We start from the raw sequence: 69714 nt of genomic DNA, 5'->3' as shown, positions 1-69714 counted from the left end.
TGGGAGACTTTGCTGTTGATCCACACAAATGCTTTGCTTTTTTTAAAGGACTGGACAACACTTTTCGCAGTTTCCCCTTTTTGGACAGTTTATATTTTTTTCTACTAGTTGAACATGTTGTTGATGGAGTTCTCAGAGAGTTGCAAGAAGGTGAAACTAAATCTGATACAACTGACTCATTGCCAGTATCTCTCACTGCAGGATCACATCCTTGAAAACCAGTGTTGTCCATTTCAACTTCCTCTGTCTCTCTCTGTTCAGAGGTATAATAATTTGTGGTAGATAACTGATTGGCAACTGACATTTTATTTGTCAAGGGGGAACGCAATTGCGTATGACAGCTCACGACACTGTGTTGTCCTGCTGGAGATGGTGTCGGCGGAATGAGATCATCATCTTCTATAGCTGTTACGGTATTGTTATCAGGCAAGACATCACATTTGTACCCATTCACAACTGAATGTTTTTTCCCTCCACTCCAGCATGCTGGTGCTGGTGGTTTTAAATCATTTACTATGTTATTATTAACAGAAGGGGAGGGAAAACCATGTGCCAAGGTAAGTGACATGATTCTATCTTCATTTGCCTTCTCATTTCTTGGTAAAGCACCATTTTGTTCCATTATCTTTGTAAAGTGCTGTATCTCAGTGTTATTCTTGTTACTTTGTAAAGAAGGTCTTGTTGTGCCATTTTTGCTTGCATTACTGTGGATAACCTTGGTTTCGTCTTTCTGAACAAAATGAGAACTTGTAGTTTTGATCTTGCTATCCTGAGAGGTAAGAACAATAAAATGAAGTAAAGTGTAAATCATTTCCATACAAGATGCAGCTTACTTGTCCACTAAAATACATGGGGAAAAACTAACTAAACAGTGTACTGTAGTACTGAAATATTTGGTAATTCCACTGCATTGTGCAGTGCGTCCTTACTGAGCACAATTCTGTGCATACTGTAATTTGTGTGCACATAAGAACACAGCAGCTTCTTCTTTGCCACTAAGCCAGCCAGAAAGATAGATGGCTGTGCTAACAATATACTGTAAATGAGTTTTAGATATAAAATGATTAAATAAGTTCAATTTAACAGCATTTTAAACAGAAACTTCTTCAATGCAAATGTTTCGTACACCAGAAGAATAAGTAATCACTACAAAAATGGAATTATTGTGACCTTGAAAATACAATACATAACAAATGTGTTAACTGAAATTGTTAACTTTGAATAGAAATTCATTCATCATGAGCCTGATAACAATGTTAAATTGTTACTTGACGTCATTCCAGTACATGTACATCTGTGAGAAAGCAGTGTAGCCAAGTGGTTAGGGTCAGCAGGACTTGAAATCCAAAGGTCATGGATTCATGTCCCGCTCTGACCACTTAGCTGAAATTGTTTCTCACTAGACCCTAGTTCAACTCCTCAGTCATGCTAGTAACATAGCCAACTGGTCTGCCTCCTACCAGTTGGATTTTTAAGCTATGTTTAGTTAATATATTTGTTTCTTTTAGTTTAAGGTGCCTACGAAGTGAAAAGTGTTTTGGTGTTTTTCTGTCGCTTGTTACATGTATGTCGACTTTTCGAAATTGCCAAAAGCGAATAATGTTAAAGAGAGAAAAATTTGACTTTTTGCTGCCCAAAGTTCGAATTTGACAACCAAAAGTGGGTCCATTTTGCACGCAGCCAAAATGAATGTATTACAAGGTTGTGATGTAGGAAATTGTTGAGACGACTTCATCTTTACTTTCTGGCTCTTGTACGTTGGAACTTTCACTGGAGGACATATATCCATCACTATCTGACATTTTACTTGCAAAAAAATAGCAAACTTTGAAGAAATCTCCTCTGGCAATTCACGTAGCTACAGAGGCAAAGTAAGGTAAACAAATCGCTGGAACAATTTCATGCAGTTAAATGCAATTTAACGGAGTTAACAACAAAGAGCGCCAGTGTTGTCTGGAGTCAGCGGCGTTTCATACATGGGCATGCGCCAGATCCCATGTGCTCTTTGACTGAAGTGTGTTTAGCGTTACAGGCGCTAGCGTGTTATTTGCGTGGCAGTTCATGGGACCTCATCTTCAAGGCTTCCTCCCTCCCCCCCATTTCCCTCCCTCTTTTCCACTGTTCACACAGTGTGACGGGTGCCTGCTCTCCCTTCTGCGTGGGGGCTCATGGCTGGCTTGCCAGGATTTGCCAGCCATGGGAGCAGTCTCCATCTAGGAGCTGGCTGCCAATAGTGGAAGCTCCTGGATATCACAGGCACCCAGCCTCCATTTTGCGATGCAGTTGTTAACTACATGTACATCATCACTTGTAAACTCGTTGCCAGTCTCCAAACCCACTGTTTTGCTATACTAAGCTCACTTTGGGCAGCAAAAAGTCAGATTTTTCTCTTCGTAACATTATTTGCTTTACACAGTTTTGAAAAGTAGACATAACAAGCGACAGATAAACGCAAAAAAAATTTCAATTCATAGGCACTTTAAGTGACATGCCTGTGAACTAGCTAGGTGTAGCTAACTGCATTGAACACTCTAAACAGCAACATTTGAAATTTTGTGATAAATACAATTACTATAGTAGCACCTCACTATCTCAAACTCCCTGCTATCTTGAACCCAGATCATTTTCCCTTAGGTGTGCTTTTTCAGTCAGTTGCTTCCAGTTATCTAGTTGAACCCTGACCTCTTGAACTATTTTTCATTTTCCAAGATCCAACTGAATAACAAGTTTAATAATAGTTATTAATTAAAACTTGTTATGCAGTTGAACCTTGGGAAATAATTACTATTTTCTATGTGTTATGAATGAATAAATGAATGAATGAAAACTTTATTAATGTGTCAATGTGCATTTAGCTATAGATTAGCTAATTGGGGACACCTAACTAAAGTCAATACCTAATGACTGGTTTACAAAAATTAATAAATAAATATTGAAGTTGATAAATACTTAATTACACCACGATAATAATATAAAAATGATTCTGTTCACGATTTACATAGTTTCCAGGAACTGCTAGATTGTTGTCAATGAGGTCTGAAAGGTCAATTTGTCTCATTCTCGTCTTAAACGTCATGAGGGTTGGTGATGTCCTTAATTCCTCGCTAATTTTTGATCAGATACAACTGTATATGGACCCTGGTATCTTATTGTGCATTTTCCATAACTTGTAGTACTTATTAAATGGAGGTATTTATGTTTCCAAAATATGGACTTCACTGTACCAAAAACACTTGGGCTTCTTTTTCTCCAAACTGGTACAGTCCTCAATAAGTCTACAAGTCATGCACATATCTTTCAAGTAATATATGAAACATGAAAGACCATGTTTGACCACATTTCCAAACACCGAGAAGAGAGTTGAAAATATGACACGCAGCGGAGTATTTTTGACGAAGTTCAAGGTGTTTGGAAATGTGGTCAGACACTATCTTGAGTGTTTGATATATCTTCTCAATCGAAACGAAAACAAAGGAGAAAACGGAGAAATAAAATCGTAAAAATCTATGCTAATTAAGATCAAATATCCAAACACTGCCACAGTCATGATTTCCTTTGTTTAAACTTGATGAATTATTAATGAGTTTGAGAACATAGAGCACAATATTTGGATGACACCCAAAGCTGAATAATAACAACACATCAGCCAATATATTGACCGACACTCGGTCAACAAGTCATACACATGATCCAATGATATTTACTTGTAAAGTTGTACCTTTTTTGTTGATAGCTTGAGGCTCTTCCTGGATCCATTTCCTAGAAGAATAGTATTGAGAATTTATATGGATGCATGTACTAAGTTAGAACTCACTAAATAAAGCAACAAAAAGTAAACTTGCACCACAGTAACCTAATGAAATTCTACTATACAGTGCTTTACAATACAGGGCTGTGCTCTAGAAACACCCAGGTGCCACAGGTGACTAACTCTTGCCTTTGGGTGACTAGAAAAACTTACTTTTTTGATACATGTATAAGTTTAAGTTCTGGGTACACAGGATTTCATGGTTAGGAACCTTTGGATTCCTCATAATTTTTCATAGACCACAGCCTTGCAGTAAAAAATTGCTGGAAATAATTCGATGATTATTCAAGAAAGTTACTAAAACTGGCCAACCTTTGGATTCTTGTCCTATAGTTGTCCAAAGTTGATAAGTTTCCTACAACATACGTTATCACTTGTTAATTTATTTGCTTTACAAAGATTTAGGTTAATCAGTGCAAAGCTCTATAATATTGAATAGTAATGTAGAAACTGCGTAGCATCTTTTAAACTACAAGTAAATGTTGAAAATATTTTTTAAAAAGATGCTAAATGGCGGTATAATCAACCATACTGCCATTAAGCATCTTTTTGGTCTTTTTAACAATATTTTAACATTCAAAGCTCTATAATGACTGAGGATTTCATTTTAATTTTTCATTTCATTAAAGCATTGGGGTATTGAGGCTATCATTCCTTTAAGAGTTGTCAAATTTTCTTTCCTTTTTGCTAGGGTTGTAATGCTCTTAGGAATTTTTGGTGGGGAATGTGGTCAACCTGGGGCCCGTTTCTTGAGGGTCCCAAATTGTTTCGTAGCTGGAAAGCCATAGTAAAATCTCAAACCCCAAAAAATCTCAAATGATTACAGAGCAGTTTTATTCACATATTCTTAATATGAACAGAGGTTCCCTTCACATGAGAAGTTTCAAGCATACACGCCACTTTGCATTTGGATACAGATTAACTAAAAATGGCTTTGCTGGCCCAAAAGGTTTCTGGGGCTTTCAAGAAACAGGCCCCTGGTTCTCTGAATCCTAATCATTTTATACACCAAAAAAAGGACATTTCCGTACATGTTCACATCTGGCCTTTTTGGCTGGTTGCATATCTGACATGGAAAATTGTGCTTCATCAGTAGCATCAAGCAACTAGGAATATTTATTTTCTTCTTCCCAACACCTCCCCCCTCCTGCGCCTAGATGGGACGCTAGTTCACTGCAAGGTCACCTACAGCATTTTCTTTACTGGTGCTACCCATTTATTTATCTGGGTGGAGAGAAGCGCTGTCAGAGTCTTCACGTAATGTCCCTGACCAGCAATTAAATCGAAACCGCTCTTATTGAAGACAGTGTTTCAGTTGTGGGAAATACAAGTTGGCTTTGGTCTAGCACTCATATGCACTTTTAAGCTTAACTATTAGGCATAAGGTTTAAGAAGGAAGACAGAGAACGGTAAGACTTCATTCAAACAGTAAGTCTGTAAACTATTGAATGCAGTATAATTAGAATTTATCCCAGGCATATTAAGCTTACCTTTGCACTGAAATAACTTTTGATGGTTTGCTGAGCAGGGCCTTTTTCCTGAGCGAGTAAAAAAAAGTGCCGAGAAGGTAAGCTTTCAGTAAGCTTATGGAAATGTAGCGTTAATCGCGATCTTAATCAACCAAACTAACCTCTTCCTCTGAGCTGCTTCTTGCTCTCTTTCCAGTCGCCCTGCTCAACCTCGCTTTGCCCATTGCTCTCTTCAGAAAGCAAGGAGATGGAAAACGTTCAAATTGTCTCGGGTCAACATCAGCTTATAGCAAAAACTAAGCGCTTGAATATTGCAAAACCATCTCCGCTTGGAGCGAAATGGAAAGATGGCGAATTTCCCGCCAAACGCCGTCTTGACCAGCTGCATAAAGCTAAAGATACGTCATGTACCAGTCACTAAGTATCCTAATCTCCCCAGGCTTTTACTTGCTTCCTTTACTCAACCTCTCCTCTCGAAGACAGCGGGTTTGGAAAATTTGTCACCCAAATCAGTGTATTTTCTAGCGTTTTTTAACTCTCCCTAAATCTCCACCATCTCCTTTCCTAGGCTAGGAGATGTTTTGCAACGGACAAAAAATTATGCGTTTCACTATTTTCCTGTTGAAACGGCATCTGCCTTTCTTAAGAAAATTAATAAAACTTTGAAAAAATAATGAGCTGTATTTATCTTTCAAAGAATTGTGTACGTTTGAACTGTCTGTTTCGCTTGACGTAAAAAGAAAAGTTCCTGTTTTTGTTTTCGTCTCGTGACTTATGTGAGTTGTAAATTCATTTCGCGATAATCACACATGTGCAAAAACCGTAGTGCTCTCAATACTCTGTGATTTCAGCTACTTTTTAAAGAGTTAGTTGAATGGCCTGGCAGTTCAGAAAAAACTGATAAATTACGAGTTAAAAAGGAAAACGTTGTTTGGGGACCACAGTTCACCTATTCTTTGACTTTTATCATTTATACAACAACAAAAAATAAATAAATAAAAATAAGAACGAAAATACATTTGAAGTGAAAAATTAAAAGATAAACAAGAATGTTTATCACCCGAATTTTTTTCTTCATATCACAACTGTTCACGTGCAGCTTTGAAAATTAAATCAAAAAGCATGGTGAAAATTTGTATAGGTGTGTTGAAATCTTGACATCATTTTCACTAGCAGCTTCAACCTTGTGCATGGCTGCAACAAACGGAAATTTTTCTGACGACACTTCACGAGAGAAAGAGGCAGAATTTGGGCTAGCGAGGTCGACAAGAGCTGATAGAATCGAATTAGCTCGCTGAAAACGACCGTGAACGCCACAATGACGAATATATACGTTTCTCCTCTGGCTTCGCCTTCGTTTGAGTGTTTATCTGGAGCTGCTGAACCGCCGGCAAACGGCGAATTTCTTAAAACTGGCGAGGATAAACAAGATGTTCGAGACCTAGATGAAAACGCGAATGAAATTTTTGAAACTGCGAAGAAGACGAGTGGGATAATAAGAGGTATTAATAATTAATTCCCATGATGTTTGACTACAAAGAACTCTTCCAAGCAAGGTAACAAGAAGATCAAGTTAAACAAGGCTGAAAGCTCTTTTAACACTCCATCACACTTCGCCGGTGGAATTTAAAAACGGAGGTTTCACTCTGAAAACGCATCAAATGTTTTCCGTCCACACTAGGCAGGAGAAATTTAAAAACGCAACAATCACCGGTCATTTTGGATTTGTGTTTGAGGAAAACTCGGTCAGGGAAATCACATGATTATCGTGACGTCATCGTTTTCGAAAAGCCTCGTTTTCAAAATGTTTTCCGACGACACTGAAGCGCAAAGGCGGCGATTTCAAATTCCTCTGGTTTGAAGAGCGTTTTTGAAAAGCTCCGTTTTCGTGACGGATTAGTGTGGACTGCAGAGAACGAGCTGCGTTTTCAAATACCTCCGGCGTAGCGTGGACGTACCATACGGTTGTTAAGGCCCTATGTGCCACTTGAAGTGGACAGGTAACAGTATGGACGGACCCAAGTGTCAAATAGTGTGTCTGCAACAGACGTTTCAGCCAGTGTGTACGAAGACTAAGCGACTAACCAATAAGAGGTGTCGAAAAAATCTGAACACCTCCGACGATTCAGTATAAGCCTCGGCGACAAAAACAAAAAGAATTGATCTACCTGACTTCTGACCCATAATATACATATATATACTTTTTTTTGGCAGGTCATGAATTTGAGACTCCGTCATGCACGATCACTACTATAAGTGTAAGCCCAGGAACTCCAGACAACAGCAGTCCGAGAAGTCCCGTATATTGTTTCCATTCCTTCACGTACGGCGTGAGTGGGTCAAACGAGAATGTAGCAGGTTTGAGAGACGATGAAAAAGTGCCTACTGAGCAAAACGGAACTGCTGTTTCAGATTGGGAAGATGAAAGCTTCGATGCTGATTCGCCTAATGTTTGGCGTACGAGGACCGTTGTGGACCCGGATGTCGGTGACTCACCCAGAATCCTTTGTAAATGGAACATGGGGGAAGCTGCGGAATGCCTTTCAAATAGTATGTTCACCTTTCCAACCTTAATTCATTAGAGTACTGGGTTCGAGTTTGAAAAAAATTAACCTTTAGAAGCTTTTGTTTACTTGCGTTTGAACAGAATCTTTTATAACTGGCAATGTAAAACAACAAATTCATTGATGAACAAAAAAAAAGAGAAAAACATAGCGAAAGCTAAAGGCTTATTTTTTGGTCCAATGATTTTTGACAATACGAAACCACAAACCAAGCCCCGAGAAAATGTCAAATACACATCTGTCTCGTAATTTTAATGACGTTAAATGTGAACAAGTGAGATTTGAAGATTCAATAATTGTGGTGAGGGGGCTTAGTGAGAGAGGAGGGGATTATTTTAGGATGGGGCTAGACTTTCTTAAGGTTCGTCGCGACTACATCACCCATGCTAATCAGCAGCACTGAGGAGGAGTCGACTTATGATGAGTCTAGGGTAGTTTTTGTTAACGGAGTTTTACAGTATTGCATTCTGCTTATAGTGTTTAGGATACTGCCGAGAGAAATAGCGACACTTTATGGACGGACCATTATTTTGTTGATGGATGGGGAGGGGGTTGGGCAATTTCCCCCCAAAAAAGTCCGGCACCGCAAAAACTGCTGAAAAAAAATCGTACGCAACCTCAAGGTGGAAAAAAAATCACGCCTCAGAAAATTGCCCATCTCCCCCCCCCCCCCCCCCGGCGCTCCTCAAAAAATAATTGTCGGTTCCTTAGACGGCTTTCTTCACTGTTAATTACATCAAAAGTCAAGAGCAAGTCATATTGTTGTTGAGCAAAAAGTCATCCTTGATTATGATTCCTGATCTAACCCCATGGATGAAATGCATTTAGTTTCAGATTCACTGTCATCAAAAGAAACCAACCTTAGTGTTGAACCCTCCAAAGCCAATCAGTCTGAGATTTATGTCGATCTCCAAAACCCGGAAGCTGTCAACGCAAACAGTACCATCAGCAAGGGGCCGACACTTCCCACCACGAAAGGAACTGAGAATTCAGCAGCTGGCAGTTGTGACAACGCGGCAAAGAAGCCTATCAGGAGGCTGTCGCCCGAAGGAGCAGAGTGTAATGCAGTTGATGCACAGATGTCAGACGCTACGGGAGATACCAGTGACTATCTCACGGTGCCAGACACGGGAGTTGTCTCTGTACAGAGAAGGGATTTGGCGGGCAGTCCCTCGGGCCGGCTTGATGTGAAGAACTACTGGATATGGGACGACGTCGTGGAAGGTAGTGAGAAACTGTAGGTCAATTCACTCTCTGATCAGATAGCAACATTCAAATTCTCCTTATTACAAGATGCTGCATATTAATTTCTTTGCCAGACCTCTTGAAGGAGCTCAGTCACGGTATTTTGGGCTTTTGGCTATGTACAAAATTACCTTTAAATTGAAGGAAAGCTGAGAATAATAGTTCACTAGGGTTAGAAAAAAAAAAACACACACGCACAAAAAAAAAAACAAAGAAATAATAATAAACCATAAAGGGAAAAGGGTGGTTAAGAATGGAGAACATTGACACGGATTACAAGCGACGAACTTGAAAAACTTTAGGCTAAACTTTTCAAGATGCGCAAAACGTAGCTCCTTTAAGGCCTCTAGCCTCGGCAACAAGAGATCTGGGAACAATATATGATTAGCATGCTGACTATTCTCTATGGCTCAGTTGAAAAAATGCATCCCTCCTTCATTTTCACTTTCTTGGCTCCTCACTTGGTTATGCGTTTTCTATGATGTATACAGAACAGATTAAGCAGAGGTCCGAACTCAACCATGTTACTTTTATTTATTTTAGAAAGAGAAACTGTGGACAGCGATTTTCAGGATCATCTTCCGTTATTAGACCCAGAAAAACCTCACATCAGGTACACAACAGAGGAGGGCTTGCACGAGGCGAAAGAAGGTGCTCGTGTCACGTGTTTTCCTTGCCGGTACTGTGTTATTCTTTAAATTAAATTTGCGAGGGAAGACCGATTCCATTTGATAGAAAAAACCGTATTGCACAAGAGGTGTAATCACAGAATAACTTAGAACCCGATTTGCAGAAAAATGTACGCGTCACCTAACATAACAAAGGTATAATGTCAATTCCGGTTTTGCAAATTTTACATTAACAGTAAGGAGTAAAAATGAAAAGGTGACAGATGTAAACTATGTTGGAATAAAACAGGATTCTCAAACAAAACTGAAGTAGGTTAAATCTTGTACTTCTCTTTAGCCGTAAACCTTATGTAATCTAACAGATCAATAACCCTCGTGGAATGTTACAAGGACTGGAAAGAGACTTGATACTAACAACGAACCGAACACGAATGATTACAAACGTTTCAACCGATCTTTAAGTCGCGTGGTTTATTGGTACGATACAATAAAAACCAGTGTGTGAGAACCTAGTGGTTTAAAAGCCTGCTGGCAGAAATTTGTCATTTTAATGCTTTATAGAAATTATGAACTTTATTATATGACTGAGAAAATTACTTTATTGTGATTGGCTGAGAGAAAGCCAATTTATCGTTAATTCTTAATTTGCACTGAAGCGCAAATTAACGCGCGCGCGTTTGATATTTTCTCAGTCATGTAATATGTTACATATCGTATATATTACATGACTGAGAAAATTGCAAACGGGCGCGCGTTAATTTTCACTTCAGTGCAAATTAAGAATTAACGATAAATTAAGAATTAACTATAAAGCAGTAAAGCAATTTTTATCAACGCTACTTGACCAATTTGAGCCCTTTCTTCTCTAATTGTGAGCGCTCTCGCATTCACATTTGCCGCTTTCGTGAATTATGAATAATAAATGATGTCCACGCATTCTGTCCGATGATGAGTAATCATATGAAAACTCGAGCAATTAAGGATATTACACTACTCGTGATATTTGAATTGCACTCACCTAAAGGCTCGTGCAATTTTAACAGAATTTTCAAATGTTACGAGTGATGCAGATCCTTAATTGCACTCGCATTCACAAGATTACCTATACCAATTAAGAACCTACTAAGCCTAAATTAACAAGAACTACCCCAAAATACAAGAAACTATTTTACCAGACTTCAAAAATGTAGGTTCTCACAAGCGGGTTTTTGCTGTAAATCGTATAACTTTTTTCCTATTTCATTAGTTTGAAAAATTCATTCAATTTCGTTAAAAATTCACCTGTATTAATTCCCTCTTAGAAACTTTGATCATTAGATTGAAGGACAAAATTTAAACAGTCCCTCGCAAAATAACTTGAACAAAGTTACTATAAGGAATTTTTCAGACGAAAAGAGGTCAAAGTAAAAACCCGCACATAATGAAAACATATTTTATTACTTCCTTTAAGCGTTACAAAAATACTTTGCCCACGAAACGATACACAGAAATGGAAAATACGCCGCAGTGGACAACTGGCCAAAAATATTTACTGTTTAATAAAGTCATTTTTGTTTGATTTACTGAGCAGTCTGTAAACAATGTTTAAATCCGAAAAATTACTAGTGTTCGTCAGAGACGTCGCTGAACAACATGACAAAACTCACCCGACGGAGCCCCGACGGTCAAATACACAACCTCGTTCCTACGAGGGTCCTCTCTTTTTCTCGAAAAAGAGAGAGGACCCTGGGAACGAGGCTGTCAAATGCACCGCGCGCGTGCATTTCCCGCCAAAACTGTCACGGCCAAATGTACATTTGTCTCGCATTTGAAATTTTTTACTTTGAACCCAAAGATCTTTTCTATTTCGTCGCTATAGTTTTTGTCCGACTTCTCACGTACGAAAACTAGAGGCAGCTTAGAGGTTTTTGTCGTTTGATCGCTGTATCAACTCGTGGCCGTAGCTTGGAAGTCAATGCGCTAACTTTCCGACGAAACGGAAGGTTTGTACTTGATTTCAAGTAAAGAATAGGATTCCGAAGCTAGGCAGTGCTCCTGCGACGATTTAGCGAAAACGAAAGTTGTCTCCAAGACTGTGAAAACCGTTTACACGGTAATACAATGTACAAAGTGCACGCGGGGAGATTTACAAGCTTCACGAATCAGGCATTTGAAATGCAACCAGTGCAAAGCTATCTGAACACAAGGAACTGTGAGGTGCCGGCGTAACTTTTAGCAAGCCGCTTGCCGTCTGGTGTGGGATCTGAAAACGCGACAAGTTCTCTGGGAATAATACAGCCGTAAATGAAGTTCATCCTGGAAAAAAAAATGAAAGGATATATTTCATTCAGCACAGATGGAAAGACCGAGCTTCAAACCCAGTCGGGGTGTTGATGTTGTGTTCAATCAGTGCCTATTCAAGCATAGCCTGCGTAACTGGCGTTCATTTCCAAAAGCAAGCGAAGGGAACAATACTGCGAGCGAGTGCGGTGGGGCAAAAACCTTTCCTTCCTACCTCCCTTCCCCTTCTCCTCCTTTTTTTTTTCTCACCTACTCTCCACTTCTCCCCATTTTTTGTTCACCCCAGGCGCGCTCGTTTGCTCGCTCGCTTGCTCGATCCTCCCGCCTGGAAAACGGAAAGGGACGTCGGCTACGCAGGCTAATTCAAGCATAATCCCTGACTTCTCACCTAACACAATCGAGCAATCGAGTTGCAACCTTCTTCCGCCTGTACTGACTGTGGACCCAGATTCGGCTGATGCCACACTGAGCTGACTGAGGGGTAGTACTTGGGGGAAAAAAAATAAATAACCAGCGTTACTGCACGTTACAAAATGTCACTCGAAAAGAGAGTTATCATTTTAAACATAATTTTAAGAAACATTACAGGTCCATCATTGAACGACGGTTTGATTTTAAAGAACATTATTTTATTTGTCTTAGCACCCTGCCTCATTTCCCTTTTCTTGAAATTCAACATTCGTTTACATACCGTATGTCAACATCCCAAAGCTATTCTAATGGACACTCCAAAATGCTGCCCGCATAGCAGGAATAACAAGCTGAGGCCAGCAGCAATGGAATTGAGGAAGTAAAACGCTAACTCAATCTGAAACTCTTACATGTACTTGCAGTTGGCAACTTTGCATTTCACAGTTCTTGCAATTTGATTTTCTAGTTTATGTGGAAGCCATCAAATAATCGTTAAGAGACAGCAACATAGCTATCCCCCTGTAAAGTTTTTAATTGATGTTAAGAGTGTTGTACCTGCAACACCAGGCGGCAATCTGTTTTTCTGGGGTTGAAGATTCTCCAGGTGAAGGCAAAACAGGGTAACCCTGAAGATTTTGTAACAGTAAGTCAATGACTAAATTATCTGCTGCAATTTTTCACAGGCTAACTGCATGTCAAATGAAGGTGAATAAAATAGCAAAATGCTTTTCATCCTTCACATGGTACAAATTATAAAATATAATAAGGAAACATTGAGCATTGTTTCTACAATCAACAAGCCACAACATCTTGCAACCTTTTAAGAGCAATATGACAAATTACTTGTCGAAAGCACAATCAATCAATCAATCAATCAATCAATCAATCAATCAATCAATCAATCAATCAATCAGTCAGTCAGTCAGTCAATCAATCAGTGAATTAGTGAGCCAACAACTCAGTCAATGGATGAATCAGTTCATCAGTCATCAGATATCAATTTAGTCAGTCAGTCTGTCTGTCTGTTTGTCTGTCTGTTTGTCAGTCAGTAAATCAGAAATAATTTACTCAGTTAGTTCATTCCTCAGTCATTAGTTAGTCAGTTCGTCCGTCCGTCCGTCTGTCCATCCATCAGTCAGTCAGTCAGTCAGTCAGTCAGTCAGTCCATTTGTCCATCAGTTAGCCAGTCAGTTGACTTTATTTAACAACACAGGACCACCAAGTCTTGATGTAATGACACTTACATGCAAGGGAAAGACAAGATGTCATGTTCCTCCATTTGTAGTTTAATGTCAAATTATATTAGCCTGAAATTCCAAGCTAAAATGAAATCAACATACCTGGTCAATTTGAACTGCTACGGAACAACCAACAACTTTTTTCGTGGTAATAAAAAGAAACGTCTGAAAACAAGATATGCATATATCATTAACCAAGTGCAGGGTTCCACTGAGAGAACATCAGTCCAAGGTTTCAACTCTGAAGACCTGTCCAAAAAAGACCAAGGGTTGATGTTCACCCTGTCATATTAATTTTGTGGTCCACACGAGTGCTTTTTTCCATTAAGATTATAAAAATCTTTGCCTGACAATTTCAATTTTAACATGACAGTGTTTTTACCCTTCAGGTGTACTTTGCACAGCTATGGGCTTGTAAAATACAACCTGACTCATAAAAATAAGGTGCACATACTGAGTCTTGTGAGCATGAAAAGAACACAATCAACACCAACCTTAGCTCCAGACCTTCTATAAGGTACATCAGCAACAAAGCCTAACTCACTGTCAACAACTTTGCGAACTTCTTCCACCTTAAAATGACCACAAAAAATTAATAAATTGCACTATTTGTCAAGTGAACACAGGTTCCACCAATACCAAAACTGTGTAACAATTTGCATGAAATAACATGTAGTCAATAATAATACATTTTTAAGCAGAAAAAGAAAACAAATGTTGGGACAAAATATTGTTCCACATATACATGAACACAACATATCAATGCTAGTTAAATCAAACCTTTTTAAGGTGAAGAGGATGATTATCAGGGCTGACCATGATCACTCTGCCGTCATGATACTCCTTCACAACACACTCATTCTTCCAGCCCTGGTAAAACAGACAAAGTTCTTAAGCCACAACTAGAACGTTTTTTATTTTTTATTTTTACAGGGTTTCATTGAGGACCAGGCACCGGGCAAATTGACCAGCTGTGAAGAGAATTTGCCTGCCTGGTTTGACCACCTAAAGGAATGTTTTTTTCTTATAAGGGAGTTTAGTTCAAAAAGTTTTGTGTGCCTGTGAAAAACAGTTGCCCTACTGTGAAAAACATTGATGAAACCTCTGTTTTTTATCTAGACCAGGACATGTCCTGTAACCTGTCTTAAAACACTAAATTATATAACTTTACCTTAGGGCAACGTTTACGAGCAATTATTTCAACAAAGTCAAAAAGTAAAGTACTGTATGAACTATAAAACAAGCAAACATGTGAGCCTGATTTCCAATAGACACACTTGTTATACCTCATACCTCATATGAACAAACAGCAGCTAAGACCTCAAAAAATCCCCTCAGCTATAACTCAGGTTTTAACACAGATGTTTTTACACTTTTTAAACATGTAATCATCCCCATGGGAAACAGTTACTTTGTTTCTGCTCAATGGTTATGCTGAACTTTGCATGGGGAAAACAACTTACAGTGAACCTCAAGCCACTGACAAAGCTCTTGTGGTGTCTGATGTGAGCAGCTTCATCATCTGGCTGAGCTCTGGTATACACCATGCCACAGGTGGGGCATGTCACGTGGCCAAAGTCTTTCTGACCCAAATCCTAACAACAAAAGTAGATACTTGCAGTATTAAATACAATAAAATACATTCAAAAATTTCCAAAAAGAACACCCAATAACCATGTTTCACCAACACATTAAGTTTAAACAAAGAAAATCATGATGTGGGAATGTTCGGATATCTGACACCTCAAAGTTCATCAAAAATACTCCGCTACACGTCATATTTTCAACTCTCTTCTTGGTGTTTGGAAACATGGTCAAACACGATCTTTCCTGTTTGGTATGAGATGAGGACCAGAATTAAACAACCTAGTATCCCTTTAACAGTCTCGTATTGTGCGAGCTTATATGGGTAATTAGCTATGTGATTTAATTCATTCAAAACAACTTACCAAATACATTTGTTCCTGCTTTGTTGCTTTCTTTTTCTTTTTAGGAGTTATCCTAATAAAGGAACACAACAATAAATAATTGAAAAACCTTATGAATGATATGTAGGCAAGCAACCATTTTTAATGTTACATATTAACTGTGTAAGAGGTATTAAAATCAGCCTCAGCAGCATCACTGGTTAAAATATCAGCTCTGCTCACAATATATCAATACCAGAGAACAAAAATATTAACTAGTCATGCAATAACATCCAGTTAAACGGACTGATGATGCCCAAGTAGACAAAAGCGGTGAAACTTTCTTTCATGAAATAAATTTGTAAAGCAGGATCCTGAGACTTCTTTTCAGTGAAACAACTCTAAAGCTACATGTACCACATTGAAATATATTTGTACAAATAAGGCCATGACATGAAAACATACATTTGCAACTTGATAAGTAAATGTATCACCTCATATCCCAAAGACATTCACAAAAAAAGTAACAATTTTCTCGCACCTATTCCCATTCCTGCCTAAAATACTAAACGTATGGCTCATTGCAGATGTAGCAAAGTTGCTACCTTAGTATTGACAATTCAGATCATGTGTACTTGAGGCAGTCTTGGTAGAGTGTTGATCGATACCCTTGATAGACATTCAATCAACATCTTGATTGAGGTGTACTCAATTGACATCTTGATCGATACTTGGTTGACACTAGGCCGACACTCAATCGACATCTCAATCGACACTTGATTGGCACTTGATCAACAGTCAGTCAATAGTTGGCTGAGTGTTGACCAACTCATATGTGTGGGTGGTGTGTCTACGAAAATTAGTTGACTCTCAACTGACTGTCAACTGAGATGTCGATTGAGTGTCAACCAAGTACTGATCAAGATGTCAATCAAGTGCCGATCGGGATGTCACTCGAGGGTCGATCGAGGGTATCGATTGACATCTTGACCACAAATGCCTTTAGTACACATGTTCTGAAAATTCAAGGTGGCATAAAACCCCCTTCTTGTACTTTTTTGGGCAAAAACTATCTTGAAATATGCAAACTGAAAGTCATACATGTACCTAAGGGTGTTTTGTTAGCAGGTTTTACTGTTAAGTTGGTGACTATTTTTCACATAACAGTAGCTGTCTTTCATATCTTCCTTGTCAACAGAGGGCCTTTAAACCCTTGTAAGACACAGAAAAACATAGAAAATGACCCAACCTGTTTTTGGTCCCTGGAGAATTTTCTGCTGGAAGTGTGGATGAGGAGGATGCACCATTTGCAATCAGGACAGTTTTACACTTAGGACCCGACACACTTTTAAAGTATCTCATTATAGATGCTTGATGTTCAGGAGAACTTTTGGATGAGCTTGATTCTGCTTCTTGGTCAGAAAGTTTCAGTGTAAAATCACTCTCACTAGTGTCTGGTGATGGTATTGAAAGCAACAAGCTCATCTGACAGTCATCAGTGTGATGACTTGCAGACATTTTCCCTGTCAAACTTCCATTTTGATCAGCATAGGATGGGTCAGGCAATACACCATTTGTTAAACCTGTAGTAGCTGTTCTTTCACTGCCAGTGTCATCACTACATGATTGAAGATGTTCTTCTGATGAAGTACTGACAACAGAGTTGGAAAAGAAGTATTCATTGCCACTTTTTCTTAAATACAGACCATCCAACACAGACCCTGGTCCACTGCAAAGACTTGATTCGGAACAAACAGATTCAACCTCACTTGCTGCAGATTTCTGCAAAGTTGGACTTGATTTGCCACTAACAGAATCAACCCCATTTATGTCGGAGTCATAATGTAACTTAGCTGACCAGTCAGCTCCATCACTGTTGCTTCCTTCCCTCTCTTTTACTTCAATTATCATTGTTTCACAGGGTTCTGTTTTATCTTTGCTTTTGCCACTGTTATCAACGTTATGCAATGTTCCATTCTCATAAACTCGAATCCCATTTTCTTGGGTATTTGACTTCGATTTCTCTTTTCTACCACCAGATTTGCTTTGTTTGACAATACTAGCTGTCTTACGTTTTCTCTTCACTGCTGTTGAACAAGTTTGCTTCTTGGACTTCCTTTTCATACCAGAAGGACTATCACTCATCAAGTCTTGACTTTTCACATTTAATTTCTTGTGATCTTTTGGAACAAACAACTTTATCCTAGGAGTTGCATTTTGGCTTCTTGATCCATAAAAGCTGACTGGCATAAAACCACTAGGTGATCCCAGATCCTTTTTAAGAGTATTTCCTTCACTTACATCAACGGCACCATTGTGCTCTTGATCAGTTGTTTTCAGACTTGTCTCCTTGCCATTTGGCATGTTATGACAATCAATGCTTTTCTCAGGAGAAGAGCATACCTGGTTTTCAAATGTCTCCTTTATTTCAGAAGTAATGTTACCACAGTCAATATCACTGATCAGATCACAAGGGGTTAATGAGACCTTCAACTTCTGTGCCATAATATTCAGTCTGTGACAAGAAAAAAAGGGAGAATGGTTCAATAAATATCACATGACAAACTTCTGGAAAATATGTGCATGACTTGTTGGTAGAAAAATGTTAGCAGTGAAACCCCAAAGGATATACAGTTGAACCACACTATTTCAAACTCTAAAGAGAAATGAAAAATACATGTAGTTCGAAATAGCAGAAGTTCAAAAAAGGCCATAATAAAATTGAGGGGCATATCTAAGGGAAATGGTTTTGAGTTTAAAATATCTGGGAATTTCCAACAACTGAGTTCAAATTAGTGGGTTCCAACTGTATCAATTATCAAAATGGACATCATTCATTGCCACTTCTTTGACAGATATGAGAAGCATCACTAGAATAAAGTAAATATCACAGCCTCTGCTTTTCCCCACCCCATTGGATATCCAGGCATATCCAACGGGTGGGGGAAGGGCAGATAAATAAAAATAAAATCCAGGTTTTTATTCAAAGAGATTCATTTGTAAAAATAAATGCCAAAGGTGTGAAGGTGTCATGCTTTGGCAGATACAACAACCAAAGAAAACTTTTCAGGGCTCACCTGGTCAACCCCTTTCCCCCCTGATCTGTCTATTAGCATCACTAAAGCATGGGTAGCACTTGGTAAATTTTTGCCAGAATTTGTTTACTTTGCGGCCAAAATCTGTCATCAGGGGACATTGCCAAGTGCCACCCCAACTTTTCCAGTTGGCAAAAACATCGAAAATTGGCCAAAACATCAAGGACACTGTAGTGCTTGGGTGGAGCAGGCAGATTTTAGAAAACTCTAGCTGAACAATAGGAATCACAGCGGTAACTGTCAACGCTTCTCAGTGAATGAAAATTTAACAGAACATTTTGTGACAAAGTTAAAAACGCACACAATATTGTTTCAGTTCGCGCTTACTTTTTACCATGGACAGACGTGGATTTTACAACCATTACAATCTGTTGCAGTTCCCCACTTTTTTTGATGGCCCAATGCTTACATACGAGTTTCCATAACCCAGGTGATAGAGTCCTAACGCAAGTATTTTCTCTGGTGATAATGGTCAGTAATGGATCTCTAAAATGCGATTGTTGTCGTTTTAAACGGTGGCCCATCATACGAAAGACAAAAAAATGCTGTTGATTTAACTGAATAAAAAGCAGAAGTATCAACTGTGATAGTTATCAGCAATGCTGCAACAGGATGCCTTTTTTGTTGCGTATTTCTTGGGAGTTTTCAAAAGCTCCTGTCTTCCGACAACATGTGGATAAACGTATATCTGGTCTACTTCAGTTGTTATCACTGACACTTTTCTACCCTAGTGCGACCCTACTCAGTTTGACGCGAGTTTTTGCTTTCCAGTTGGGAGTTTTCAAAAGCTCCTGTCTTCCAACAACATGTGGATAAACGTATATCTGGTCTACTTCAGTTGTTATCACTGACACTTTTCTACCCTAGTGCGACCCTACTCAGTTTGACGCGAGTTTTTGCTTTCCAGTTGCGGTTTTAAAGTTTCTGCGGTTTTCTGGTTAGCAAAGATGAGAACTTTGCCCAAGTGCAACCTATACCTAATTTCATTTGAAAGGTGTAAATGGGAGGCAAAAATTAAAACCAAATTTCCCATTCCATTTTGAATTTACGGCCTTGTTACTCATTATTAACAAGATTTCTTCAGCTGTTTAGATTCTAAATGTGATTTTTGCTCCGGGTTTGCAACTATAAACTCCATCACAACATGAGCACGAGCGTACATGCTAAATTTAATTAACATGTTATTGAAGTCGTTTATTTTCATAATGTTAATGCAAAATTGATGCAAAAATCATCTGAACGTCTATCTGAAGAATTAAGCTGGCATTTAACTGTCATCTGGTGCTGCACAACCGAAGCACTTGAACTTTTATAAGCTTAAAGTGACTCGAATTCTTGACTGAACTGAAGTGAATAAAATTATTCCCATAATTATTAGAACGTCTGTATTATCAGCACACGTACATGTTCAACACTAAAAATGATTACAATCTAAAACCTACCTTTCAGTTTGGCTGGTTTGTCTGACAGCTATCTTAGACGGCGTGGATTCTCTGGAAGAAGAACAAATTCTTCCTTTTGCCATCGTTGTGCTTCATCTGTTGCTGAGAGGACGTTGCAAATAGAAATGACGGAGGATCGCAAAAAATTAAGCCTCAAATACACACATCTTTTAATCCATCAGTTAAAATTTGTAGCAATGAAAAGATAAACTAACTTTCTACTTTCATAGCTAATTCCACAATCGTATAAATCCTTTGGAATAAGAGAGTTTATGTAAAGGACGAAGTGCATTTCCTGTCATCCGCCATTTTGTCTCGTTTCGAACATTTGCATCAATTTTCGCGCGCAACTAGTTCGCAATGAGTCCTGGGACTTTTAGGACTCGCTCTACTGCGCCTTGAAGCACATACATATCATACACTGAAACTGTCGACCGTTGTCCTGTATAACAGAAGTAGAATCAAGCTCTCACAGGAGTTCTCCAGAACATCAAGCATCTATAATGAGATACTTTTAAAGTGTGTCAGGGCCTCAGTCTAAAACTAAGCTGATAGTCACATCAGATATCATTGTACTGGGGAATATTGGCCTTCGGTCGTTTTGGTACAGACCTCGCTGCGCTCGGTCCGTACTGCCACGACCTCGGGCAAATACTCTCCAGTATACGGCCCTCGCACTCGCTTAGTAAGAGTTTATTATTTTGTACAATATTTTAATCTGGGAGCTTTAGAATTGTTTAGAAATAAATTTGGGTCCTGCTTCGTAAATTTCTGTCATAAAACAAAAAATAACACGAGCGCTCTGGATACGACACTCTTATTCGCAGCCGCCATGCCTGATACTGTAGAGGTGCTACCTTAGTCGATTATTACTAAGAGGGTCTCAAAGGGGCAGTGGCTAAATACGGCGAACGGTTATTACTTTGGCATTTTTGCGGTTAATTTATTTTGCTCACGGTTAACAGAAATCTTAAGTTAGAAATCAGATTATCATTGTCTTGAAAAGCCTTAAAATTAATTTTCATTGTTTGAAAAGTTAAAATTTATTTTGATTACTGTCAAACATATTTAAGGTGTTATTATGCCATTATTTTCCTCAGCAGCAAGCCACAAGAAAAGACGCAAAAAGTCCCGACAAGAGATCAAGAAAACTTCACATTCTTGGCTAAATTGTTTTTGCGGTTAGCATTTTTACGACTAACGGTTAAAGTTTTTCAATTTTTACGCCTAACTGCTAAATTTTTTGCCTTGGGTTGTTACAGTTAACGGTTAACCTCATTAAGGCTCTCTATGACGAACAGGATTTCTACAGTATTGAAATTTTTGGAATTTACAGTGAACTGATTCTGATGTAGCCTGCAACCAGGCTCTCTTGCCAGCGCTAGGAGCACAGGCTGACTGGTTATTTCTGATGTCAAGGCCTGTAGAGAATGTAGAGTATAGGGCTCATTTTCATCTGAGGAGACTCGCAGCAAAGAGATTTCAACAGCTTGTTCCAGAAAAATTCTTTATTAATCATCTCACTTACTTCACCAACAGAAGATGTAGTCGACTGCAAAGTCTAATAACTTCCAGCAAGAGACTTCGATCTAGATCATAGTATCTTGTCTACATAAAGAAATAGTATTACTTCTTACTGATGACAGTTACATTCATGATTTTCCTAAAGTGACAATGATTAAATTCTGTATTAGTTTTCGCGCTTTTTTCAGCCCTCCAAAAGCATTGCCCATCGGATAAGATACAGCGTAAACACATGTTCCCTTAAAGAAAGAGCTACTTTCAACGTGAACATCTACAACCGAAAAGATTCCTTCGGACGTGGAGAACTACAGCTAAACTTAATTGTTTTTGTTACTCTAGTTTTGTGCCAGTGATACTTCATTTGTGATAATCTGAATATTGATTAAAACCTTTCTCAGCTTGCTTTGTGAGAGTCTTATGAGCTTGAATTATAGTTCATGTTTACTTTCTAATTCAGAAATGTCACAGAGATTGCATCTGTTTACTTTACATAACTCATATGATCCAGATCAGTAACAAGTCAGCAATTCACCCAAGCGTTTGTATCAAAGGCAATTAATATTTACTTATACAATGATTTTCTGCTTGTCTTTTCGTTCTTATCCTAAAACTTTTTCAAACTTAATTATTTGGCAAAAATTCTAAGTTAATAGGGTTCAGGATCCCTTCTCTATCGCAAGGGAAGAGGCACAGGACAGTGGAAGGACGAAGGACGAATTCGGCTGTTGCAGCATCGATACCCAAAGGGAATGAAATATGAAGTGCCACACTTCACGCAAGTTGACCTCAAAGGCGCCACAGTGGTACCATGACAACACTGCTGGACAGAAGGATTGATGATGGTATTGCCACAAGCCAGAGGGTTGGGATTAGGTTGACAAGGCACCACTTTGGGAATGACTCGAGAGTTGCAGCACTGTTGAGTGTGAGGTACGTAATAGGCTTGTCCACAAGGGAGTTTGGTACAATGGACTTGGATGGATACTATTTGACCCATGCAACAACGGTGGGTCCGTGGATTATACGAAAAGCCACCACATCGGAACTTTGTCGGGAATGGAGTGCAAGGTACCGTTTTAGGAATGACTCGAGAGTTGCAGCATTGTTGTGTTTGAGGAACGTAATAGGCTTGTCCACAAGGCAGTCTGGTACAGAGAACTTGGATGGACACTATGTGGCCAAAGCAGCACCTATGGGACTGTGGATTATATGAAAAGGCACCACACTGGAGCGGCGTCGGAAATGGAGTGCAAGGTACGCCTCTTGGAAGTACCCGATTGTTGCAGCATTGTTGGGTATGAGGAACGTAGAAGGCTTGTCCACAAGGCAGTCTGGTACAAGGAGATTGGAGAGGTACAACTTGATTGTAGCAGCATCTGTGGGTCTGTGAATTATAGGATAAGCCACCGCATTGGAAGGGCGTCGGTGGTCGAATGCAGGGTATCGTCCGAGGAATGACTCGAGAATTGCAGCATTGTTGAGTTTGAGGAACGTAATAGCCTTGCCCACAATGCAGTCTAGTACAACGAGCTTGGAGGGAAACTATTTGGCCAAAGCAACATCTATGGGTCTGTGGATTATAGGAAAATGCACCACATCGGAACGGAGTAGGGAATGGAGTACAAGGTACAGCTCTAGGAATGACACGGCGGTTGCAACATTGTTGAGTTTGGGGTACATAGTAGGCTTGCCCACAAGGCAGTTTGGTACAACGGACGTTGATAGCAACTATTTGGTTAAAGCAGCATCTGTGGGTTTGCAGATTGTAATGATAGCCACCACACAAGGCTGGTATTGGAAATGGATGGCACGGAACACTCTTGGGAATGACTCGGGCATTGCAGCATTGTTGGGTATGAGGAACGTAGAACACTTGTCCACATGGTAGTCTAGAACAACCAACTTGGAGGGGTACTATTTGACCGAAGCAACATCTGTGGGTCTGTGGATTATAAGAGAAGGTACTGCATCGGAACGGAGTGGGAAATGAAGTGCAAGGTACAGCTCTTGGAATGACACGAGAATGGCAACATTTTTGGGTTTGAGGAACATAATAGCCTCGTCCACAAGGCAGTCTGATACACGGCACGTTGATAGATATTATCTGGCCAAAGCAGCATCTGTGCGTCTGTGAATTATAAGAAAAGAGACCACATTGGAGCGGCGTCGGAAATGGAGTACAAGGAACGGTTCTGGGAAGGACTCGATTGTTGCAGCATTGTTGGGCATGAGGAACGTAGAAGCCTTGTCCACAAGGCAGTCTGGTACAGGGAGATTGGAGGGGTACAACTTGGTTGAAGCAGCATCTTTGGGACTGTGGATTGTAGGATAAGCCACCGCATTGGAAGGGCTTCGGAAATGGAATGCAGGGTATCGACTGAGGAATGACTTGAGAATTGCAGCATTGTTGAGTTTGAGGAACGTAATAGCCTTGCCCACAATGCAGTCTAGTACAACGAGCTTGGAGGGAAACTATTTGGCCAAAGCAACATCTATGGGTCTGTGAATTGTAGGAAAAGGCACCACATCGGAACGGAGTAGGGAATGGGGTACAAGGTACAGCTCTAGGAATGACACGGCGGTTGCAACATTGTTGAGTTTGGGGCACATAGTAGGCTTGCCCACAAGGCAGTTTGGTACAACGGACGTTGATAGCAACTATTTGATTGAAGCAACATCTGTGGGTTTGCAGATTGAATTGATAACCACCACACAAGGCAGGTGTCAGGAATGGGTGGCATGGAACACTTTTGGGAATAACTCGACCACTGCAGCACTGCTGGGTATGAGGAACGTAGAACACTTGTCCACATGTCAGTCTGGAACAACCAACTTGGAGGGATACTATTTGACCGAAGCAACATCTGTGGGTCTGTGGATTATACGAGAATGCACCGCATTGGAACGGAGAAGGAAATTGAGGGCAAGGTACTGCTCTGGGAATGACGCGAGAATGGCAGCATCGTTGGGTTTGAGGGACATAGTAAGCTTGCCCACAAGGTAGTCTGGTACACGGCACTTGGAGAGACACTATTTGACCAAAGCAACATCTGTGGGTCTGCCGGCTGAAGAAAAAGCCACCACATTGGGCTGTTGCTGGAGATGGATTGCATGGAACACTCTTGGGAATGATTCGACCGTTACAGCATTGGTGAGTGTGAGAAACGTAGACGACGTTTTTACAACGCCGACTAGAGCAGGGAACTTTGATTGGAAGTATTTGACCACGGCAACATTTCTGACCCTGTGGATCATAAGATAGCCTACCACATCGCTTCGTCACTGGTATACACTGGGAAGTCTTGGGAATTACACGGCCGTTGCAACATTGTTGGTGGTGGGAAATATAATGGATGTTTGCACAGCGCAACCTGGAACACTTGACGCCCACTGGAATTAGTTGATTGTAGCAACACTTTTGGCTTTTACGACTGTAGAAGGACTGACCGCAACGAGAACGTTTCAAACACAAGGTTGAGGCAAGTGTCTTTGGTACGATGCGTCCGCCACAGCATGTGTGTTGTAAAGGGTTGTAGATGACTTTTCCTACACAGCACCGCTGACTGTTGCGGTTATATATTTTAAGCCCACATTTGGGGTTAAAAATACGAGACCTTTTCGCGTCGCTTGGATCTACAACAGGAGAAAAATGATCTCGTGTTATTTTTGCTTGTATCATGGAAAGAATTGAAGGAGATAATGCACTTTTGCTTTAGAAAATGCTACATGTCATGGTAAATAAAGTCATTTTTTTTCGATGTACAAGCCACTTTCAAATTGAAGGAAACGTTGACAAAATATCGTACTAATAAAAGCAACAATTAAAGAAGTTATAATGATGCAAACGGAAACAATTCAAGGATGGAGATATCAGTGGCAAAATTGGAAGTGTCATTCATTTCAAGTCTCAAAACTAGACTATTCTAAACTTTCTGAAAGTATGCAGCTTTTAAAGACCACTGTGACTGGGGGTGGAAAGCAATTCGTTTGGACTCCAAATTAACCCAGACGTAACAAAGTAAATGTGCCCCTTTCAAAATTCCTGATTAGAACTACACTTTGAAAATTAACAATTATATTTGAAACAGAATCTAACTAACTCTACGGGAAATTTGACTTTTTACCGATTTCACAACTTATCGATTCCTCATATCTAAAGAAAATATTGGCCAACCAAATGAAACATGGTGCCTCTCACAACTGATTTTACTGACCTTCTTCGTTATTCAGCATGCTTGTCTCTTCATTATCATTGTCTTTACCTTCCTCGGGCGAATCAACATATTCATTATCTTCATTAAACTCTGGAAAATTGAAAAAAAATGGATATCAATCAAAACATTGCTCATACTTGAAATTTGACTTTTCCGATTTCGCAACTGATTCCTCATATCTAAAACAAATATTGGCCAACCAAATGAAAAAAGGTGCTTCTCACAAGTGATTTTACTGACCTTCTTCGTCATTCAGCATGTTTGTCTCTTCATCATCATTGTCTTCATCTTCCTCGGGCGAATCATCATATTCGCTATCTTCATTAAACTCTGCAAAATTGAAAAAAATGAAATCAATTTCTAATACTTGAAACCCACTGATTTATTTTTCCTTTTATGTTGTTTGTCTTATTAATTAATTAAAGAGCCAGCTCCCTCGATTTTTGGAGCCTGTATATACGAGACATATACTGATCGAGGTAACAGCATTGTTCTTATTGTTTACTAATGAACTTAGTTTTACAACATATGGTGCAGCATCATTTGGGTGACTGAAAAAAGTCTCGAGAGAAAATGAATATTTGTGAAGTAACATTTCCACAACTCGAGTGGAATGCTCAGTTCAGAGTCAAATAAAACACTACTTCTCTAATAATTGAACGCCCTGGCTAGATATGAAAGAGGATGTTTTAGAAAGACATTATTTACTCTTTAAACGGGATAAATTGTGTAGTAAAGAGGAAGATTCTTTTATAGATTCACTATATACCTTCATTGGTTTCTTCCTCCGCGCTGTCTTCAGTTTCTTGAGGAGAATCTTCATCTAAGTTATCTTGGCTGTATTCTGCGGATAAGGAAGTCCACAAAGATTCAGTTTGCAAAGATTCATAACAACTCAGTTGCTAAGTAACACTGCTGATGATCCAAACAGAATCAATTCAAGGATGGAGATGTTAGTGGCAAAATTGGAAGCGTCATTCATTTCAAGTCTCAAAACTAGACTATTCTAAACTTTCTGAAAGTATGCAGCTTTTAAAGACCACTGTGACTGGGGGTGGAAATCAATTCGTTTAGACTTCAAATTAACCCAGACGTAACAAAGTAAATGTGCCCCTTTCAAAATTCCTGCTTAGAGGTAGACTTTCAAAATAGCCATTATATTTAACACAGAATCCAACTAACCTTACGGGAAATTTGACTTTTTACCGATTTCGCAACTTATCGATTCCTCATATGTAAAACAAATATTGGCCAACCAAATGAAAAATGGTGTCTCTCACGATTGATTTTACTGACCTTCTTCGTCATTCAGCATGTTTGTCTCTTCATCATCATTGTCTTCATCTTCCTCGGGCGAATCATCATATTCGTTATCTTCACTAAACTCTGCAAAATCGAAAAAAAAAAAAAATTGGATATCAATCAAAACATTACTGATACTTGAAACCCAGATTTAGTTTCCCTTTTTTGTTTGTCTTGTTAATTAATTAAAGAGCCAGCTCCCCCGATTTTTGGAGCCTGTATATTAAAGACATGCATTAATCGAAGTAACCGCATTGTTCTTAATCTTTACCAATAAACTAAGCTTTACAACATATGATGCAGCATCATTTGGGTGACTGAAGAAAGTCTCGAGAGAAAATGAATATTTGTGAAATAACATTTCCACAACTCGAGTGGAATTGTCAGTTTAGAGTCAAATAAAACACTACTTGTCCAATAATTGAACGCCCTCGGGCTAGACATGAAAGAGGATGTTATAGAAAGACATTATTCATCCGTCAAACGGAATAAATTGTGCGGTAAAAAGGAAGAATCTTTTACAGAATTCACTATATACCTTCATTGGTTTCTTCCTCCGCGCTGTCTTCAGTTTCTTCAGGAGAATCTTCATCCAAGTTATCTTGGCTGTATTCTACGGAAAAGAAGTCCATAAAGATTTAGTTTACAGTGGTTCATACCAGTTCAGTTGTTAAGCAACATTGCTGATGTAGCAACTTTCAGACTACTTCGTCGACAGTGCTCACACGATAGCTCAGTTACAAGTCACAAGACGTTCTTTCGCTTATTTTTTAAGAACATGCAAAGCCTGCAGTTCCCAACCTCTGTGAGTCCTCTCTCTACCTCGAAAGGTAGAGAGAGGACACTGGGAACGAGATTGTACAGATCGACGGAAAGCAAGATCATGTCGTCATCGCTCTCGATAAAAGAGAGACACCCAAGAACTAGATTGGTTGTGCAATATTTTGTGCATTTTTAATTAATCGCGTCTCAGTCGCATCGCGTCTTAATCGCGTCGCTGACTAACTGGATAAGTGTTGGAAACTCTTAGCTTTCCTTTAGATTATATCAAGCCACCAATTATCGGGAAGAGAGGAGAGATAATACTGCGCTCTGTTTATGACCGTGGATAACAAAAGTCACGGTGTTCACGATTCTCAGTGGTAGGCTCAAGCGATCAAGTGTATTAGTGGAAGCTCACGGCGGCTTGCTCTAAGCTCAAGGTTCGTGGGTACACATATTCTGAACTTGTTGTATCAAGTTATATAGAATAAGTATCATTCTGGATCTCGTCACTTGATGATCTGAATATCGTTCACCAAGGTTAACAATACGGCTGACTGTTTCGAAGGATCTAGGCCAAAGGGTGAAAATTTACTCTGTTTCATTGCCAATAATAAGCTTGTGCTTCTCGTATGACGAATGGGCAGTTGGTCAGCAGTTTCGCCGATTAACACGTGTTTTTTTCAGCAATTTAACATCAAGAAGTTTTGTGGAAAAAGGTTTTTAATGACGTCATACTTTTATCTCTCATATTTAATTCTTTCAAAGTTTATCATTATCACAATAAACTCTCTCGTAGCTCCTCTTCAAAAACTCCTCAACCCTCAAAAGTCGCAACCAGGTAGTAAGAATATCGAAAATAGCCAACTTTGGTATATTGCAATGATGTACTCTTAAATTCTTATTAACAAATCAGAAGACGTTTATGGCAGTGAGTAGCAAGAATTACGACATTCATGCTTGGAACTAAACTGTAAATACGGATGTCAAGGACCAGTACTGCGTGCGGTTACATGGTAAACTGATTTTCTAATTTAATACAATCCCTTGTGAAATTAATTAAATGAATGTCGAGGTAAATTTTTCACGGAATTTCATACCTTCGTTATCTTCAAACGAGAGGTCTTCCTCGCCAGCGTTCTCTTCGCTTTCCTCTGGGGAACTTTCAATGTCTTCGTCCTCGCTGTAACCTAAGAGGCATAACATGGCTAGTTAGAACTGCATGTTTTTATACAATTTTTCTAGGAATTGTTAATTCGACTATACGTCTAGGATTGAAAACGTATGTGAACGAAGACAATGATCAGTATTGCTCAATATATTGCTTTCATCGTAAGCTGATTTTTTAAGAAACAATGCTTCGCTTTTAGGTGGTTGAAATTTAAATGAAGAATGCAAAAAGCAATGTTTCAGAATTTTCTACCTTCGTTATCCTCGAATGAGAGGTCATCTTCGTCAGCACTGTCTTCGCTTTCTTCTGGGGAACTTTCAACTTTGTCTTCGCTTGTTCCTAAGAATTGACATTTTTAGTTATAACTTTCTCTATTCCTTTACGAATTGAAAATTCTGTACTGAATAAGTTAGGGGGAACAAAACGTTAACATGATAGAATTAAGTGAATGGGCAGCCGGTACTGTTTAATACAGAGCTCTTAACCGCAAATTTGCTTATTAAGAATTATTACTGAAGAATGGAGTTTAAATTACAAATTAAGGCAATCAATTATTGTTTCAGAAATGCTCACCTTTGTCATCCTCTAGTGAGAGATCTGCTTCGTCAGAACTGTCTTCGATCCGTTCATCGGGGGAATTTTCAACTGCATTGTCTTCGCTGGGTCCTGAGAATTAAGGAGAGCCTTATTCCTCTCACAGTGTAATCGATATTTTTACAGAGCAAACCTTCTGGAGACAATTGAAATAACCGAGAGTACGGAGAACAAATCCCAGCAAACCCTATAACAGTTCAGTATTTACAGGAAAAGGACTCTAAAATTGGCACGAATTCAACAGAAGGCGAGAGATAAGCTGATGGTAGGAGTGAAAATGGATCAGGCAGTTTATAATGTGGATAAATTACGGGTTTGGACCAGATCGATTGCTGTTGACACTAAAAGCTGCGTATTAGCCTATTAATATAATATAACACTTTTTTCCAGTTTCTTTTATGAAGTCAAATTAGCAATAAAAAAAAAAAAAGACTTTTAAGCAGAAAACTAAGACAGAAAATCACACAACAACTAAGTATTTGTACTGCACGTTCAAGCTCTTACCGTTTTCGGCCTCGGCTAAAAGATCATCTAATAGTTCCTGGTCTTCTAGAACTGGTTCATCATTTTTGATCTCTAAATCCTTGTCGGACAAAATCTTCTCCTCTTCAGCATTTACTAATAGCATTGATGTAGAAACAGCAAGAAGAAAAATACCGATTCCACACAGAAATCGAGCCATCTTCACTCAGGGTAACCGAGTTTGATGTGTTACTTTCCCGCAAAAAAAACACTTCCTTTTATACAGTTTTTTTTTTGAAGACCACACAGAAAAACCTAATCTGCACTTAAATATTTATATATTGTCTGAGTAATTCAGTAATTAAGGATAAGGGTCATTAGACCAAAAAAGAAAAAGTGGATTTTATTTTAGTCGTTATATTACCTTCATTGGGAGACGAGGCTAGGAAAAATTCTTCATATAATCAGCGCTATTTTTAATTTATTTCTGTAAAATTTTAGCGGCTCCAAAACTGAACAAGTATGGATTGGAAATGTTGCCTTCGAATTCATTGATAAAATATTACCTTTTTTTAGTAACAATCTAGAGAATTTGTAAGGGTCAGAGATCGGTAACTTGCAGAATACTTGAAGCCAGTGACGTAAATCTCCGTGTTACAGCCTAGCTGACATGATTTCAAGACATGTAAGGGTTCGCGTGGAAGGGATTTCCAGTTACCTCATGCCCAAATCAGCACTCCTTCGGTCTTGTAAGGAATCCATGTTCTGTTACGCTTTGCTGCAATTTAAAATGTTTCTCAACATGGTCTCCGTTCGATTTTAGTGGCGCTTATTCCCGATATCCATATGAAAGAACTAGCTCAATCATCTGTTTTGCTCTATTTTGTGAACAAGTAACCTCGTGGGAAGCAATAAGCTATCTTTATTTCAATACAAAATTTCTCTATTACTTTTATATGACTCACGATACAATCTCAATTCGGCGAAAATCACCAAGAATAGTCTCATGAAGTGACTGACCGACATTATAACGGACCCCGCCTAGTCCGGGCCGGACGATTGAGGCCAAAAAAAGGCCCTGCGAGCAAGGTACAGTATCCGTAGTAAAAATCGCTATAAGCATTGTATCAAAGAAACCTAAAGATACATGAAACACAACATTTGTACATTGTTCAGATCTGTTCAGTTACAGTTATTAAAAATGGTCGTTTTACATTACATTCAGCCAATTTACAAGGATAGTGTTACTCAAAGACCTTAGTATCCGCTGGTATTATAAAACGGGCGAGGGGCCTTTTCATATTTCATGAAAAAAATGGGAACTTTTCTTCGGGACAAAAAACATACGTTTTTATAAAATGGCTGAGAGAAGAGATCGCAGTTTAGCCCACATTTCTTGATAGAATGCGAAACGGTCTCTTTCAGTCCTTTCAAACTGTATTCTGGACTGAAACACCAGCATTTTTTGCGTTTGTCACCAATATTGCTCGGCGCATGCACATTGCATCAGATCCTTATTTTAGAGGTCGTGAGCGTGCCCACGCAAATATATTTTAGGACCCTTCACGGATGAAGGATAATATCAAGCACATTGTGTCCTGGTTCTATTCAGACCGAAATGAAACAAACTGAAAAGCTATCTGAAGCAGCCTCTATCACTGAGTTTACTCAACCACCTACGCAATGAAGTAGAGTTTGTGTCAAACCCAAAACCCATATAACAATATCATATGTTTCTTGTTTCTCTTTTAAGTCAATCACGTTTGTAAACTCTCGTATCATTTAATGATGATCTCGTAAATTCTACGTCAACAAAAATATTAATTCGTTAACTTTGAAGAGCACTCGAGTCCAAAAATTGCAGAGAAAATTGTAAATTTAATTTTGTAACCGGATTTAAAGCAAGCAACGAAATTTCTGTCTGGAATACAATTACTATTTAATTTCAACACAGAATTAAAAGTTTGCATCAACACGTATAGTCCAATATACTGTAGTAAGTCAGTGACACTACTTCTCAACAGATCACTTTCGTGTTGGCGAAACAAAGGCATGACGCTTTAAGTTCTATGGCGTTTTTATTTAAGTTACAATGTATAGAAACTCATAGAGTTTTGCCTTTTTTTCCAGACTGTTACGTTCGTAAACACTTAACTCACTTGATTGATGCTCCATACCATTTACGTCAAGAAAAAAATTATTCAAAATGCGACTGTGCCTTTTATTTGAAACATGCTTAAACGGTATCTTTTGATTTTACTAGAAAATTGACTCAAACTTGGTCAAATCAATTTTTAATGAGCTACAAAAACCTAGCAAACCAGTAAAAGTTCTATTGTACACAGGAGTTTTGTCATTCTTCTTAAAAACTATCCGGGCTCCGGTCGGAAATAAAAACTTCCCGTGTCCAATTTATGATTTAGACCGATTACTGACAGCCCTCTTTCAGAGGCAAAAAAAAAAAAACAGATATTCGTTTATAAATCCATACATGAACAATACTAAACACAGTGGCCAACTTTCCGATATAACGAACAAAGTTAATATTGTCAACCTTGTCGATCAGTATGTAAAGATAGTGAAAGGGACCGCAAACTGATCACGTCAGTAGAACAAGTTGCCGCTAATAACCACAACTAACAGGCTCGGTCACGGAAAGGCGAAGAATTTGCTAGAAATTCCCTCTGATATTAGGATGATATAAGGATGTCGTCGAAGCATTTTTCTGTCATCACTCCTGGCAAAAACCAAGGAGGCGACGCCCAGAGTTCTGGCACAGTAGGTGAGGTTTCCCTTCAACAATCGATCATGAAATGGTAACTCAACCACATTAACCGTGCTGCTCACAACCAGTAAGTTGGTTGAATTGATGATTTGTTCACTTTATTTTTGACTCGTCAGTTGACCCCTTGACTTGATTTTTTAAAATTTTTTACTAAATTTGTAATTTGTAACTATCGTTTTCATTAACTCTTTTATATGTATATACCTCTAACTAACCGAGTTCGAGGTCCGCACTGTATGTTGCGGATCGAAGGAAGGAAGGAAGGCTCAATTAGTGAATTGCGAGTTTTCCTTTGTAATGTATTGTAAGTATTGTTTAGAAATGTAGCGTAAGTTATTGAAGAAGCCTACTCTTAGAAAGTGCTGTGTTGTAAAATTATTGCAAGTAATGTACTGCTAGTACATAGCAGACGACGTACTTGATTGTAATGTCAAAAAAAATTGTAAGACATTGTAAGTTATGTATTGTCTAGCAATGTAATGTAAGTAATGTAGTAAGCCGACTGTATAAGGTGATTCCTCAGAAATAAAAGTTGCAAAACAATTTTTTTGAAACTTTCCCTGAATATTCCCTACCAAGCACTGTCTCAAAAAATACCATAAAAAGGATATTTCACCATGCTCGCTTAAGTGATATGATGGGCCAGTCTTATCCCATTTATGCCTAACCATGCGCGTTATTTCATCAGTTCACGTTACATTTTGCGGTAGCTGAAAGCAAAGGTTACTAAAAAAGTACTTGAAAAAAATCTTGATAGGTATAAAGTCTCGGGAACTTGGAACAATGTAATTTATAATTTATGAAAAAATCACTCAATTCTAAACGTCTTTGACTCAAACGTTCCTGGAATCGTTGTTTTCGAGGTCATAATTCGCATTTTCGAGTAACGGTTTTGTTCACTCTTTTAGCTATATCGAATTTTCCTTCCGAACAATTTTTTTTTCTTAATTTTTTCCACTAAAAGCGGGTGATTTGTCCACCAAAATGATGCAAAAAAATAAAGGTCACCATGCTCGTTTAAGAACTTAGAAAACGAGCATTTATTTCGCTTTCGAGGTTAGCTTGAGGGAAATCTCTAACGTGTGTAAGTGCACGCGCTCATGTGAGAGCGCTAATTACGCGAAAATCGTGCGCAGTAGAGATGCGCAATGCAATACTGAGGAATATAATCACAATAGTAAGTGTTGTATTGTAAAACTATTGCTAGTACTGTATTGCATGCGATGCATTGGATTGTACGTAATGTTAAAAAAAAATATACTGTCAGAAAAAAACATTAACTCTTTCATTAGTTCATTTGTTACTTCTGTGGTTTAATTGTTTCATTCTTTTGCATTTTCATTCAATCGTTCGAATATTCGTTGCTTCTTTCACTCGATCGCTTATAGTTGCTTCAGATAAATCTTCGCTGATTCTATTAATTGCATCAAACGAACACACCAATCAAGGATCTGAGTAAAAGGACAACTGGTCTCAAGCACGGAAAGTGTGAGATCAGGACATGTGGTCAGCAGGCATGCAAATTCATGGGAACAAAAGAAAGTCTTTCCCGGCCCAAGAAAAGAGTTTAACTCCCGCAGGACACAGTCCGGTGCCACTATTAGGCCCTGCCCACACTACGCCGGACGAATTTGAAAACGGAGGTTTCACTCTGAAAACGGATCAAATGTTTACCGTCCACACTACGCCGGAGGAATTTAGACAGGCAACAATCACCGGTCATTTTGGATTTGTGTTTGAGGAAAACTCGCTCAAGGAAATCACGTGATCATCGTGAAGACATCGTTTTCGAAAAGCTCCGTTTTCAAAGTGTTTTCTGACCACACGAAAACGAAAAGTCCGGGTTTTCAAATCCCTCCGGTTTGAAGAGCGTTTTCGAAGAGCTTCGTTTTCGTGACGGATTCTCAAAAACGCTGCTACCTTGGTGGAAGGTCACGTCATAGGCCTTTCGGCACAAATGTCCGGATATTTTTAGGGATATCTAGAAGTTTGCGAGATATTTAGAACCTATTAAAATATTTAGAAATTTTAGGGATATTGAGAAATATTTATAGCTTCTTTGGCTGAGCCCTGTGCTTTTCTTGCTATTTTCTTGAAACAATTAATACTCAGTTCTATGCCAGAAACAATCCAGATCATCAATCTCCCCTCAAAGAATGTATTCCATATCACTAAAAACGCCAAAGCAGCAATTCCAAAATGACGGATGCTGGTAACATCGAAGCGCCTGAATCTTCCTGCCCAACTACTACTACTGCAATAAAATTTTGTCTAAGAGATTCAAAATAGATATATTTTAAAACGTACAAAAATAAGAGATATTTAGAGGGGTTCTCGAGATATTTACAAAAAAAATTTGTGATATTTAGAAGCTTTTTTTATAACTTCCGGAAAGATATTTAGGCAAGTTTATGTAATATTTGTGGAAAGCCCTTTAGGGAACAGATCGAGAGGACAAACAATGTAAAGCTCAGCGAAAGGCAACCATCATGTTAACTTTCTCATCTCGGGCTGGTGCTCTTATCCACTTTAATTTGATCAAATTCACTCTTGTTATCTTAACTCAACGCTACTGAACAGGGAAACCCTTTTTCTATAGAGTTTTAATGAAGTTTAATCTATCGGAATGTCAAATTACTTCCTTTCTAAGAAGTCAAAGAAATTATTTGTTTGTAAAAGTAGACAGAAAAAATAGTTTCTCCCACAGTAATTGTGTTGTTTAGTACAAGAATGAAGTACACAGTCATGTTATCTTTAGAAAACATTACTTTTGGTTTGGCTGATTCAGTCTTTCTTTATTAGAAATTACAGAGACTTTAGCAGATGTTTTCTATTTTCCATCGTTGATAACTTGGGAGCTTGGTGAATTCGGTAATAACACGTATTGTGGTCGCGTAAACGACAAATCATTTTTCCTAACAAGGAAGCTGACGAAGGATATAACTGGCTTCATGTGACCATCCGTTATTTTGCTCCGTTGTTCTTTTAAGAACAGCGGTTATTAAAATAACCGTTTTATACTCTGCGATAGTGATAATCTTGAAAAGAGGGAAACAAGCCTCACCAAACCAGCGTTATTTAAAGAAGCGAAGACAAGCTTCTCAAATGGGAGTTGCAATCTTAGTGCTGTTTTACATTTGTGTTCAGTATTCCACATACTTTGTTGCGTTTTATGCATTTCTGAAGACCATCTTATGCTTTTCCGAGATCATTTTACTTTATAGCAGTCTTTTTGTTATTCTTACCTTCTTTTGTCAGTCCAATAATTTGTCTGTCTTTTGTGGAAAGTTACCATGGTGGATTGAGAAACACTGTGTGTTATTTCTGCGGAATGCGGGATAATAAAAAGGCGAAACGAGAATTCGGAAACTAATGTAGATATTCCGGAACTAATGCAGATATTTGCAAACGGTAAACGGCGTTTTTATTCTTTCATGGAACTCTACGTGATACACCTTAAATATCAATGGGTAAAAATTTGATCATAGTACCACTTTAAGTTTAATTTTTGTTCAGTTCCTTACTTACTCCATTTAGTGGAAAGCCCATGAACAAAAAAAAAACATGCCACTCTTTTAGTAAAGTAAGAGTATTGAATTGAAACGGTCAGATGAATCGTGGTCAGGTGAAATCAGCTGTTATATCTTCTGAGATGCAATATTTAGCTTTTTTTATTCGGCAGTGATTGTATTTTACACGACTCATAGCCACTATTTTACGATGGCTGCAAAAAAGTTCAGCGAAAGTTCAGATCACAGAGAAACAACTCTCCAGTGATCGTTGCCACAACAGTGATCGTAGCGACTACAGCGCTCCTATGGAAACCCATCCTCGGAGACCCAGGGTCAGCTAGACGGGACGACGCGATATTTTCGGAAACTATCGCGTCTTTCCGACTAGCTGCCCCTGGGTCTCCGAGGATGATGGAAACTAGCCTTTTGGTTGTTCCTCTAAAGTGCAAATACCAACTGTTTGGCTCAAAAGCAAAGCAGAAGATCATGTCATTGAAAAACAACATTGCGATAGAAACCCTATTGAACGGCCACCTTTTACACGGCCACCCCTATTAGGAGTCCAGTAATCAAAGTCCCTTACACACAAGAACCTTGAGCAACCTTGAGAAGCAAGACTTTCTTCAGAAGAAGAAAATCACAACCAGATTCCGAAACAGACGTAACGCCTCCTTTTTCCATGTTTGCTACTTTTCGTAAAGCATACAATGAAGTTCGAGACTTTTTATTTTGAGTGGCACAACATATATGTTTATATCAGCAACAATTTAGCCAGGTATTTCTAAGTTTACACTTACAATAGCCATAGGAAAAAGAAAACAATTAAGCCTAACAGGTGTCAGAGTTACATCGTAAAAAGTTACGTCTGACTTAGAGAGATTGCAAAGGAAAATTGTGGCCTTGTTTAAGCATGGTTGACAGACAGTTGTTTGTCATACATACAATATTGCCAAATTTTCGTAGCAATAAGATTGAAATCAAACATTTAAAGAAGACGACACACCGTTTAAATTTGCAAGACATGTTTCGGATACTCAATATCCATCTTCAGTTAAAGGATGTTTACAAGTGAGTGACTTTATATAAAGTAGGTAACAAGCAGGTGTAAATTACAAAATGTAGAATAATAGTTCAAATAGTGAAAAAGTTACAGTTAAATTAAAATGTATGAGTTTTGTTTATTCAACGCTGGTCTTTCCCGTTCAATGTGAAGGGCTTCTTTGATCTTAAGTTGGAAATTAGTAAGAGCTGAGTCTAAGATGGAAAAACAATTAAAAGAGCGTAGATTCTTACACGACTGAAGAAGTTTATAGATATGGGAATTGCGATCCGAGAGTAAGTGCTCGCGAACCCTGATGCCAAAATATCTTACTGGTTTCAGCGACATAACAGGTATGACATCCTGCACGTGTGAATTTGTAAGCCACCTGGGAACGGAGCGCATAAGGGATCGAGTCGTTCACACTATACATGTTACTTAACTTATGGGAAGAGAAGGCTAACCTAATGTCTAAATCCTTACAATATTTCTTAGCGATGATTTTGATTTTACGTTGCGCTAAAAGGGAAAAGGGGCCAATGTAAGGTTATTTGAAAAACCTTTTGGTCTTTCCCTTAGAATGGCCCTGCCGCAAATTAACATTGTAGGAATGGTCCTACAATGTTAATTTTAGGTTCACATTTTCTTGGTAAAACTGACTTTTGTCCGCATAACTAATATTGTAGGCAATGAAAAAAAAAAAAAAAAAAAAAAAAAAAAAAAAATGAGTAGGTCCGTAAGCATCATGTTATCATTGTAATATTATGGCTGTTTAAACAATAAACTATTGCAATAGAAACTGAAAGAAACCTTTTAAATGAATGCTCTTTTTGATTTTGTTGAGGTAAAAATGTGTACCTAAATGTTAAAAAAAATCATCATTTCATTGGCTATCCGAGTGGGCAATTGCCCTCTCGGGATCCTGTGTTGTGTCCCTCAAGAAAAAAATCTGTTTTTTTATCCGATATAATAAATCGTTTATCAACCGAGCCTGTATTAATAATGATAAGCTTGTATTATTGATGTACATTTCATTGTAATTGTATTAAAATCCATTATTTAATTAATAGCCATTAAAGGGACACTCTTACCATTTTTAGCATGATTTAAAATCTCATATTTCGATCTTTGGAAGCTGAAAAATAATGGTCTTACTTTGTAGAGCAGTACTCAGCAAATGATTGGAACCCATTACGAAGTGAGGATGGCTAACGATGGCGAGGATGGAAACAGATTGCGATATGGATTTTTCAAAAAGCGTCAGGATGTCAGTTTTTCAAAGGTTCATGTTTGGCTTGAAAATCGTTGAAATTTTGAAAAAAATGTTGCTGCAGTGTGGACTTTTTTCAAGAAATTGCTTTCAATCATTTAGTTAGTGCTAATTAAATTCTTATTACTTAAATTTAGGGACCATTTCGTGAATTTATAACAGTTTTAAGCCAATATATCATGACAGTGTCCCTTTGATTACTCATCCTATTGAAATCAACGTGCGTAACATACATATACATAACCATGCAGTCTGATGGACATGAAGAGACCTAAGTTGGAGGTCTAGAGTTCTTTATCCAAAAACAGCACACCGAACAGATGCAGGAAGAACTTGGGTTCCATGGCAACAGCGGAAGCCGAATGGGACGTACAACGAGGCACCACACCTTTGACATGTTGATCTTAAGGGAGCCACGGCGTTTCCATAGCAACATCGTTGGAAAAAAGGATTGATGAAATTGCTCCCACAAAATTGATGGTGAGGGCCTGGGACGGGACACCTCTGGAACCTGGGGAAAATTTGTCCGTTGCAGCATTGATGAGTCTTTGGGTTGTAGTTATGTCCGCCACACTTGAACGGGATGCATGGTGCGAATCTAGGGAGCACTTGTCCCTTGCAGCATTGTTGGCGTCGAGGATCGTAGAAAGCATGTCCACAAGGCACTCCAGCCGGACAGGGAATATGTCTCGACACCACCCGATTAGAACAACACTTCTGAAAGGTTGGATCATAGCTAACCCCACCACACTGCATTGGGAAAGGATTGCACGGCACGTGTTTGGAGATGACTTTACCGTTGCAGCATTGCTCATTGAAAGGGTAGTAGCGCTCTCGTTTGCAGCGTAACCGTTCACACTTGACGGTTCTGGGAATCACGTGGCCTTTACAGCATTTCTGATATTTACGGTTGTACAGCGAGTAACGACCACATTTAGACATGCGTTTGCAGAATGGGGCAAGGCTTGTCAAAATGATGCGGTCACGACAGCATGTTTTGGTTAAAGGGTCGTCGATCAATTTACCTCCGCAACAGTGAGGACTGTCACCACACGGCGCTGGGAACAGATTGCACGGCACGTGTCTGGGGATGACTTTACCGCTGCAACATTGTTGGAGCTGAGGATTGTAGAAAGCATGTCCACAAGGCACTCCAGCCAGACAGGGAATATGTCTCGGTACCACCCCATTAGAACAACACTTCTGAAAACTTGGATCATAGCTTACCCCACCACAATGCGTTGGGAACAGATTGCACGGCACGTGTTTGGAGATGACTCTGCCGTTGCAGCATTGCTCATTAAAAGGGTAGTAGCGTTCTTTTTTACAGCGCAGCCGTTCACACTTGACGCTTCTGGGAATCACTTGGCCTTTACAGCATCTCTGATATTTACGGTTGTACAGCGAGTGACGACCACATTTAGACATGCGTTTGCAGAATGGGGCCAGGCTCGTCAAAATGATGCGGTCACGACAGCACGTTCTGACTGACGGGTCGTCAATCCATTTACCACCGCAACAGCGAGGGCTCTTGCGCATGCCATATGGGCACTTACCCAGGAGATGATAAGGTCTTGGTCTAAACCGCGGCGATCTTTTCGCTATATCTGCAAAATAAAAAACAAAATCTTATTGTGTGTGGAAAGATATTTAATTTTACACACTTCGGTTTGTGTGTTGAAACATGAGCTCTATGAGCAAACCTGTAAACTTCTCAGTGAATGATGCCTGACATGCCTAACGTTTTTTTTAATTTGTTTTGTTTTCATACATAAAGTAGGTCCGCAAGGAGTCAGTTCTAGTTATACGAGACAATCAGAGCTGACAGATATAAGCCAGCCTTTTCGTGACCCTTTCCTTGTCTCCTCGCAGCGTCTACGTCACCGCTGCGTGGCGTACGCCCGGATACTTTCCCCGACCAATCAATGAACCAGAAATTTTAACACAATTAAAAAAAGCTGCCATCAACACTTTCCTTGTCCGACAAATTAACCAGAAGTTTTAACAACCATTTTATTTGAGGTATTTGAACTAACAGTTCCATTTTTAGCGCAACACTCGCTCCTAGAGATGTCAAACGATATATATGCCCGCAAAAGAGCGAAATTGCGATGGGAAGTTTAACATATGATCGACCAACTCTAGCTTTGCATAATCTTATCCACCAGTATAACCCGTAGGTTGGTTACGCAATCCATGGGTTAAAAACGAGAAGAAAGGGGAATTCTAATCATCAAATGACAACGAAAGATCCAATAAAAGTTGAAAGTATTCTATAAAGGCCCTATGTATCAGTAGTGTGGTAATTTACGATTTTCGATAAACATGCGATGAAAAATTTTAAGAAACGATTATTTGCAGTAAACAACTTAAGCAGCTCAGGGACTATACTGTGATCCCCAAACCCATCGTTTCCCAAGCATTTTTGTAAAGGATCTTAGTAGACTTTACACTTGATTGAGCTATGCTCAACAGCTTTGTCAAAGATGATTCATTTTGAAATTAAACGTCATGTTTACATCTTTTAAATTCTTTGTTCAAGATCGATCTAAATTTTCCTCATCGTTAACAATCGACATTCCGTTTTGGTTTATTGTCATCTCTTTGTTATTTTTTTACCTTTTGAAATAATAAATTAAAGGTGCCTGTCAAATTCAAGGCAATTCAGGGACGCAACCAACCGTGCAGGGCTTTTTAAACATCATGGGCTTTTTCCTAGCCACCCAATTGTAAGATTAGCGATGAATTACTTCGTCAAGAAATTAGATTTAAACAATTCTCTGGAAAAATAGACGTGAAAGCAATTGTTCAGCACCGAGCAAAAAAAGGGCCGTCTTGAAACCTATACAGACGGTGCTGTTATCCTTATCGTATCCCGCAAGACACCTAACCTCGTTTGTTCAAGTTGTGTTTTTCATCAACTTGGTATAACTTAAGGTTATGTACAAAAAGAAATCATAAAATCTAACCTTCTTGTATATCCACTGCATCGTCGAACGATGGCTTCTCGACTTCTTCAACCTCTTCGGTGTTATTCACCACGCCGAGTTCTTCGTCAGGCGTAAGCCTTTCTTCTTCAGCACTCACAGCAGCACGTGAGACAACTGCAGTGAAGAAGATAATGCCCCGAAGTACTTGCACCAACTTCATGTCTCACTCTGTTCTGCCGTAATCTGTTGAACTGTGATCTTCCTTGGCTGAAACCCGTCATTTTTGGAGTTTTACAGACACTTGAACATTATTTTAGTCAACGAGGTAATCTTGGACGTATTTAATTAATTTACTGCACTTTGATCGATTGGGGTAAACCTGACTCAGCTGAAAGTCAATATTTGGATATATATTAGCTAAGTTCAGTGAATTCTCGAAGTTCTCACGTCAACTACTTTGAGGTTTCCTTTGGACGTGAGTTGCTCCGATGCCCTGAAAACTTTTTTTAATTCGATCAGCGATATTATATTAACATTATTCCCAAGCTTACGACAGGCTGTAATTCTAAAATGTATAGTGTAGCCGGAGTAAGTCTATATGTTTTCGCCGGTAATCAATCAGATACGCTTAAAGTTGTGTGTACTGATAGTAACATAAATCAATTTTTTAATCCTTGTTTCAGATGGGATTGTAATAAAACCGTAAACTAATGTTCAATTGAAATATAGAAGCACTGTTCGATTTTGACGTAAGTGAATGAATATTGGTTTAAATTTATAATTAAACGTGGGAGAAAAAGTAATTAGTACTATAAAATATTGCTTCAGTAAAACCCACTAGTACTCGAAGCCACCTGTGCTGGAAGCAGAAAATGCTGTCTCGGTCCGGCTGCACTTTCTAAACCCCTCATTCATTCTTTTTTAGACGTTTTGATAAAATGAGGAAATGATTTTTGTTTTTGTTTTTTAGTTTAGTTCAGATTGTTACCATCAACTAGACGTTTATGTACAATAACCTTGAGAATACACAATGAACAATATATACACAGTTTCCTATTTTTGACTTTTTTATACGCTGACTTTAAGGGTTTTTTTTATAAATACAATGACGTTTCTACTGGTCCTTAAAACAATAACGTGTTCATCGGCTTGTTTGATTTAATATAGTGGCGGGTTTATTATGACCCTTCAGACTGTATTCAGTTAGGGGGTGAACCCTAAAACAGAGGACTCCTTTTTCGGCCAGCTCATTATAATTAATACGGCCGCGGGAGCTTTTTAATTCGGGCTCTTTTCGGCTTCGCAGGGATTAAAGGCCTTTTTGTGGTGAAATGTAAATGTCGAAAAATTTGGTGCTATATCTGGTAGAATAGTTTTAGTTGTTTACATATTATGACTAATTTTATCGCAGATTGTTATTTTAAAATGATTTATATCCATAAGTGGTATTCAATTTTTTAAAAAAAACCTGATCCAAGTAAGTGATTCTCGATCCTTGAAACTCCCATGAACGTGAAAACAGATATATAGCAAGATTCCGGATCCATACTGACCAAACTGGCAATGATTGATTCCTAGTCGCGACCATCTTAGTAGCAATACAGTATCACTTACGAATATAAATGCATTTTACACTGATAAAAAAAGTCTGAATGGCAGCACCCTCTCTCCCTCTCTCAGCTGTGTAGACGCATTGAGGTAAGCTAGCACAAAGAAAGAGACGAGAATGCTGTAACGCAAACTTATTACGTAACTAAACAGTAATCTAGAAAGTGATGACATGACAAGACTCCGCTTGTTCGTTTGACGTTTCTCCATGTGTTTTTTGATCACGTGACATTGTTGTCCGATGATTCCACAACCGCTGGGCTAGCCGTAAAGGAGTTTAGCAGAACAAATGGTTCTCCGCTAAACTAACTATTGTCCCAAATTTAAACGAAAACTATATATTGAGAGAATTAATGTGTAAAGAGTTCAACTCCCACAGGACAAAGTCCTGTGCCACTATGAGGCCTCGTCCGCGCTACGCCGGAGGAGTTTAAAAACACAGCAATCGATCAGCGGCCATTTTGGATTTGTGTTTGAGGAAAACTCCGTCAGGGAGATCACATTATTATCGTGACGCCATCGTTTTCGAAAAGCCCCGTTTTCAAAATGTTTTCCTTCCACACGAAAACAAAAAGCTGGCGTTTTCAAATTCCTCAGGTTTGAAGAGCTTTTTTCCAAAATCTCCATTTTCGTCACGGATTAGTGTGGACGGTAGGCCTAACGCAGAAATATACCTTATTCCTCCGGTGTAGCGTGGACGCTGCTTTATTTTTACAAAAAATTATGCAGACAAAACTTGCTGATGAAAAGTTTGATTACTTTCTTTTCGACGACGGTTTTTCCTTAACTTCTCTGCTTCAGGCTCTGCTTCATAACCAGAGGAGATGTTCTTTTTGACATCGCGAGGGCCTGAGCAGAGTTGCATCAAAACGAGGCTGAAAATTTGGCGCCTTTTCAACGCGGCTACCTTGGCGCATGGCAAACAAAGCACGCAATGTCTGCAATGTTTTGTCGTGTTTCCAGCTCGTTATTCGACGATTTATAGCGGAGAACTGAAGAGCTCGGAGAAAGCTAAGTTCTTTTTTATCTCTTTTTCTCGTACCTTTTAATTCAGAAGTAGACAGGTTTCCTGGCCAATTTGTCGCTACGTTTTTCCAAAGTCATTTATCGAAGGAAACAAAGTTAAGTGCACCTTTGTTTTGGTTTTCTTTGCCCTGTGTTTTATTATAGCTTAAAGAAAACTAAAGCTAAAGCTTAAAGTGTACTTGTCAAGTTATCAAAGGAGGTTTTTTGGGCATTTCAGTACTAATTACATGAACTTTCTCTTTCTCTTTGAGACTGCATTGCTCACATTTCAAGAGCTCCCATTTCAAGCCAAGCGGACCCCCCTACAAACTTTGGTAAGTGGTTACGTGTTTTCGGCTTTTACTAAAGCTGTGATCCATTGACACGTTTTCTATTCTTTCCTGACTAATAGAATTTAAAATCAGCTTCCAATGTATATGCTTAAGTTTACGTACTTATGCTATAGAGATGTATACCCGGCTTTTCTAATTAAATTGGAAGCGGAGTTTGCAAATATGCGTACTAATATATTAGTAGGGAGTTTTAGCAAACCACGATGGCGACGGCGACGAGAGTGTCATGAAACAAAAGGTTTAATGAGCAGAACAATAGCTGTGCACGTGAGTTTTGAATCTTTGTACATTTCTTCGCCGTCCTCTGCAAAGAAACAACGTGAAATGTCTAAATTCTACGTAGTTTGAAGAACGCAAACCGCAATGACTAATTTTTCGTATCTTCTTTTGAAAGTGAACGCTGTCGGTGCGTGTTTAGCCTGAGCAAGATTTTAGACCGATAGGCGTACTGAACAGATCGAGCCAATTGCGACATTCGAAGGTAAACTATAAATTCGTTTTACAAGGCGTAGTCTCCGCCGTCGCCTTCGTCATTGCTAAAACTCCCCAGTGACGTATCAACGAAGTGAGAGTGAACTTTCAGTTCTAGGGCGAACACAAGAAGCTAGACTTCTTACAAGTCGACCTTTGCTTAAGACTTCGCTCATTAGGAAAACCTTAAACAACCTTGGGAAGTAAGACTTTTTTAGAAGAAGAAAACCCAACCAGCTTCCGTAACGGTCGGAATTCCTTCTTTTTTCATGTTGCTTCTTTATTTCAGCAACAGTTTAGTCAGGTATTTCTAAGTGTTGAAGAAATCCACAAACAAATTGTACACTGAAGATGTTTATTCTGTTACTCGTCCTTCCGTCGGTTCGGTACAGCTGAAAGTTACAAATGTAAAGCTTGCGACTCGAACAAATATTGAATTACAAAAAAAACAATACAAATGAGCGACCACTTACATATTTTTGGGCATCTTCAGGCCTAATCAAGATGTCAACATCGAGAAAGTAAAAGGCGAAGGTAAAAGCAAACTTTCCGCCTACACACAAAACAACGCATATCAAACTGCTAAGAGCACATGGTCGCAGAAATCACGTGACCCGCCCAAGGGGGGTACAGAGGGGCACGGTAAGGCAAACTGTCTCTAACACTAAGCTTACACCTATTCAAGAAATAGAAAATATCTTACGTGTTTCTATCAAGTTTTAGTTTAATTCTACTAGCATTTTATCACGAATGCTGTCCTCTGATTTTAGCCATTCAGCCCGCGTAATTTATTAAGCAAAAAGCTGTGTATGACTATGGCCTGACTTAGAGAGATTGCAAAAGGAACTTGCGGCCTTATGTATAAAGTATGGTTGACAAACCATCCGGTTTGTCATTCATACAATGTTAATATTGGTTTCAACTTTCCTTGGTTAAATTACTTCAGTAAAGGCATAAATTTTGTTCCTCATTACTAATATTGTTTAGCGATAAAAAAAAATGAGTGGGTCTGTAATTATCATGTTAACATTGGGGTAATATTATGGCTGTTTAACTTAATGATGTGTTTGCTTGCTTCAACAATAAACTCCTGCATTAGAAGCTGAAAAAATCTTTTTAGTGGGTGCCTTCTTTGATTTTGGTTCAATGAACAATAGCTAACAATGTGTACCTAAATACTTAAAACAAATTATCATAATTAAGAATTCATAATAATCATGAATAATTATTCATGGCTTTGTAAATCACTTAAATTTATTTTCCTTTTTACTCCTTTTTTTATAGTTCTGTTTTAATTACTTAATTAAAAGCAATTCAGTCAACAAATTTCTTAATAAAGCAACATCTGAAAGCTGTAATTATAATCAGTAGTAGAGCAAATTCCATACCAAATTGGACTTCTTTTAAGTAATTCACTTCAATTCAAATTTACTGGACAGAAGCAGATTGAAGAGTGGGAGCAGAGATTTTGGTATGGCAGTGGCGAATGATCATTAAATCGTGATGAAATTTAAACAATTGCCGTTCAAATTCACTTAGGTCCGTTAGAGATGACACCAATACTGGTACGATGTCCGCCCTAGAGTCAACCCATCAGCTCTAACCATGCTTCATCAAGTCCACACTTCCAACGCTTTACACTTTAGTCTGATTATACAGTCATGTGCACAGTGAATTGTGGTGTTAGCAAATTACTCTAATCACCATGATGAAAGTTTATTTTTTGTATTCTTATTAAATGGCTAGCCCTCAAGCCCTGTGAGCAGGCAAGATGAACCAAGATTGCTATCCGAGTGGTAAGATGGGACTATCTTTCCCTCTCAAGGAAAACGGATATGCTGTAACACAATATGAAAGATATAATATTTCGTAACGGTTTAACTTCTCTTATGCTATAGGGTATAAGTCGCTATATTCCTTTATGGCATGATAAACAAGTCTCTGTTTACCCCAATGAATGAGTTGCCACTAATCGGATACCCGTGTTTGCGCAAAGAACTCTGGGATCGTCAGGGGGCAAACATTGCAAGTCGCTAGAAGGAAATGTATGGCGAAAAGTTGTTTCGACGCCCAAAAACATGGTTTTGGGGAGAGATCAACGCTTTTTCGCTTTTGTTTTATCGCGAATGGATTTTGGCAATGTTGATACATAGAAAATGTAAGTTTTTGTGTGAATAACCGTGAAATAAGTGATAAAATTTACCGATAAACTCCCTTTTGCATGTGTGAGGTTTACTGTGAAATACATTGAAGAGAACATTGAAAATTTCAATACACGCCTGATCTCGAGAGGCTACCCGGAGCAAATGGTAGAAAAGACCCTCCGAGAAGTTAAATATAAAGACAGAAAAGAAGCTCTAAAACAGAAATCGAAAGTTGCAGAAGGAACTACTACCCTTCATGTCGGGCAATTTCACTCAATCGTCAAAACCAAACTTTGGAAAGCATAATCACGCACAAATGGCACTTTTAAATACAAATACTCAGAGATATATTCAAGGAACCGGGCTTATTTCCAGTATTATTTGTATGACTGAGCTTTCAAAAACTTACATATTCGACATATCAACATTGCCCAAATCCATTCGCGATAAAAACGACGGCGAAAAAGCGTTGATTTCTCTCAAAAATCGTTTTCTTGTACCTCGAAACAACGTTCGCCATACATTTCCTACTAGCGACTAGCAATGTTTGCCCCCTGACGATCCCAGAGTTCTTCGCGCAAACACGGGTATCCGATTACTGGCAACTCATTCATTACTTCTTACTAAGTAAATGAAAATCGTCCTTATTACGTCTATTATAATTAAGAAAGGATCTAAACAATTTAAGAGAAAAATCAAAATTTATCATGTCAGCAATGATGACAATTAAAAGTCAAAACGTTCAAATTATGTCTGTGGCAACTGTTCTTTTCTTTAATATTTATTTTTAGATGAATATCTTTAACAATAATACTGTCGACAGCAACGTTATTACAGTTAAGTGCTGTAACGGAGGATCCTGATATGTATCATCGCCTTAGAGTTTCTTCTTTAAGCTCCCTCCTCCCACACCGTACGTTTCAACAGTTTTTGTTAGTTTTCAGCTCGTGCTTTGTGTTTTGAAATAACATAAAATAACTTAAATAAGCTCCAGACATGGTGATATTAAGCTTGTCTTTTTGATGTGAATTTTACTGTAATTGTATTAAAATCCTTTAATTAATTAAGAAATAGCTATTAATTACCTATCCTATCGAAGTAAACGTGCCTAACATACATATACAAAACCATACAGTCTGATGGAGATAAAGAGATTCTTTACCCAAGAGCAGCACACCGAACAAATGTAGGAACAACTCTGGTTCCATGGCAACAGCGGCAGCCGAATGGAATGAACAATGAGGCACCACACCTATGACATGTTGATCGTAAGGGAGCCACGACGTTTCCAAAGCAACATCGTTGGAAAGAAGGATTGATGTAATTGCTCCCACAAAATTGATGGTGAGGAGCTGGGACAGGACACGTCTGGAACCTGGGGAAAATTTCTCCGTTGCAGCATTGATGAGCCCTTGGATTATAGTTATGTCCGCCACACTTGAACGAAATGCATCGTCTGAATCTTGGGAGCACTTGTCCCTTACAACATTGTTGGCGTCGAGGATTGTAGAAAGCATGTCCACAAGGCACTCCAGCCGAACAGGGGATATGTCTTGGCACCACCCGAGTAGAACAACACTTCTGAACGGTTGGATCATAGCTAACCCCACCACAATGCGTTGGGAAAGGATTGCACGGCACGTGTTTGGAGATGACTCTGCCATTGCAGCATTGCTTATTGAAAGGGTAGTAGCGCTTTCGTTTGCAGCGCAACCGTTTACACTTGACGCTCCTGGGAATCACTTGGCCTTTACAGCATCTCTGATATTTACGGTTGTACAGCGAGTAACGACCACATTTTGACATGCGTTTGCAGAATGGGGCAAGGCTCGTCAAAATGATGCGGCCACGACAGCACTTTTTGACAAAAGGATTGTCGATCCATTTACCACCGCAACAGCGAGGGCTCTTGCGCATGCCGTATGGGCACTTGCCCGGGGGTAGATAAGGTCTTGGTCTGAACTGGGGCGACCTTTTCGCTATATCTGAAAAATAAAAACAAAATCTTATTGTTTGGAAAGATGTTTAATTTTACACACTTCGGTTTGTGGGTTGAAACACAAAGAGATCAAAGAGATCAAAGTGAGCAAACCCGTAAATTTCCCAGTGAATGATGACTGACATGAGCTAACCTTTTTTTGTTTCATATCAAAAAGTAGGTCCGCATGGCGAACACATGTGGCTTACGAGTCATACTAGTTATACAAAACAATCAGTGTTGATAGATATAAGCCAACTTCTCGTGACCCTCTTCGGAGACTAGGAATTTAAAACACTTTCCGAATTAACACTTTCCCCGACCAACCAATGACCCGGAACTTTTAACACAATTAAAACAAGCTGCCGTCAACACTTTCCTTGCTCGAGAAATTAACCAGAAGTTTTAACAACCATTTCGTTTGAGTTCCATTTTCTGCGCAACACTCGCAGTTACACTTTGTCCTAGAGATGTCAAACGATATATATGCCCGAAAAACAGTGAAATTGCGATGGGAAGTTTAACATACGACCGACCAACTCTAGCTTTGCATAATCTTATCCACCACTATAACCTGTAGGTTGGTTACGCAATCCATGGGTTAAAAACGAGAAGAAAGGGGAATTCTAATCACCAAATTACACCGAAGGGTCCAATACCAGTTTAAAGTATGCTATAAAGGACCTATAAATCAATAGTGTGGTAATTTACGATTTTCGATAAACATGCGATAAAGATTTAAAGATGATTATTTGTAGTAAGTACCTTAAGCCGCTCAGAAACTATACTGTACTGACTAGCTATATCACTTTGATCCCCAAACCCATCGTTTTTCCAAGCATTTTTGTAAACGATCTTAGTAGACTTTACACTTGATCGTGCTATGCTCAACTGCTTTGTCAAGGATGATTCATTTTTAAATTAAACGTCGTGTTTACAACTTTTAAATTCGTTGTTCAAGATCCATCTAAATGTTCCTCATTTTTAACCATCGACATTCCGTTTTGGTTTATTATCATCTCTTTGTTATTTTTCTACCTTTTGAAACAATGATCTAAAGGTGTTTGTCAATTTGGACGCAATTTCATGGGACGCAACGCAGAAAGAGTCTTAACCAACCATGGACGTCTACATGTAGATATATAGCTAGCCAATTGTGAGATTAGCGATGAATTATTCTCTCAAGAGATTAAATTTTAACAATTCTCTTGAAAAATAGACGTGAAAGCAATTATACAGCACCGAGAAAAAAAGGGCCGTTTCAAACCTACGCAGACGGTGTTTTTATCCCTATCGTACCCCGCAAGAAACCTAACTTCGTTTCCTCAATTTGGTTTAACTTAGATTTGTGTACATCCTTCATCGCTCTAGGAAAGAAATCATAAAACTAACCTTCTTGTATGTCCACTGCATTGTCGAAAGATGGCTTCTCGGCTTCTTCAACCTTGCCGCCATTTTTCGTCGCATCGAATTCTGCGTCGAGCTTCTCAAGCTTTTCTTCCTCGGCACTCACTGCTAGCAGCGAGACAACCGCAGTGAAGAAGATGATGCCGCGAAGTACTTGCGCCAACATTATGTTCTACTGTTGTGCTGTAATCTGTAATCTGTGATCTTCGTTGGCTGAAGCCCATCTTTTATGGAGTTTTACAGGCACTTGAACATTATTTTAGTGAACGAGGTATTCTTGAACTTAATTAATTTACTGCACTTTGATCGATTGGGGTAAACCGCTCAACTGAAAGGCAATATTTGGATGTATATTAGCTAAGTTCATTGAAATCTCTCGAATTTCTTACGTCAACTACTCTCAAGTTTCAATTGGACGCGAGTTGCTCAGTGCTGTGAAAAAAGCTTTTCTAAGTCGATCAGCGATACTGAATACAAAGATTATTTCGCAGGCCTACGACAGGTTGTAGTTATAAAATATAGTGTAGCCAGAGTAAGTCTATATTTTTTGTCGGTGATCAATCGGATCGATAGTCAGTTGTGTGTACAGATAGCATCGAGATAATAGCATGAATAAATGTTTTAATCCTTGTTTCAGATGTGATTGTAATAAATCCCTAAACTAATTTTCAATTGAAATACAGAAGCACTGTTCGATTTTGACGTAAGTAAATAATATTGCTTTAAATTTATAATTAAACGAGGGAGAAAAAGTAGTCAGTACTATAAAATATTGCTTCAGCAAGACCAACTGGGAGCCCTCTTAACCCCCTCATTCATTCTGTTTTAGACTTTTTGATAAATTTGTTTGCATATTTGGTTCACGGTATAGAAAGAGAGAAAATGATTTTTGTTTTCTCTAGTTTAGTTCAGATTGTGTCCATCAACTGGACGTTTATGTACAATAACCTTGGGAATACACAATGAACAATATTTACAAAGTTTTCTATTTTTGACTTTTGTATTCGCCGACTTTAAGGTTTTTTTTATATATATATATATAAACACAATAATGACGTTTTTGCTGGTGCTTAAAACGTAAACGTCTTCATAATGTGTTTGATATAATATAGTGGCCGGTTTATTTTCACGCTTCAGACTGTATCAGTTAGGAGATATCGTGACCCCAAAACAAAGGACTCTCTTTTTTGGCCAGATCATTATAATTAATATGGGAAACTTTTATTTCGGGCTCTTTTTGTCCGCCGGGATAAAAGTTCTGACTTACAAAACCTTTAATATTTCCACCGCATCAATGCGGATAGATCTCAGTAGCTTTTTGGTTGAATTGGCCTTTTTGTGGCGGAATATAAATTTAGGAACATTTGGTGCTATAGCTGTTAGAATTATTTTTTTTATCGTTGATATATCATGACTAATTTTATCGGAGTTTTTTTAAAATGCATTTATATTCGTAAGTGGTATTCCTTTCTAAAAAAAACTAATATGGGTGAGTGATTCCCTACCCTTTAACAGTCCCATAAACGTGGAAACAAAAATATAATATCCCTGATCCATACTGACCAAACTGGCAATCATTTGATTGATTCCTTGTATATAACTAAACTGCATGCTAGAAATTGTTGACATGGTACAGGACTCTCCATGTGCTTTTGATCACGTGACATTGTTGTCTCATGATTCCACCACTGCTGGACTAGCTGTGCAGGGGTTTGGCAGAACAAATGGCACTCCGCTTAACTAATTTTTGTACCAAATTTAACCGAAAAAAAATATATTAAGAGAATCGATGTCTAATCTGGTAAGCTGAGAAATTATATTTAGTAGTCTCAGTAATCGGCACTACAGGAAGAAGGACGCGGACGGATAAGTATTGAGGGTTTTAAAGAGGTGCTTGATTTTGCTTAACTTGTATAATATAACACTTAAATCCACTCTGAAAGCTAAAAATTAACGTTCACAATATAATTAATGATGCTAAGGTTTCCACCGTCGATTTCACTATAATTTAAATTACGTAAACACACATCGAGAAATTTATTCATTCCCAGAGTTACTCAGCTCTCTTTGCCGGCGAAATCGCTTGTGTATAACAACCGTCGATGTTGTTATTTCGTATTTTGACGGGACTAGGTGACAGGGACAAAAAAAGTCATTCGAATAACCTATTTCCCAGTTTACGCCATTTTTCAATTTCTCCCTTGTGTTAAGTTTTTGTTCTGCCGTTTGTCCATTTTTCTTTGTTTTTCGTCCATTTTCGTTGGAAAAAAAGAGAAATGAAATGAAAGTGGCTGAAAAGAATTACGACAGCCGGTCAGCACTGGACAAGAAAAAAGGAACATTGGTTCCTATCAGGCAAAACATAATTGTAAATCAAGTTTATTTAGTATATACATCAAAAACTGATGAGTTGTTATAGTAACTGTTTGACTATATTTACCCTCAAAGATAACGCTATAATTCACATTATTATAAATTTTAGCTACCTAAGCGGTACCAATTGACTAGTATAAAATAATTGAGATGTGCTCTTATTGGTCGATAGATGTGTGTGTCTCTGTGTTTTTAGGAACATATTATAAAAGCATTAGAAAATAGCCCAAAGAAAATACGCGCGCTCATTGGCTGAAAATCGTGTTTCTATTTAACAATTAGATTGTGAGCTCGGGATTTCTATTGTGTGATACTTGACGAGGGCGCCGCCCGAGTCAACTATCGCGCATAGAAAGTGAATAATCTAATTGTTTTAGTATAAATCTACTAGTCGTTCAAAACTTTAATCTAAATCCTCTTCAAAGACACTTCGAAAACACAGAGAAGCGGCCCACAACGCACGCTGCTACGCTACTCACTATCTACAACAGAATAGATAGTGGGTAGCGCAGCCAATCAGAGAACGGCATTCATAAAAATAATAAATAAAACGCTAGACTAGATAGAAACACGGTACATGTTTTCTATTTCTTAAATAGAGGACTTTTTTCCATGTTTACATAGCCTCATCTAAACACTCGGGAATTTGGGAGAATTCTTAAAGGTAAAGTAAACCCTTACTTCCATCTCGGGTTTGCTCAATTGTCTCGAATTCTGCCATCCCACCTCGTGTTTAGGCAAGGCTAGGTAAAGAAGGAAAAATCCTCCATTACTTAAATCTAAACCCCTGAATGCCCGACTAGTACAACGTCATTTTTGTCAGGGAGTCCCTTCGGGCTACGGCTCACATCTAGGCTAAAATAAACAAGCCCTAGATCTGGAAATAACACGGCGGTGACAACACATCTGGTTAGTAATATAGTATGTATATCGACCATCGCAGCATCGTTGGGTCGACGAGTTGTATTTCGCCCAGCCACACGCCGGGTCCACGTCCTTGCACGTCGACGTGCTGTTACCATAACAACATTTCTGGCTGTTGAGATCAAACCGGAATTGACCACACCCATACGAAGGGTGGCAGAAAACTGGGACCAAGTTCTTCGACACGATGTGCCCAGCACAGCAGGTCTGCAGCAGAGGATCGTTGACGAATTTTCCTGAGCAACAACGGGTTCTGAAGTGGACATGGGTTTCATGTTCACAATGGGGTCTGGTATTATAAGAACTTTTTCTCCTGCTTCTTCTTCTTCCGCTCCACCATGACCAAGCGTGAGATCTTTTCCTTCTTCGCCTAGTTTGACCTACAGCGAAGAGAAAATGTAGTGTCGAATTTCAGTTGTGGGTAAGAGACGCAATGGTCTTATAGTTACATGAGCGCTGGCTTTGTAATCTGGATTAAGATGCTCGAAACGTTCGAGGTTCGGTTTCTTGCTTGGGCCATTCATGCTCATTCTGTTGTGTTCACAGGTGAAACCGTTTCCATCGTAGACGTCTACATTCCCAATTTTCTGAGAAATTTTTTCCTTCTATCATAAAATCAAGTATAGATAGTTTTCACGTGACGTCATCACTTTCTAAAATCCAAAACGAAAGAGCCACCAAAGTTTTTGTCCTCATTAGGCACAAGAGGCGGTATATTTATATCTGTTTACAATTTTAGAGCTCAATAGCGTGCTTCGTTTGGAATCCAGAGCATCTTGAATTTCAGGGTTATGGAGGTGTGTGACACAAGGCTATGATCGAGTTTGTCGAAAGATATATACTTATCCCATGATTTCAGTCTTTTTAGAACTTAAAGCATTAGGAAAAGTGCTTATGTAAATGTTTGTTTGATCAGTACTGATAATCAGTCGCCTAGATAGCCAAAGTAAGTTCCAGATGTTTACACTATTTTCCGGCCGCCATATTGGTGTACCACGGAGGTACACCAACATGTCGTTTTCATACTGGGCTCTGTAAATATCGGCGAAACATTTCGACGAATATCTGAAGTTTGGGGAAACGCACAGGCCTGAAACTTGGAGAAGTGGCTTATTTAGTTATCTTCTATAACGTCATAATTTCATAGCTTTTTCCACTGGATGGTTTTCGATTTATTTTTTTATTGCGTGACAGTGAAAACGATCTATGGGAAGAATCAACAGCAATCTCTTCGCATTCAAACGGAGGGTTTAGAGAAGGATCCATGTAGCAGAAACTGCGGGAGCTGGATAGTTACGAATCCGACCTTTTGTACAGAGTAGAGCTGGTGTTTTATCACATTTTTAGGAAGGAACATTGAATGAGTGGCTGTGGAAAACACACGGGTGGATATTGGGCCTAATATAAAGAAAACCCTATGGAATTCATAAATATTTTCCCTTGAGTTTCAATCCAGTCGAGCAGACTGCGATATTTGAACAATATTCACTTTGGTGACGGGGAGGGTCGACACATTACGGCGCTTGCAAGGTTTAATTTTAGAAGAAGCTTAGCAGATATCTCGAAAATTATCTGATGTGTCATTTTATCGTGCATGTGATGTCACACTCCACATAGCCAAGTGTATTACACGATAAACTATTGTTTTGTATTGTAAACTTATAAATGCACGAAGTCATCGTATCCATTATTGGAAACACAACTAATTAAACAGATAAATGTAAACAAATTAACGAATGGATCGACCGAGAATTAGGCTAAGACAGAACATTTGCTGTTTTACCAGCTCAGATATATGTCATTTAAGTTCACTGATCAACTTTCGAGGATTCCTTACCGCCGTGTTCTTGATCCACCGAAACCTCATGAAAGTGTTCTTCGCTTTGTTTGCCTGGTTCAACTTGTATTTTGATCAAGTTTGAAGAAGGCTTCTTCGTAGTAGCCTTTACTATAAAGAAAGAAAAACCTGCGAGAAACAAAAGGATTCCACGCCATAAGCGAGCCATGTTCATTCCATGACACTCTCAGAACACTCTTTTATATTGAACTTGACTTTCCGTTTCGATTCGTTCAGATTATAGTTGAATGACCGGCGCGCAGCTAATACTGTCTTTAGCTGTTTTTAGTCCCACGTTCAAAACATAAATTCTCCTGAAAGATTGCTTCATACTAACCTTAATGTTAGTTGTGAGAATTTGGCAATGCATCAAGACAATATCCAAGTTGATGATTTCTTAATTCTCACCACCTGCCTGCTTAACAATGTTTCGATATTGTGAGGCGAATTGAGGAGAATGCGAAATGTTGAAAAGACATTTTACTTTTAAATATTTAGGCTGTCAAAACAAACGACAAAACTAGTTTCTTAACTGAAATAGTGTTTTTCAGCTTATTTCAGCCGATGGTTTTACGACACTTAATTAAAACGCCAAAGCTTCGAGCTGAATATTAAACTATCAGAAGTGAGGAGGGGGGCGGGGAGGTTTCGAAATAATGGGAAAAACGTGCATGCTTTTGCATAAGATACAAACATAAGCCCCTACATACTTAATAATCAGGCGTTTTGAAATTTACCACGAACCAAGAAGCCGGCGCGGAGAAAACGACTCAGCTTACAGTTTATTTTGTTTTTCAAGAACGTTTCTTCTTAGTACTTACTTTAATTGGTGTGTATAGCTTCAACAACATCAAAACATCTACGCTTCCTATAATAAAAGAATTTTAATAAAGTCGTAGGTCGTAAAGCTTCTGGCTTCCAGTCTGAGGCCTTCAGGTATTTTGAAGGCTTAAAGTGGAATCTCTACCACTTTTTAAAAATTCTTAAACAGAGGAAGCTTTTACACAAAATGATTTGTAAACTTGGTCTCTGCTCCATTTTTTAAATATAAAACATTTTTTTATCTTTATCTCAGAACTGGGAAAGTCATCTGACATTTCTAAGGCAATAACACCTGAATTTGTAAGGATTAGAATTTCATTTTGTTGCCACTCTTAGCTACTCTTATTTAACAAATGGTAAACGCCATAGCGTGCACTATTGAGTTATGGATGCACGCGGGAGGTTGCTAAGCTTCTTGAGTGCTTAGCAAACCTCCCAAGTGCATCCATAACTCAATAGTGCTCGCTATGGCGTTTACCATTTGTTTTATAACATAACATTGAGACACTGGAACAACAGAAGTCCTTTTATTGAGCTACATCACAAAAAAATGTTCGTGTAGTCTTGCATGACAAGAGAAAACAAGCGCGCGAAAATTCATTCATGACAACCGACTGCACACCAGTAGCTCGATAAAGTTTCATCTTCAGACAACTGTGAAGACAGTTTCGCATTTCTGGCAGAAGAACGTCGGCCATTACTTTGGAAACAATGTCTGTCAGAAGATTTGCTTTGTAAACATTAGCACACACGTCAGCAGCGTACACCCATGGGCAAATAGTAGATGCTAAATTAACCAATCAGAGCGCGCGCTTTGCTTTAGTTAGTTATAATATAGCTTTTAACAACTACGTTGCTACGTTAAAAAGCAGATAAAAGATAGAGATCACTTTTTTTCACAAAAAAGCATTTTGCCAGTTCTCCGCACTTCTGGAGAATTTCCAATTCTTCTACCATAAACTCATTATGCAAAACCAATGTAGATAATTAGGGTAGTTTTCAATTGAGTATCGAAAAAACGAGACCTAAGTAATCAATCTGGCCAATTACTGAACTTACACGGACAATCCAGTAAACTAACTAAAACTCAAAACAAATACATGAAGCTGACGCAAAGCGTGGGAGAACCACGATTGGTTTTGGTTTTACTTCCGATTGGATCATGATGACAAACTTGCGCGAATTGTTAAGCCAATCGTGTAGCGTGGCAACGCCAAACCAGAACAAATGCGAATTACTCTCCACATTTAAGTCACACAACACTCCAATACACAACGTCTAATGCAAGACTAGCTGAACTAAAGAAATTTCGGATTACTTTTAACCCTCAATTGAAAACCGATCTACGAGAAAACTACGGTTTTAGTTCGTTGTATTACTTGAGCAGTTTTATTCATCTAACAGCACCTTTGTATTCAAGTTATCTTAATGTTGCTAATATTTTTGAGGCCGTCATAACCGGGAAAAGAGAAGACCCCGCCCGTTTTTCTTTCGCCCCCACCAACAGAGAGCAAGGAACAGGTTATTAATAGCAATCTTGAGCATAACGCCACCATAGCAGCACCACTGAGTCAGTAGGTTGTAACTCACTCATCCCTCCCCGGGTTGGCAGGTGTAACGTCTTGAGATGACTTTTCCACAGCAGCACTTGTGGGTCAGTGGATTGTAGATGACCAAACCGCATCTTAGCGGACAGGTGGAATACTTGGGGATGACCTTATTATAACAGCACTTGTAGGTTCCCATTCAGATCTTGGTCCGATTCTACGTGAAAAAAGTACAACGTGTGATGAAGTCCCTGGACGGTTTTATCATGACAAGTTTTTTTACTTTTCATGTTCGCGAAATCCTCTTTGATTGATGCAGCGAGAACGCGTTATGAGTCCTCATTAGCTCTTTCCACCGCTAACGTTTCTCATTTTCATTACAATATAATCCAGCCACGATGTACATGAGCCAATTTCGAGCTAGAAGCCTGCAGCGCCGTGGGTGAAAGAGTGAAATGGGCGTGAATCGGAGTGGCGGTGTTTTGACACTACACGGTATTTTACACTTTAGAAACAAACGTTACTTGGTAGGGACTTACTGCCATTACAAGCTGAAAAAAGTCTCAACCATATTTGACGCCGAATTTCTCCTACCTCTGTTCTTCCCTTGCAAAGGATGGCCGTCTAAATTCTCCATGACCTTTTTCTGACCCTTGGTTAATCCTACAGGATTAGCTGCGTCGCCTTGCATTTGAGACAATTACAGCTGCCAGAAAGACGGCCATCCATCGTAAGAAAATAGCCATTCCTAAGCCCTGATCGAAATATGTACGTCTTATACCTCTAAGATCTGGAAAACATGTGTTTTTGATTGATTACCTGCTGGAGTATTTCAAAAGCGTATAGCGATATCTTTGCTTAAGGAAATTTAAGAATAATTAACAATCGAGGTAAATTTATTTGGTGTATTTTCTATATTATATACAAATGCGCTTTAGCGAGGTTCTTGGCTTGTTTAACTGCATTATTCACGAAACTATTGGACTAAGGAAAGTAAGGGCTGCTGATGATATATTCAAAACTACATTCGCTGGCAACGCTTTTGAATTCCCTGCTTGCAAATTGTGCATCATCATCCGTTAGCAACTTGTATGGAATGCCATGGACAGCAAATTGGTGTTTCATCTTCTTAATCACAGTTTGGACGATAAGTTGCCGTGGGTATTCATCGCAAACCAACCATGGCTGGAGCCCAGTTAAAGTCGACGAGTATCAGGTACTGCAATCCATTCCAGTCAAGTATGTCTGCACTCACAAGGGACCATGGAAGGTCTGGGATTGCGTGATTAAGAAGCGGTTCTTTCTGCTGGAGGGGTTTAACACTTGCAAGACTGGCACGAGATTACGGCATGGATTCTCTTGCTCCTCTCTTGGTAGATTCTATTCCAGGATGTCCCTTGACGAGAAAAGCTTTAAGTGGACCCAGCATTTTTAACGAGTGATAGCTTAGGCTAGAATGAGTTATAGCGGTTAGTTGGGGAAAAAAATAATTCATCCGCACGGTTACTCAGTCAGTCAGTCAGTCAGTCAGTAAGTCAGTCGTTGGGTCGTAAACTATTTTTTGGTGGTTATTCCGCAGACTAGGGTATTTCGCGAGTGGCGACATTTGCCTGACTACTGTGAACAAAATGGCTGCCAAAGCGATGAGCTGATCTTCGTGCTTAGAGTCGAACAAGTGCTGCTAAATTACAGACTATTTGGCATACAACAAAGGTGGGTGTATAATTCAATCCATCGAATGCTTTGTCAGCGACCTTTAACCAAGACTTCAACGCTCGAGACGTGTTTTTCTTCCGCGAATTATTTCAATTTTCATGCAGTCTCATTTTCGTTTATATGGCTTGAAATTTTTATTTTCCGATACCTATATTAACACAAACCATCCGTTAATGGCTCGAATGAAGTCTGCATTCTGCGTTTAAAGCACAGCGGGATGAAGAGTAAAAGAGTTTATCCTCATCGTCATGATAAGACTTGTTCCTAAGAAAACTCCTCACAAGCTATTTTTAGGGTCGTACCCAGTTCCCGGCGGATAATAAGATATATTTTTAAACAATAATCATACTTTCTTCTGCAACGATGTGTGAAAAACAATTACATGATTCGATTTCTCCAGCAATCCAGAATAATCAAGGTCTCGGTAAATGTTTACAGTCTAAGAATTCGGCTTGGGCTCATAACACTTGCCTCGCCCTTGATAATTCTAGATATCACGGAAAGCTCATCGAGTAATTGTTTATAATCAATTGGCCAACAGGCTGATGGGCTCATAACCAGGGAGTCGTAATACTGGGGTGGAGAAGAGTTAATTACATCCGGGGTTTCGTATTTTATTTATACGGGTTATCCAGGGATGATAAACTATTTACATCCTGTGACCATGATAGTGAGCTAAGATCGACCCATTTTCTTCACAAATGCTAGAACAAATGCTAAAAAAGCAGCGTGGTTTGTACAATGATTTGATTAGAGTGTATGTGAAAAAAATTGTGTTAAATTCTTAGAAGTAGTGTAATCTGTTTGAAGTAATGGTACAAGCAGAAATCCAGAAATACGTCTGTTATTGCAGTCCTCATTTTGAATTTTACGACGAATTAAGACGGACCCTTGCTTCTTATTGGTTCACGGTATGGCTTCAAAAACATTAAACGAAGATGTTACGTTGTTACGTGATGTTAGATTTTTGTCAGAAGTGGAAAACCTTTCTTTTCTAATACTACAACAAACAAGTCACGATTGTAATTTCAATTTATTGCCACTCTTAATTACATATATATTACTATTACAATTGCTTTTAACGTGGAAATTGAAACGCTTTGTCACAGATAACGCTTTTCAGTGGTTTTCAGGGAAAAGCGCTCATGAAACAGATCACTGTGTGACGAAATGCCATTCTACCACCTAAAGGGAAACTAATGTAACAGTTTTGATTTCTTGTTATTTCTTCAGGAGTTTTACTCCAGTTGGCAGCAGCTCAACATTTAAGTTACCTTAGAGAGAGGCCGTGGTAACCGTTCTGAGTACTTTTGAGGTATCTTTATCTAGAGCTAAAGCATTCGTACTCAGTGGCTTGTACTTGACAACTAGTACTTAATTATTGGTTTGCAAATAGCAAACTTGAGAATAACACGACCATGGCAGCACTTATGAGTGACTGAGCTGTAACTCACTAAACCACATTTAGGTTGGCAGATGAAACTTTTGGGGATGACCTTGCGATAGCAGCACTTGTGGATCAGTGGATTGTAGCTGACCAAACCGCATTTGGGTCGACTGCAGATTGAACGTTTAGGGATGACTCTGAGATAGCAGCACTTGTGGGTATATGGATTATAGCTGACCAATCCGCATTTGGGTGGACGGCAGATTAAACGTTTAGGGATGACTTTGAGATAGCAGCACTTGTGGGTATATGGATTATAGCTGACCAATCCACATTTGGGTGGACGGCAGATTAAACGTTTAGGGATGACTTTGCGATAGCAGCACTTGTGGGTAACTGGATTGTAGCTGACCAAACCGCATTTGGGTGGACGGCAGATTAAACTTTTAGGGATGACTCTGAGATAGCAGCACTTGCGGGTATGTGGATTATAGCTGACCAAACCGCATTTGGGTGGACGGCAGATTAAACGTTTAGGGATTACTTTGCGATAGCAGCACTTGTGGGTAAGTGGATTGTAGCTGACCAAACCGCATCTTTTTGAACAGGTGGAATACTTGGGGATGACTTTATTATAACAGCACTTGTGGGTCAGACGGTTGTAGGTTACTAAACCACATCTGGGCCGACAGAGGGAAAATTTGGGAATTCGTTTTCCATAGCAACACTTGTGGATCGATGGATTGTAAACCGCTATCCCGCAACGAACATTAATCTTTGGGTCTTCCTCGGGGGTGTCTTTTGCTTCATCAAGATCATTTTCATCCAGTTCTTGGTTTGGTTCTACAGAATGGAGAGTGATTGCATAATTAATTAGTATAGTTAGAGCTTGGAGGTTTAAAGCTGAGTGACATTGCCTGGAAATAGTGTGTATATCATAGATATTACAGTTTTAATAGCCTTTTGTTTTATACTATTTGGAATTGATTAAATGGTTGTTGACATTAAAGTAGACAGTTTCCAAGGATGGAGCGGTCTTGTACATGTTTAAATTGTATGCTGTTCCAGTGAACTGTTTTAGGACTCACCCTTACATAACTAAGTCACTAACAGACTGCCAGTTGTGTTCAGAACGCTATGATTTGTTTGGTAATAATAACTGGACCGAGTGGAGTACAATTCAGGGAGTACCCGAGCGAGTAATTTCAAACACAGACGATCGCAAAGCACGAGGCCGGTTTGAAATTTCGAGCACGATTACTCCCTGAATCGTACGACTCGAGGTCCAATTACTAATTGATCGTATCTATAAAAAATTCCGAAATTAAAGTCTTTTGAGAATTTCGTTTAAACAAAAAAGGCAGTAGCGCTTTCCATAAGCTTTAACAACTGTAGGGAAAATTGAGAGGAAAGCCATTAGAGCGCGCAGAATTGATGTGTGAATCACATGAGTATCCAATTGCAGCTATCAAATTACAAAAAGTTGAAATTGGATACTTGTGATTGGACACTCACGCGATCGTGCGCCGATTGCGTGACTGATAATATACATGGAAAATTACTCGATTCTAATTGGCTGAGAGCAATGCAGTTCAAGTGTAACAACAGTGCAAAAACTGTAACACCAGTGGAAATTACACATCGTAATTCTGGATTATGATTGGCTGAAAGACAATAGGGAATTTTCTAAGCCAATGATATCACGTAAATTGATGACGAAAATTTTGTGCGGAAACTTTGAAAAAAGTTTACTCGAATGAGTAAAGATGGCTTCGAGAAAGATCTTCCGGCACTTGCTCCACACGAATTTTCCCATGTTTATATTATTAATAAGTAATCATACGATTAAGCTCGTTCAGTTTGGAGTTAATTTACACTTTTTCGATTTTCGCCAACGCGGCTCGTGCAATTTCAGCTTTTTGAAAAACTCACTCGTGCAAATTAATTCCAAATCGAACTCGAAACCGTATGATTTCCTATGCAAATAGGCGCGCGGAGAACCAATCACGATCGAGAATTTTGTTATAGATACGATTATCCTTTTAATTGTTATGGTTTGGTTATAGATTTTACTTAATCGAAAACCACTCTATCACTATATAACTGTTTTTCCGGTTTTCGTCGGTTTTCTTTGACTTTGCCGGAATTTTCTGATAAGTTTTCCAATCAACGTATCTACCTGAGTCTTCAGCAATATCATCGGTTTCATCTTCAGCCCCTTCAGAGGCGGCATCTTCATCGGGATAATCTTGTTCATCTCCCCATTCTGCACCTTCTTCGCTGTCTTCTGGAGAAATGGGATTTTAAATACGAATGACTCAGTTAGTCTTACTTGACTATTTCGTATGTTTTTCAGCAACTTTTTTTTTTTATCACTGAATATGTTGTTACCTGTGCTTTCACCCTCAGTAATGGCACTGGTTTCATCTTCAGTGATGGCATCTTCGGGATAATCTTGTTCATCTCCCCATTCTTCGCCTTCTTCACTATTGTCTGGAGAAATGAGAATTAAATCGTGAATGACTCAGTCAGTCTTATTAGTTTGTTTCGGATTTTTTCATTAGCTTTTCAGTCACTGAATATGTTTGTACCTGAGCTTTCACTTTCAGCAATGTCACTGGTTTCGTATTCAGTAGGGATATCTTCTTCAGGATAATCTTGTTCGTCCTCCAATTCTTCGCCTTCTTCGCTATCTTCTGGGAAAATATAAATGTCACGATCCCGGAATCAGCACAACAACACATCTTGTTTTGTCATTATTTCCTAAATAATCTATGCAGCCACGGGGAAAGTCAACTCTCTCGAGGTGGATGGGATTCGCCCCGAAAAATTGGCAATAACGTGTGCTTGCTTACCCCTACCCTATTTCTGAACAAACTGTGCGATTTTTCAATCCCCTTTTCCAAACCTGACCCGAAGACCAAAAGATCAATAAGCCATTTCAGAACCAGGAACGGATTTCCCGATGTTAATGGCATTGCACTTGATAAGATAAAAAGAAAAGGAGGACTCCTGGGAGAGACAAAGCTCAAAAACCATCAAACCGTTGGATCCGCAAAGGCTGGCACCTACATAGATTATGTAATATGAGGATAACTCTGTACTGTTTATTTTTGTAATGTTTGCAAAATAAGATCAATTATTTTATAATTTTGAGTTGCGTTTGCTTCTGGTTGAATCATTGTTTTGCAAGCGTATTTCGTAGACGTTTTTTCTTATTACTTAGACAAATTTTCGTTAAATATATACCTGGGTCTCCTTTCTCAGCAGCGTCAGAGGGTTCGTCCTCAGAGGAATCGTTTTCTACCGGATTATCTTCTTGTTGTTCGTCTTCCTCGTTTTCGACGATGTCGTCTGATAGAGAACGTATAAAGTTACGTACGACGCCACAGTACACGAGGTTCAAGTTATAAGCTAGCCTCCACAAAGTTAACGAACGAACGAAAGAACGAACGGAAAACGAAGAAACGACGGCCGGAAACGAACGAACGACTGAATTGAAGAAACTAAAAGAAGACTTGCAAGGCGAAACAAAAGAACGAAGACGAGCAAAAGAACGACAAATGAATAGAGAAAGAATGAAATAACGAATAAATATAATGAATGAATTAATAAAGTAATCATTTATATAGCGCTATTTCTAATAAAAGCACATAACAGAGAATGAAATCAACTTCCAAATATCCAGCTCTAAAATTAAAAGGAAAGAGTAAGTCGCTCGGTCATTTACGGAAAACTTGGAAAAATAGCTGAATTAAAGTTACAATTTCAACGCTATTGATACTAAGCTGGTAACTTTTTTCAGTTTGCTTCTTTATCACCGCACTGTAAAGTGATCACCTCGTTTTTTGATTCATTTATAGAATAGAAATATAAATGAGTGACCAACAGAAAATGAAGTTAAATTCAAGCTAAACAGAAAAAGTGATCGAAGATGTTTTACACAAAGTCTCTCTCACCTCTGCTCTCCCCTTGAAAAGCAGGCTCGTTTAAATTCTCGATGGCATCTTCTTGATTCGTTGTTAATTCTACAGGACTAGCTGCGTTGTCTTCCAAAGGTTCCGCATTTAAGACAGTGAATACTGTCAGCAGGACAGCAATCCATCGTACCACGCTAGCCATTCTTGCCTCGTGTTCGGAATATGCATCTCTTAACGGAGATCACACCCTTTTATACCATTCAGAAAAGGAAAAGCAGCGGGGTCTCTTTTCTGCAATGACGCAAAATGTGTCACCTACTTGAGTATTTTTAAAGCTCTAAGCAATATCGTTTCTAAAGAAATTTTACTTAATGAAAGGAAACCAATTAAAGAACGTTAAAAGAAAATTCCTTCTATCAATAGATTTTAGCAGTAAGGGATAAAAACGATATAAGCCATTTCTCCGTTATGTGGACCTATGATCTTTTATGCAAAAGTGAGATCTTTTGGTAAGGGGCATGGTGGAGGAAAGACGGGGAAAACAAGCTACGTCAGCTTAAACAATCGCCAGTTTGGCTCTATCAGTGTAATGCAATGAAGAGTACAGATTGTTTATGTAGAATGTTACCATCGAATTGTTCTTCCTCAAAATATTGGGATATTGGTCTCGACGTTTAATGGCCCACGCTACTTATTGTAATGAAAATTGCACGTGGGCGCTGAAAAACAAGGCCATTGCCCGCTTTCTTAATTGTCCAAGAATTAAGCGAGGTTGCGTTTTTGTTAAGACAAAAAAAAATACAAAATACGCAGACTGTTATATATAGATCGATGCCGGGAGATTCCGTCATTTGTGAAAACGATTGAAGTTCAAAATATAGCACGTTACAGCGCATTATAGACTTACAACAGACAAAATGGCTGTTTTCATTTAGTTGAAAAAACGCTGCGAACTCTTATTAAAGTATTTTAGTTGACTAAAAAAGGCTGCTTTAGCCTTTACAGTTTTGTCAGCTGACAGAACTGACCTCCCAAGAAAGTTCGATATTTTCAGATAACAATAGGGAAAATATGAAAATAAAAATATCGTAAACCACGTCACCATTGCGATTTAGGATTAATAGCAATGGAGTGATTTGTCACACTCCACAGCTCTTAAATTGTCTGCAAATATTTTTTATTGAAAATTGTGGCAACGTTTAAGTTGTTTCAGGGGTATTTAAATGAGTTACCCAGAAGTTGTTTTTTAAAACAAAGTAATTCCTTTAATTTTTGCAACTAGATTTTACACAGTTCAGCCTGAGTTGTCTCACCAAAAGTGAAAGCAGTCGACAAAAATACGTATTAAACTCAGAAGAGGTCTGAATATTGATGGACATATGGAAGAACTTCGTGATTGTCCACAGAGAGAGGTTCATCTCTATCAGCAAATTTAAGTCCGCCTTTTGTGTTTTTTTTTTCCCTACAATGTTGAATTTTATATTCATTTGACAACTTTTTTTAACTTGAATAGATCTTGGTATTCTGCTGACTAAAGGACACTACCGAAATAAAACATTAGGAAAAATTCCACATCGGCATCAGTAAAAGAAACAGTTATGTTGCACTAAGTGGATATCTGACCTCAGGCTAGCTGTCTTGACATTTTACATGATAAATGTCTTAAGAGAGTACAAAGCTTGTTACAACGAGTTCCATTTTAACCGCAACAGCTCAGAAAATTCCCATCTACGTACCAAGTGAGATTCAAATCTATCGCTAAATTTAATTCTGCTTTAGTCTGAATGCTCTTTTGATGACTAGAATTTTGCGATTTTGCAAGGCAGGCCTATTTCTCCATAAGGCATGAAGGTTTGGATTTTGCGAGGGCGTATTTTGGAGGTTTTGTTGCATTGGGCGTCAGTGGTAGCACTCAGTGAAAGAACCATTCTAAGAACAATTACGCATTATGCGATGTTCTCATGGTAACAGCGCAAGGAAGTGTTATAGTAACACGTTCAAAAGCGTGGGAAATGTTTATATTGCACTATCAAAAACTGCGATGATGTCCGACTTCACACGAACAGTTTTCTTGACATTTTACTCGATAAATTCGGTGACGAAAGTGTATAGTTAATGAAAGTACGCGAGGTGTTTTCATCTGCAGCAATTTATTCTAAGGAATGAATGAAACTGAAAGCTTTGCTGACGGGAAGGAATTCTTAACCACATATTGCTGATTTATTATATTGCTCATTCACCTGTTTGAACATACCTTTTTTAAAAATATTTTTAGACTTCCGTCGACTAATTTTCTTCGGGGCATTTTGATATGAGGATCGGATGTTTCGTGGAAGTGGTTGTGGTTGATGATCATGATAAAACTGCAGTTTGACCATTTTGTTGTTTCACTTCCGATCCTAGCTTTGAAGGTTGACAGTAAAATAACTTCAGTACCCGCACTAACAATTTTGAGAGTTTAATATTCATTTGTTTGACGCTTGATGTTCTGTTTATAATAAAATGATGACCTCATTTCTCGATTCTGTATCAACTTGACCCTTCGACTGCGTAGTTTTACTTTGATTGCTGACATTGCTGAGGCCTTATATATTGATATTGGACCGAGCTGACTTAGCGGTCCCCTTGAGAATATTTCATCACTGTTATGCTTTCCAGCAAACTGTCTTGATTCGTCGCCACGAAAACACAAATCGACGTGTATTGAGTGGAACGGACTCAATATTCAGCTGTTTTTGTACTGCAGTTTCGAGTTTAGATGCTGTAGGTACCGGCCTAACAGACTACAAATGCAACACAGTTCCTGATTTTGCGAACCGTTACACGCAAACTAAGTAAACACATAATTTATCACTGTATAATAATAAATATAATTTATGCTTAGAAGCTTCCGTTGCCCAACTGATGTAATCCTATATGAAACATAAAAAAGTATTAACACAAATATTTAAGAAGTTTTAGTTTCTAAGTTTTCTTCATTCAGATTGTACATTAAGTTCAAAGATTCTTGAACTTGTCTTCAATAATATTCCGTGAGTGTGACTGATCCTTCGTGACGCTGAGTTATCACGGAATCCATGCTCTTTTGTTTTACGCAAACGCAATTGAATCACTCGGCAAGGACTAACGGCTAAATGTGCTTGAAAACAAGTACAATACCATAAATGTCCAGTGATAAAGCCTTCTTAATAACAAAAAAATGGGGAACAGACTAAAAAAAGCCGTGTACTGAGTCACAATCAATTAATCGCACTGCCCAGATTTTTGAGATTTTTTCAAAGAAAACAAAATGGTAATACTGCAAGATACAACGTGAAAAGAAAAATGCCAAAAAGAACCACCAAAACCCTCATAACGGGCAAGAGACCTGGTCCTTTTCTTAAGGACTGAATATCGAATATCGAGTGCTTCTTTTATTTTGCTTCCGCATCGAAAGATCCCAACTGTATGCGAACAACGATATTGTTCTCTGATTCCTATATGCAGTATTGACTAAGGCATAACATTGTAAAGCTTGACATCAAGCACGAAGCTTAAACATTTTTTAGATACTTAAGATTCAGTCTCAGATATTGAGACAAAACAGGTTAAAAAAGTGCCATTTTAATCGAAGGTCTGGACTATGCGGTCATGGCATTTTACCATGTTTCGTTATGGCATGTAAAGGTCGACTTGTCTGCAGGCAGCCTCCACACTACGCCGGAGGAATTTGCAAACGCAGCAGCTGCTTTATTCCTACGGTGAGGCCTACCGTCCACACTAATCCGTCACCAAAACTGAGCTTTTCGAGGACGCTCTTAAAACCGGAGAAATTCGAAAACGCCGGCTTTTAGTTTTCGTGTAGACGCAAAACATTTTGAAAACGGAGCTTTTTGAAAACGATGGCGTCACGATAGTTATGTGATTTCCCTGACCGAGTTTTACCCAAACGCAAATCCAAAATGACCAGTGATATGTTTTCAGAATGAAACCTCCGTTTTCAAATTCCTCTGGCGTAGTGTGGAGGGGCCTCAAAAAGCCATGCATGAAAATACGGTGTTCCTCCAAGTTTACATTTCCAGAGAGATGTTTGTCGTAACAAGTAAGAAAACACTTTTATTTACACGCCGTTTTTGCTTAAAGCTTGCCAAATCTTGTTTATTGTACCATTGACTACACTGAGACAAATTTGTCCACAGAACGAGCTTCACAACGCAAACAAATACTCACAAAGCATTAAGACAATGGTTATCTCGACACGGAGTCCAGTGTTGATATTTAGGTTTATAATGAATACGAAAATATTGCTTATGATTAATTGGACCCAAGATTTTCATGTTCTATTAAATCGCTCAGCCGATATTTTTGTAGATTTAATTTCTACCGATTTTTCCACCCCGGTCGATTCGTGACAACAATCAATGAAGGGTGTATTTGTTACTTTCTCAGTTGACCTATTTTTAAGCGGGAAATAGCACCACTGTCATGGAATATGTGGTTCCTCTTAGTTTCTTCGAAATTCATTAAATTTTATGGAACCTCTACTTGCCTAACTTCATTATCAGAGAGGCGCGTTAGGCCGACACCATA

General features: G+C 38.7%; 7 protein-coding genes and 1 pseudogene across 7 annotated transcripts in view; 1 reads left to right on the top strand and 7 right to left on the bottom strand.

Annotated features, from left to right (window-relative positions):
- Positions 1–5766, bottom strand: part of LOC110045504 (DNA replication ATP-dependent helicase/nuclease DNA2-like) — a 26534-nt gene extending 20768 nt beyond the window's left edge. The window contains exons 1-5 of the mRNA XM_089279482.1: positions 5439–5766; positions 5299–5346; positions 4121–4163; positions 3719–3759; positions 1–769 (exon numbers count right to left, since the gene is read on the bottom strand). The exon at positions 1–769 is cut by the window's left edge and continues 173 nt beyond it. Of these exons, the coding sequence (XP_089135608.1) occupies positions 1–769; positions 3719–3759; positions 4121–4163; positions 5299–5346; positions 5439–5501 (964 nt within the window). The 5' untranslated portion in view covers positions 5502–5766. The remainder of the gene's footprint in view (positions 770–3718; positions 3760–4120; positions 4164–5298; positions 5347–5438) is intronic.
- A 678-nt stretch (positions 5767–6444) lies between these two features.
- LOC149097660 (uncharacterized) lies at positions 6445–9948 on the top strand. Its single transcript, XM_089280105.1, has 4 exons — positions 6445–6779; positions 7492–7827; positions 8670–9065; positions 9630–9948. The coding sequence occupies exons 1-4, from the start codon at positions 6596–6598 to the stop codon at positions 9782–9784; spliced, it is 1071 nt and encodes a 356-aa protein (XP_089136231.1). The 5' UTR covers positions 6445–6595; the 3' UTR covers positions 9785–9948.
- Positions 9949–11133: 1185 nt separating this feature from the next.
- On the bottom strand, positions 11134–20444 carry LOC110045589 (uncharacterized). Its single transcript, XM_089280181.1, has 11 exons — positions 20304–20444; positions 20089–20190; positions 16801–18066; positions 15594–15645; positions 15108–15239; positions 14425–14514; positions 14139–14216; positions 13747–13809; positions 12962–13032; positions 12384–12482; positions 11134–12010 (listed from the first exon to the last, which is right to left on the bottom strand). The coding sequence occupies exons 2-11, from the start codon at positions 20169–20171 to the stop codon at positions 11887–11889; spliced, it is 2058 nt and encodes a 685-aa protein (XP_089136307.1). The 5' UTR covers positions 20172–20190; positions 20304–20444; the 3' UTR covers positions 11134–11886.
- Positions 20445–21578: 1134 nt separating this feature from the next.
- On the bottom strand, positions 21579–30387 carry LOC110045541 (uncharacterized). Its single transcript, XM_089280153.1, has 10 exons — positions 30160–30387; positions 29635–29727; positions 29314–29400; positions 28991–29080; positions 27667–27741; positions 27123–27212; positions 26596–26670; positions 26067–26156; positions 25827–25916; positions 21579–25245 (listed from the first exon to the last, which is right to left on the bottom strand). The coding sequence occupies exons 1-10, from the start codon at positions 30335–30337 to the stop codon at positions 22283–22285; spliced, it is 3831 nt and encodes a 1276-aa protein (XP_089136279.1). The 5' UTR covers positions 30338–30387; the 3' UTR covers positions 21579–22282.
- A 6735-nt stretch (positions 30388–37122) lies between these two features.
- On the bottom strand, positions 37123–50866 carry LOC110045538 (uncharacterized). The gene is made up of 4 exons (XM_089280411.1): positions 50605–50866; positions 48396–49219; positions 41693–41867; positions 37123–40330 (listed from the first exon to the last, which is right to left on the bottom strand). Exons 1-4 carry the CDS (start codon positions 50783–50785, stop codon positions 39018–39020), a joined length of 2493 nt encoding a protein of 830 aa, XP_089136537.1. The 5' UTR covers positions 50786–50866; the 3' UTR covers positions 37123–39017.
- A 2116-nt stretch (positions 50867–52982) lies between these two features.
- LOC110045539 (uncharacterized) lies at positions 52983–55982 on the bottom strand. Its single transcript, XM_020751141.2, has 2 exons — positions 55754–55982; positions 52983–54296 (listed from the first exon to the last, which is right to left on the bottom strand). Exons 1-2 carry the CDS (start codon positions 55781–55783, stop codon positions 53772–53774), a joined length of 555 nt encoding a protein of 184 aa, XP_020606800.1. The 5' UTR covers positions 55784–55982; the 3' UTR covers positions 52983–53771.
- Positions 55983–57934: 1952 nt separating this feature from the next.
- Positions 57935–58868, bottom strand: LOC149097659 (uncharacterized; annotated as a pseudogene).
- Positions 58869–60852: 1984 nt separating this feature from the next.
- On the bottom strand, positions 60853–65396 carry LOC110045537 (uncharacterized). The gene is made up of 6 exons (XM_020751139.2): positions 65185–65396; positions 64475–64579; positions 63817–63921; positions 63617–63718; positions 63405–63512; positions 60853–62068 (listed from the first exon to the last, which is right to left on the bottom strand). Exons 1-6 carry the CDS (start codon positions 65345–65347, stop codon positions 61206–61208), a joined length of 1446 nt encoding a protein of 481 aa, XP_020606798.2. The 5' UTR covers positions 65348–65396; the 3' UTR covers positions 60853–61205.
- Between the last annotated feature and the right edge of the window lie 4318 nt (positions 65397–69714).

This window comes from Orbicella faveolata, unplaced genomic scaffold (genome assembly GCF_042242905.1).
Source record: "Orbicella faveolata isolate gen_17 unplaced genomic scaffold, um_ofav_v1 contig_47, whole genome shotgun sequence".
Classification (NCBI taxonomy): Eukaryota; Metazoa; Cnidaria; class Anthozoa; order Scleractinia; family Merulinidae; genus Orbicella; species Orbicella faveolata.
Note: the sequence above shows the minus strand (reverse complement) of the source record. Positions and strands in the feature narration are given on the sequence as shown.

What these genes read in the sequence shown, in the direction of transcription:
- LOC110045541 (XM_089280153.1), bottom strand. Translation starts at nt 30,337, where the DNA reads ATGGCTCGATTTCTGTGTGGAATCGGTATTTTTCTTCTTGCTGTTTCT. An exon ending in TTTAGCCGAGGCCGAAAACG is followed by an intron (nt 29,728 to 30,159) that starts GTAAGAGCTTGA and finishes CTTAATTCTCAG; the next exon opens with GACCCAGCGAAGACAATGCA. An exon ending in CTCGTTTGAAGATAACGAAG is followed by an intron (nt 27,742 to 28,990) that starts GTATGAAATTCC and finishes TCTTTTCCGTAG; the next exon opens with AATACAGCCAAGATAACTTG.
- LOC110045589 (XM_089280181.1), bottom strand. Translation starts at nt 20,171, where the DNA reads ATGGCAAAAGGAAGAATTTGTTCTTCTTCCAGAGAATCCACGCCGTCT. An exon ending in TCTCCAGGGACCAAAAACAG is followed by an intron (nt 15,646 to 16,800) that starts GTTGGGTCATTT and finishes TTCCTTTATTAG; the next exon opens with GATAACTCCTAAAAAGAAAA. An exon ending in ATAGAAGGTCTGGAGCTAAG is followed by an intron (nt 13,810 to 14,138) that starts GTTGGTGTTGAT and finishes TCTTGTTTTCAG; the next exon opens with ACGTTTCTTTTTATTACCAC.
- LOC149097660 (XM_089280105.1), top strand. Translation starts at nt 6,596, where the DNA reads ATGACGAATATATACGTTTCTCCTCTGGCTTCGCCTTCGTTTGAGTGT. An exon ending in TGCGGAATGCCTTTCAAATA is followed by an intron (nt 7,828 to 8,669) that starts GTATGTTCACCT and finishes AAATGCATTTAG; the next exon opens with TTTCAGATTCACTGTCATCA. An exon ending in ATGGGACGACGTCGTGGAAG is followed by an intron (nt 9,066 to 9,629) that starts GTAGTGAGAAAC and finishes TATTTATTTTAG; the next exon opens with AAAGAGAAACTGTGGACAGC.
- LOC110045539 (XM_020751141.2), bottom strand. Translation starts at nt 55,783, where the DNA reads ATGAGGTTTCGGTGGATCAAGAACACGGCG. An exon ending in GGTGGATCAAGAACACGGCG is followed by an intron (nt 54,297 to 55,753) that starts GTAAGGAATCCT and finishes TCTTCGCTGTAG; the next exon opens with GTCAAACTAGGCGAAGAAGG.
- LOC110045538 (XM_089280411.1), bottom strand. Translation starts at nt 50,785, where the DNA reads ATGTTGGCGCAAGTACTTCGCGGCATCATCTTCTTCACTGCGGTTGTC. An exon ending in TGCAGTGGACATACAAGAAG is followed by an intron (nt 49,220 to 50,604) that starts GTTAGTTTTATG and finishes TTTATTTTTCAG; the next exon opens with ATATAGCGAAAAGGTCGCCC. An exon ending in TTCGGTGTGCTGCTCTTGGG is followed by an intron (nt 41,868 to 48,395) that starts TAAAGAATCTCT and finishes TGAGACATGAAG; the next exon opens with TTGGTGCAAGTACTTCGGGG.
- LOC110045537 (XM_020751139.2), bottom strand. Translation starts at nt 65,347, where the DNA reads ATGGCTAGCGTGGTACGATGGATTGCTGTCCTGCTGACAGTATTCACT. An exon ending in TGCTGAGAAAGGAGACCCAG is followed by an intron (nt 63,922 to 64,474) that starts GTATATATTTAA and finishes ATATTTTCCCAG; the next exon opens with AAGATAGCGAAGAAGGCGAA. An exon ending in TGATATTGCTGAAGACTCAG is followed by an intron (nt 62,069 to 63,404) that starts GTAGATACGTTG and finishes TCCATTCTGTAG; the next exon opens with AACCAAACCAAGAACTGGAT.